The sequence below is a fragment of the Chionomys nivalis genome, chromosome 26 (assembly GCF_950005125.1).
Source record: "Chionomys nivalis chromosome 26, mChiNiv1.1, whole genome shotgun sequence".
In the NCBI taxonomy this organism is placed as follows: Eukaryota; Metazoa; Chordata; class Mammalia; order Rodentia; family Cricetidae; genus Chionomys; species Chionomys nivalis.
Genome location: NC_080111.1, coordinates 17,558,287 through 17,619,234, shown reverse-complemented (window position 1 = coordinate 17,619,234; position 60,948 = coordinate 17,558,287). Strand labels below are relative to the sequence as shown.

At 45.2% G+C, this 60,948-nt stretch overlaps 1 protein-coding gene and 1 pseudogene across 4 annotated transcripts; one reads left to right on the top strand and one right to left on the bottom strand.

Moving 5' to 3' along the window:
• Window positions 1–4,648: 4,648 nt before the first annotated feature.
• Window positions 4,649–5,179, top strand: LOC130866767 (PEST proteolytic signal-containing nuclear protein-like; annotated as a pseudogene).
• A 713-nt stretch (window positions 5,180–5,892) lies between these two features.
• Window positions 5,893–40,786, bottom strand: Slc26a5 (solute carrier family 26 member 5). 4 transcript variants are annotated; one of them, XM_057758533.1, is made up of 18 exons: window positions 40,635–40,786; window positions 39,647–39,786; window positions 32,999–33,109; window positions 31,300–31,466; window positions 29,953–30,117; window positions 27,090–27,242; window positions 24,432–24,514; window positions 18,303–18,450; window positions 16,925–17,038; window positions 15,828–15,905; window positions 15,092–15,187; window positions 14,798–14,904; window positions 11,304–11,373; window positions 10,122–10,214; window positions 9,079–9,186; window positions 7,808–8,008; window positions 7,195–7,249; window positions 5,893–6,086 (listed from the first exon to the last, which is right to left on the bottom strand). In XM_057758533.1, the coding sequence occupies exons 1-18, from the start codon at window positions 40,784–40,786 to the stop codon at window positions 5,893–5,895; spliced, it is 2,235 nt and encodes a 744-aa protein (XP_057614516.1). The 4 variants fall into 4 exon arrangements, with proteins under 4 accessions (XP_057614516.1, XP_057614515.1, XP_057614517.1 ...); XM_057758532.1 differs by having other exon boundaries at window positions 7,808–8,016; window positions 9,081–9,186; XM_057758534.1 differs by lacking the exon at window positions 15,092–15,187.
• Window positions 40,787–60,948: the final 20,162 nt, after the last annotated feature.

The window sequence follows — 60,948 nt, the reverse complement described above, 5'->3', positions numbered from 1 at the left end:
TTTGGTTTCTTCGAGACAGGTTTTCTCTGTGGTTTTGGAGCCTGTCCTGGAACTAGCTCTTGTAGACCAGGCTGCTGGTCTCGAACTCCCAGAGACCCGCCTGCCTCTGCCTCCCGAGTGCTGGGATAAAAGGTGTGCACCACCACCGCCCGGCTTCTCAGTTCTTTTTAAAACAAAGGTATGTTTGAATCCTCAACAGGCCTCTTCAAAGTGATTTTTTGTATAGTACCAGCAAGTCATTTTTAGGTGTGCGGAGGCCAGAAGTCAGCCTCAGCCTCTGGAGTGTTAACAGGACGTCGTTTGCACCAGTGAGGCCAGGGAGTCTTTAAAATGGATTCCGTGGATTAAAATGGATTCTGTGGATCAGATTGGGGTCCTCATGCTTACACAACAAATTCTTTATAGAATGAGCTATTTCCCCAACCCCCAAATCTTACTCCAAAATACTGAAGCAAAAGCACAATAAACAGTATTTTTATTGAAGAGTAATAATATTTACAAATAAGCTGCAAACCAGCAAAGCTGTGTGCGTTTTAAGTCAGAAGAAGTTGAGAACAGAAGCTGTGTCACACTCAAGTTTGAAGCGTATGGAAGTTTTCAAGAAGAAAGCCTCTCAGTCATAAAGTACAGTTGGTGTGCTTTGTTCTCCCTTGATTCTGACTAGAGCAAACCACAGGAAAGATAACTGAGGTTGGTGGTTAGAGATGTGTGTGTCAAGGTGTTCACACCTGATTCAGGCTGAGTCAGTACACAGCCATGGTGCAGTGCTAGTTTGACAGTTTTCCTGGCAGGGTTTGAGGTGCTTCTTATAGTTATATATTTGGAGAATTAGATAATACATTATCATTTCTCAAATTTTTAGCAGCATTCAAAACATTGTCAAGAATCTCAATATACTGAATCCTAGAAAAGTATTCCTGAAACACTAAAAAAGACAGCAGCATTTTGTACTCTTGGAAGCTTACAAGCTCGGGAAGTAGTTTAAGGACTTCAACTACCAGAGACCCTCCCTCTCTGATCCCTGCCACCATCACACAGAAAGCACACCTCTGTCATTCCAGGGAAGATTCTCTGGGTTTGTTGCTGCCCTTCACATACACAAGAGGTCAGACTCATTTCTCAAAGTACTCACTTGGAGGAGAGTGCCTCCTTTCTCTACTCAACAGGTAAGCATACACAATGGGATCACATGGAATATACATTTTACACACTGAAAACTACAAAATGGGCGTCTCCCAGATCTTGAGAGGATCCATACCCAGCAACTCCCATCAACTCTATCTGGTCTGCAACAGATGACATGGGCAGTTGTGATCCCATCCTGAGCTGCTGCAGGCTACTCAGAGTCAGTGTATATGACCGTCTATTGGAGTGTCCCTGGCCCTCATTCCATCCATTCGTGAGTGTACTATACAGGATTTGAGTGCAACAGTTTCTCTGTGACAGACACCCTCCTGAAAACAGCCTTCTGTACTGCCACGAAACAAGGCTGGTTTAAGTCTTAAGTTCTATATTTGTCATTGCCTATAATGCTCATTTATTTTTACAGTTAAAAAATTTTATATGCGTTGGTGTTTTGCCTGCAAGTATGTCTGTGTGAGGATGTCAGGTGTCCTGGAACTGGGGCTGCAGACACCTGGGAGCTGCCATGTGGGTGCTGAGAATTGAACCAGGTTTCCTAGAAGAGCAGCCAATGCTCTTAGCCACTGAACCATTGCTCCAGCGCCAATTTTTACTATTTAGAAAGTTACGTGTGTGTGTGTGTGTGTGTGTGTGTGTGTGTGTGCACATGCGCATGCGTGCCACAACACATGGAGGCCAGAGGACCCCATGGGGGAAGTTGGTCCTTGGGATTGAACTTTGGTTATCAGGTTTGGCTTATACCTTTACCTGCTGAGTCACTGCCAGGTTTATAATGTGGATGATTTGAGTCGGCGGAAAAGCATAGAAAGATACTCAGTACTGGTTACTAAGTTCCACAGAGGACATGCAAGCTGATGCATGGACTTCCTGCAATAGACAGAAGAATTAAGACTAAAAAAGAATAAAGTCAATTTCCGTGTGAAACAATTCTGAGTAAAATACTTAGATGTATTTACATATAGATGGGATGTTAAACATTTCACGTTTTCAGATGCATAATAAACTATTTTCCAACCTTGAGGAAAAGTTCTGTATGTACATGATAGGATTCTTTTAAAAGGTTACAAACGGGGAAACTGGAAGAAAACAGAAGGTGAAATGTAGATAAAATGTTTTTTGAACATTTATCAACCACTAGGACTTCAGCCTGGTGCTAAGGAAATTACAGCTAAGTGTTTGGTAATGTTTAAAGCTTCAGAGTCTACTTAAATAGTCAAAATGTAGGCCCTTTTACAGAGATCCCTACTGTAAGCTTAAGTCCTGTAACTGGGCTCTTTCAGAAGGCAGTCTGGCGGAACGCAGATGGATCTGACCTTGTGTGTGATGTCTACACAGAAGTACCTGGTTGTAAATCTGCCGTGCAGGCCAGGGTAAAGGACTAGAAGGAAGTGGTCTACAGGGAATTGTTAGTGAAGTAACTGAGAAACCGAACCTACTATGTTAATACACTTCTACTCGGGCCTGACCACTTTCTTTCTGGCAGTAGCTTAATGAAAACCAATATAAAGCGACGATAAGAAGGCATGGCAAACAACAAAGTCAAAATGACAAATTCTTAACAGCAACTGTTAGCTGGGTGTGGTGGCCCAGGCGTCTAAATCTAGCACAGTACAAGGTCATCCTCAGCTACACAGGGAGTTCTAGAGATCCATCTAAAAACAACACGCACACACATGTACACAACAAACAAAACCCCAACAACTCTTAAGCAGAAAGAACTTCAGATAGGTTGGCTTGTGCTTTGGTTTACTGAGAATAAAGTGACATCAGAAGAATAAGAAAAGCCAGGTATGACGGCGAATACCCAGAGCCCCAGCGCTCATGGGCCTGGAGGAGGAGGTTAGCTTAAAACCAACCTTGGCTATTCAGTGAGCTTGAGGTTCTAACAACAACCAAGATGGAATCAGCTTAAAAGTCCCCTTAACCTGAGAACATCAACTGTAAATGTGAGAGAAGTTTTGTACCCAGGCTGTCGGATGAATCGTTAACATAACTTCAGGCTCCTGAGGAAGACAGCCAACTGCACCTAGGAGGTTGGCTTTCAAAGACCTTAAAGGTTTTTCAGGCTACATCACTATCAACAACAAAAGCAAAATTCATAGTGCAGCTCTCTGGCCACAGCTGTGACACTTTGAGCATCAAAAAGAATCCGATGTTATGAAGCACATTAAAATTATAAAAATTATCAAGTCTGCTTTGAAGTTGACAATTAAGTGGACATGGAATACTACTCCCTTGCCAGTAAGATCTGTTTAAGGAGGGAAAACCATAATGTCCATAGATCGACCAGCTAATAAGTGCAAGAGAATTGAGTGAGCTAGACAGAGTGGACAAACTTTAGTGAAACCACTCACTTCAGCGAGGACTGTCACCCAGTGTTACAATTTCTGGTTCAGTGTCTAATGAGAAATGACATTTAATGTCAAAGAATTGTCATATGGATAATATACAAAGCAGAAAACCAGTTTAAGGATCAGACTGCCGTTCTGATGGACTTTATCTGCACACTGTAAATGGTGATGGGCTAGACAGACATTCTGGGTTTTCTGAGTGGCACGAATGAAGCATTATTTGATCTAGGGTCTATACTGGCATAAAATCCATAACTCTTATCCATGTGTCTTGACTGATGACTTCCTGGTAGCAGGTCATGTGGGGAATAGCAGAGCAAGCCCAACAGCACTGGGAGAAGCAACTAGACACAGTCACAAAATGGGATTCTTAATGAACTGTCATGTATGTTTTTGCCAAAAGACAAAAAAGAACTATATACATTGAAATAAGATACACAACCAATTAAAATGTAAAGTGGTAGAATTAAAACTGTAGCCGGGCGGTGGTGGCGCACGCCTTTAATCCCAGCACTCGGGAGGCAGAGGCAGGCGGATCTCTGTGAGTTCGAGACCAGCCTGGGTCTACAAGAGCTAGTTCCAGGACAGGCTCCAAAACCACAGAGAAACCCTGTCTCGAAAAACCAAAAAAAAAAAAAAAAAAAAAAAAGAATTAAAACTGTAGATAGACCTACTGCAAATTGGAGGGCAATAGGAAGCCTGAATACTGTGTGAGGAGATGCTCTGGAATAAGACAGTGGAGAATGCCAGCTAAAAGGATGGACCATAAAACACTGTGCAGACGAGCTTATTTTTGCTGGAAAATATATATACACTGGAAAAGATCAGGAGGGATTCTCATTAAATGCCAATAGTGGTGATCTCTGAGCAGGGAGGATATGTTTTGTTTTATTCTCCTTTGTCTATTTCTCAACTTACCCACAATGCACTTAGATCAATTCTGTAATAATAAATCATGTAAAACCAGTACTTCTAGAACATTTTAGGTTTCCTCTTCTCTTAGGAAACTGATTATAGACAGTCTGTTCCCAAACAAGCACAAAACTAAGGAACCACTAACCATCTGGTGATAGCACTTTCTAAGAAATACGTAAAAGTGTTTAAGTGCTCGGCTTACAAAGATAACACTAAGGGAGTAGGCAGGAGTGGGGAAGATGCTGGACAGGAAGGCAGGAGAGAAGCCTGACAAGCCCCAGCGAGCCGGAACCACTAGATGACCTGAAGAGTCAGAAAAACCTTTGAAAAGAGTTTCTTCCAGTAATGGAGGGGAAAGTTCCAGTTTCAGCAGCTCTGAAAAGTGAGAGCTGAAGAAGCTGCTGGTGCAGACCCCCCAACAAAGTCCACAAAGATCTCCAAGTTCGGATTGGCCACAGGTGGTCATCTCCATCCAACTTGGATCAAAGAAGCCTAAGAAAATGGCTCCAAGTCTTGCTCCAAAAGCCCTTTAAGTAGCAGCAGCTTCCAGTGAAGGTGAAGATCGTGAACCAGAAGAAATGCTTCCAGAAGCAGAGATGCAGATGAAGAATACTGGAGGGACCCACCAACATCTGCTGGACCCAACGCCTTTCATAAAGGAAAGTATGGCTTTTCCCATACCCAGAAGCTGTGCGGGGTGGGGGCGGGATATAAAATCTCATCTTCGAACTCTTCATGACCAAGACAAATGTTTTGAGATGGGTGTGTAAAGAACAGTGTGCGCCATTCCTCTCTCTCTCTCTCTCTCTCTCTCTCTCTCTCTCTCTCATTCTTTCTCTCTTTCCCCCCTCTCTTTCTTTCTCTTTCTCTTCCTTCTTTTCCTCCCTCCCTTCCTCCCTTCCCTTATTTCCTACTTTTAGATTGAGTAGTACAAAAATATGAGTTTGAAATTAGAAGTAATTTATATTTTATATACAGATTTTAAGACATTTGCTAATTTTGTCGTTTCACGTGATCTGTAACTTTTCTAAAGGTTAATAGATAATAAATCAAAAGTGAGAATAAAAATAAAAAACAGAACAAGGTTAACACTAAGGTATAATAGAAGTGTCACTGCCGGGCGATGGTGGCGCACGCCTTTAATCCCAGCACTCGGGAGGCAGAGGCAGGCGGATCTCTGTGAGTTCGAGACCAGCCTGGTCTACAGAGCTAGTTCCAGGACAGGCTTCAAAGCCACAGAGAAACCCTGTCTCGAAAAACCAAAAAAAAAATAAATAAATAAAATAAAAAAAAAAATAGAAGTGTCACTGCATAAGTGTAAAAGGCCAGTTAATCTTTGAAACATCCGATTAAAACAACACAAGTATTAGATACATCTTATTCACCCTCCAAACTAAGCCTTAACTACTACAATTTTCTGGGGTGGAGAGGAGAAAGTGTGAAGTCCAGAGTTCAGGAGAGGCGCAAACCCCATGCAGGTCCTTTATGCCTCGGGTGTGGTGGGTGTGGCATTGGGCTCCATGTCGTCCTGAGGAGTGGGAGCTGAGGTTTCTCGCTCAGCCATTGCCTCTCGGACTTGGCTGCCTAAGACTGCGTCATGGATACTGTGGAACAGAAGCTCTTTTAAGGCGGGATTTTCAAAGAACCGGTTGCGAGTGAGGTCATTCACAACTTGTGCTATACAAAGAAAAGAAACATATTTCACATTCCACGGGTTTTTTTTTTTTTTTTTTTTTGTCTTTGGGTTTTTTTGTGGTGTGTGTGTGTGTGTTTGACAGGGCTTCTCTGTAGTTTTGGAACTTGTCCTGGAAGTAGCTCTTGTAGACCAGGCTGGCCTCAAACTCAGAGTTCTCTGCCTCTGCCTCCTGAAGGCTGGTGTTAAAGACCCTTCACACCTGCCCCCATTGGGTTCCTTTTAACACTAAAGATTTTTCTAGACTTTTGTTTATATAGATGATGAGGTAATGGACAAATGACATGTGCCATCTGGGTGTCTACAGGAAGATGCGAATTGGCTGAATTTGTAACTCAAAAGCTGTTGTCTGTTTGCTCTCCATGGGGGCTGCTCCATTTTACACATCACTGCTTCCTCTGTGAGAACCTGTTCTCTGCCAGGCGCCTTTGATATGTGCTGCTGGCCTTCGTGTTCTCACCGACTTCACAGATTAATCATAACGATGATGTCTTTGTGTAGATTTTGTTTTTAAGCACCTTCTCAACAAAGATATAATATAAAACAAAAGCAGCAGAAAAGCTATTCCACTGGATGGAAGTCCTAACCAGCAGAAAGACAGAATCATGACTTGTGTGTAGTAGCTACTAAGACAGGAAACTCCAACCAACTCCTGTCTTCCGGCTCTAGGCCAGAAGGTCATCGCAACACCTGCAGCTAGCTGATTTCAAAACTGGTTTTATGGTGATTTTTCAGAGGAGGGTTTTTTTTTAGTCTGTAGAAAAGTTTAAATTATAGGGAAAAATGACAAGTGTAGTTAATTCTAAAAGCAAAACAAAACAAAAACCAACCAGCCACCCAACCACCAAAAATGAGAATATTAAATTTTTCTCCATCCGGTGGCTGGAGAAATGGCTCAAGAGCCACAGGCACTGCCTTTGCAGAGGACCCAGGTTCAGACCCCAGCATCAGTACAATGGTTCACAACAGTTCATAATTACAGTTCTGATCCCTCCTCTGACCCCTGTGGCCATACATGCAGGCAAAGCACCAATACACATAAAATAAATAAATCTAAAATAAAAAGGCTTTCCCATCCTAAGGTGTACTCACGGCTGCATCCGGCTAAGTACACATAAATACCGACATCTCCGTATTCCTTCACGATCTGTAACGATATCGAAACCAAGTTTAACTTTTCTTGGCCCTGCTTCATGTGCAAGTCATTTTCTACTGATAAGGGTTAAAGATACGAGAGGTTCTCAGGTTCATTTACTCAGGCTTCTTAGCTTCAGCAATTACGCACCTTTAGGCTAATAAGCTAAAGTAATTTTGTACCTATTTGGTTTCCATGCCAACAGCAACTAAGAATATCAAAGCATTATTAAATTTTATTTTGGTGTAATAAAGGTACTATGATAATGGTTTTTAAATAAATATTATGGAGATAGATACTAAGATATGGACAGATAATGGGACATTTAGGATGTAGTGTTGGGAATTCATGAAGGCAGACTGGCCATAAACTGTTAATCGCTGCAGCTGAGTGAGGGCCGTACATGAAGATCATTAGATTATACTCTACATTAAAAAATGTCCATAACTGGAAGTTTCAAAAGCACCCACAAAGTAAGAACTGACAAGGGGCTCTGATCCCTGCCCCTGAGGTGACTGGCGGAAAGCTGGGTGGACAGACACTGGATGATTTGTTCCAGGTGGTACTTACATCGGCCAGAGTTTTCACTCCGACAGAATCGATAAAATTGACTTGTGTAAAGTCAAGGATGACAGTGTGAACGGATTCCCCCTGGGGCATAAATCGCTGCATCTCTTCAGGAAATGTTGTTTTGATGACTATTGGGGGGTATTTTACCGCATCATCCTCTTCTTCCGGCTTCGTGGCATCTTCTCCATCCACTTCTGCATCCTGTGTCAAAATTGAGACCATACATCTTCTCCTTTATGTTTTAAAGTTAACGATTTACTTTATGCATATGAGTGGTATGTCTGCATGTATGTCTGTGCACCATGCGTGTGCAGTACCCACGGGAGCCAGAAGGGGCCATCATACCCCTGGGACTGGAGTTGCAAGCCCTCATGTGGGTGCTGGAGTCGAACCCAGGACCTCTGGAGGAGCAGCTAGTGCTCTTAACTGCTGAGCCACCTCCCTAGTACCACAAGTCATGTATTTTCTAAACAACTCACCTTTTTTTTATAAGAAAGATTTATAATGGAAAATAAACTCATGTGTTCTCAAAACTCAACATGTGAGTTTATTCAGATTTAGTTAAGTTTCCTCAGGCATACATGCTCTCCTTTATTCTAGTCTGTACACACTATTCTATTCTTTTTTTTTTTCATTTATTATGTACACAATATTCTGTGTGTGTGTGTATGCCTGCAGGCCAGAAGAGGGCACCAGACCCCATTACAGATGGCTGTGAGCCACCATGTGGTTGCTGGGAATTGAACTCAGGACCTTTGGAAGAGCAGGCAATGCTCTTAACCGCTGAGCCATATCTCCAGCCCCCATGTACACACTATTCTTCTCAGTCATTGTTCCTACTTTCCTTCCAACTTAGAAAATAGTCCCTATTGACGTCACCCTGACGGACCACATTACCAGAAGTCTAACCACAAAAACTAGTCTTTGGGTTTTGAATCATCAGATGAACAAAGTATAGTGTTAAATTTATTAAGGTACTGTGTTATTTTAACTTTTCAAACAATGCTCTCTTGGCTTATTTCATCAGCATCCTCATAACTGACTGTATCACGTTCTTGTTTATTTTGCTTTTGAGGCAGGATCTCATACATCCCAGGCTGGCCTCTGCCCCCTGATGGGCACCAGCTCACCCAGCCTTGCCACATATTTATATAGAGGAAGCCTAGAGCCTTCCCCGTGTTTGCAACTTCATGCCATGTTTAGATTTTAACATGGCTAAAGGGGGAAGACATGCAGATCAAGAGAAAAAGAGAAATTACAAGACCATTTACCACTTTGACAACGGTCGCATTGGCCACGTTGGCATTCCCAACTTCCTTCGCGTACTTCCTCATGGCCTTTCTTCTCGCTCCCATTATGAGCGCCGGGTTCACGCCAGTCTTTGCAAAGACAAGGTAGGCAGAGTTACACTTCATTAGTCCCAAGAACCCATCCGAATGTCACTAAATCCCTAGTTCTTTCACCCTGGCCAACTGCATGCTGGGCCACATTATCTTCCCAACCTTTCCCTCAGATGCCCTGAACTGAGTGACAGCCCTTACTTATTTTCTTGGTCTGACTCTTTTTTGTTTTGTTTTGTTTTGCTTTTTCGAGACAGGGTTTCTCTGTGGCTTTGGAGCCTGCCCTGGAACTAGCTCTGTAGACCAGGCTGGCCTCGAACTCACAGAGATCCGCCTGCCTCTGCCTCCCGAGTGCTGGGATTAAAGGCGAGCGCCACCATCGCCTGGCTCTTGGCCTGACTCTTTATTCAAGACTAGCAGACTCTAAAGAACTTGAAAAAACAAGTGGTATTTACTAAATGTGGAAGTGTGAGATTCTTGAGCTTGTCCTTGTGGGTAATGAAGGGACCGTAGAGTGAGACTACCTTCCCATTTCTTTAAAGCATAAACGTGACAAAGGGATGAGCTGATGGCAATGTACTTAACCACAGACACTGCATGGTGTACTTAGAACTGTTTAAAATAGCTGGGCGGTGGTCGTGCACGCTTTTAACCCCACGCTTGGAAGGTAGAGACAGGTGGATCTCTGAGTTCAAGACCAGCCCGGTCTACAGAGTGAGTTTCAGGACTGTCAGGACTACACAGAGAAACCCTGTCTTGAAAAACAAAATAACAAAACAAAACAAATAACAAACCCAAAAGGCTTACTATAGTGAATTTTCTGTATATTTCACTCTAGGTCGAGAAGCAATTCTTTACTCTCTTCCAACCCACAACGCCCTCCTCAGAAATGATCAACTTTTAGTTTCTAATTTAAAAATTAAAATTTTATTTTTATTTATCACTCTTAATGAATAATCAAAAAAGCCGCTCACCTTTCTTTTTAGTGCGTTGCTATACAAGTCACTGTTTGCATAGTAAATTGGGGCATTTATTTGGAATATTTTTATTCCGGGAATTTCTTTCACCTGAGAGGTAAAACATTAATGATTTTAACAGCTGGGTACATTTCAGAATCAAGATTGCAGTCAGATCCCTCTTCCAACATGGAGATGAAACAGAAAGAGGGCCCTTGACAACAGAAAGTGTGAAGGGCCGCTTACCGTGTTTAGATAAAATTATGCCACTCCACGAAAACTCTGAAAGGCGACTTACAAAGGAAAGGCTTCGTGTAAGGCTCTGTTGCCCAGGCCTGGCCTCCTCTCCTGGGCTGAGGCAACCCTCCCACCTCTGCCTCACGAGGAGCCGGGACCACAGGACTGACTGCCACGCCTCATTTGAAAGCTTAGAAAACACACATCCTCCTATTTATTTTATGAGTTAATCTTGGCTTTTTTTAAAACTACTAAACACAAGGAAGAGCTGGAAAAATCACTCAAAGGAGGAAAGAAAATGGAGAAGAAAGGCTAGGCTATTGCCAGATGGGGAGTGTAGGCCAACGAGGTGAACACAGATTCACTTGGTTGGATCTGCAATCAACTCAAGCAGAGTGAATTTTTTCTTCAGAAGCCTCATGGAACCCAAAATGCTAGTTAGAGTTTAGTAATTAATAGAGAAATGTCTATTCTGACACCAGGCTCATTTCCCAAAAGCTTACAGTGAATCTCAAGCAGAAAACAAATAAAATAGCTTTCAAAGATTTTATAAAGTCCTTGAGATTCTGCAGATGACAAGAACATCAAAATCAAAGAACGCTGAGGTTCTATCTAACTATTGAAGATGAAGTGGGCAAGGGCCGCCATCCCACCACCTAGGTCTTAGCATCACTAACACTGGCATTTCTCCGTTGGTTTGAACTCATCAAAAAAAAGCCATGTGCACACAAGATATCCTCAACCGTAGGGTTCGTACTCTATAGATCCACTCTTATTAAAAACGAATATCAGGAAGTGGGGTAATTCATACACCTCAGGTATATTAGGTATTAATAGAGTACAAAATGGAGTCCAGACGTCCAGACAGTGAGACAGACGTCTCCCCTTCTATCCTTCCCCATAGGTAGACACACTCCCCGCCACATGTTCACACTCAGGTAAGGTATCAGAGAAAGGTCCTACCTCCTCAAAGGCATCTATGTCAATGTATACATCGGTGTCAGGGAGCTGCCCCAGGACTTTGTAGCTTGGGCTGTAGAGAGAACAAAGGAGCAGTTCAATGGGAAAATGAGGAAAGCGTTGCCCTGACCCCTGGAGTGCTCGGGCATCCTTTCTGTACAGGTCTAGATCCTACTGATCCCAGCAGAGGTCAGCGGATGCCCAGGATGAAGAAGTCTCTTTTCATAAACATCCATCGGTTTTCTTTGCTGATTGTGGAGCCTGCCGCACCTCCTGCAGCATGCATAACTGTATGTTCTAGTTTGATGAAGATGATAAAGTTCCTACGAATCAGCCTCTGAAGCTGGGCAGTGGTGGTGTGCAGCACTTGGGAGGTAGTGGTGCGCGGATCTCTGAGTTGGATGCCAGCCTGGTCTACAGAGTGAATTCCAGGACAGCCAGTGATACACAGAGAAATCATGTCCCCCAAAACAAACAAGAAGAACCAGCCTCTAGATCCATGAAGAACCACATGTGAATTATTGTCTCATCACAGGCTGTGGACTGAGGTTCCCAGTCACACATGTGTGAAATGGGGATGCTAACAGTCCTTGGGTTGTGTGGATGGGAAGACATAAAACATTGATTTTTCACAAAGAGCTAGGCATGTAAGCAGCTATAGTCACTTACTGCCCTCTTACTCATTATCATTGTCCACATCCCTATTCCATGCCTTCACCCTCAGAGGAAGAGCAATGTGTAGAAGGGAAGGATAATGTCTTCTTGACCACAACAGCATGAGAGCCTCGCCTGTCTGGGGGCAGCATAGCAGAACCTCAACAACCATCAACTCAGGGAAGATTATAATTATTTTATCAAGCTTTCCAAAGCTGACGAAAGCATGGACTTTTAGGTGAAAGAAAGACTCCATTGTAGCAATAGCGCCCAAAGTTCATGGGAAAGTTGCTTAGGAATGGTTTGTAGAATGCAGGCTTCTCCTCTGGGCTGTGTACTCGGAGGGAACCCGGGCGTTTGGAAAATGCCTGTGCTGGAGAGCTTTGTGTCAGTTTGATAGTTTTATGTCCTTTCAGAGGCATCTGAGAGGAGGGAACATCGGTTGAGAAAATGCTTCCTTAAAACCAGGCTGTAGTTAAGCCGTTTTCTTAATTGGTGATAGATTGGTGAGGGCCCAGCCAATTCCGGGTGGGGTCATCCCTGGGCTGGTGGTCCTGGGTTCTATAAGAAAGCAGGCCGAGCAAGTTACGGGGACCAGATTGGTAAGGCTCTCCATGGCCTCTGCATCAGCCCCTGACCCCAGGTTCCTGCCCTGTTTGAGTTTCTGTCCTGACTTCCTTCAACAATAGGCTATAATGAAGAAGTAAGTGTAAGACCAGTAAACCCTTCCATCCCAATTTCCTCTTTGTCATGTTATTTCATTACAGCAATAGAAACTGTAACCAAGACAACACCAAAACCGATGTGCTAGCAGCTGCCTCCTGGACGGGTGCCCTAATTCTAGAATAAGAAGCAACTGAGAACAGACAGGTATTCTGAGCGATGGTCTCCCAAATGCCAACCTACAAAATTCCAGGAAAACCAGAAAGGACAGGACATAAAACTCAATTCTAATAATTTTGAGGGAGATGAAGAAGTGTATCATTAAAAAAATAAAACAAAGAAGAACCGTTGATAAGAAATCATGAAACCCAACTCAGTAAAGAAAATGAGTCATTTACTTTCCAGATCCTATCCTGTGGTTTGTCAGAGGATACAGACCTTGTTTGTCCTGGAGCTGAGGGCTGGTCTGGGGCCTTGTTTCTGGAAAGGGCGCACTCTACCCCTGAGCTTCACCCTCAGCCCCCTAGGTATCTTTAAGCACACTACTTATCAGAGCTCAGAGAGAGGGAACTCCTCTATATTCCAGTAAGAGCTTGTATAACAAGGGGGAAACTTCTTTAAGAGAAAATGGACATCAGGGGGCGGGAGAGAGATGGCTCAGTCGTTAAGAGCACTTGCTTCTCCTCTAGAGGCCCCTGGTTCAGCGCCTGTAAGTCAGCTTTCAACTGTCTGCAGTTCCCATTCCAGGGATACAACACCCTTCTTTACTCTCCATAGGCACTGGGTGTGTGACAGTGCACAGATGTACACACAGGCAAAGACACTTGCACACATAAAATACAATTAAAAAGGTGAAAAATGGACAATAGTTTTAAAATGTGTTAATTAAAGTAGTCAACTCCGTTCTCAACTGAGACCGCATGTTCTTTACGGTTTTCTTTTGTCATTTCAATGATGAAAATAGTCTCTTCCTACCTAGACAGCAGGAACATCTGCTGTTCTGCAGGTAAAGGGTTAACATCCCCCAATAATCCCACACAAGGGGCTTTCAAAACTTAAAGGACCATCCTGTGACTTGTAAGTACAGGCAGACTGACCTCTGACCTGTGTGTTACAGGTGGGAAGGGCACTGCCCTAAGCTGAGTGGGTGGTACCACTGTAAGGTGCCTACATCTCTGCCCCCCTTAGTCACATGTGAAGCTCTTGTTTTGAAAGGTTGTTCTATGCCTTCCCCAGTGGACCCAGCTTCTCACCAGGAGGAAGGGATGACAGAGCCCGGAAGCTCAGAGCGGAGGGGCAGCTAGAACCTGTGAGAGCAGGCGCAGAGTTAGCGCCATGGTGTTGAACTGTGATGGACTCAGAAGAGGGCGAGCAAGCAGGCGCCATGTTGGCTAGCGCCATGGTGTTGACGAACCGGATGGACTCAGAAGAGGACAAACAAGCAGGGGCGAGGGTAGGAGTCAAGCTCTCAGAATAAGACCCTTGCTGGGTCTCCTTCAACCGTGGCATAGGAGAGCATCTCACACAACTGTATGGAATTATTTTTATCCCCCTTGCCCCTTCAGGTGGGGGGCTTGAATCCAGGGCCCTGAACACGCCAGGTTTGTGTCTTACCGTGCGTCTCTTCTTCTAGTCACATTTTAACTTCAGCTGTGGTGAAGAACACGGTGGCGGAGAAGTATTTTACGATGTATTATATTTGCTTATTCTGTGGAACACTTGTTTAATGATGTAAAGATGTCTTCCTTTCTTTTATGTTGCATTTGTTTAACTCTGTGAAGCTGTGTTTCTTCACCTGTCTAAAACACCTGATGGTCTAATAAAGAGCTGAATGGCCAAATAGCAAGGCAGGAGAAAGGAAGGCGGGGCTGGCAGGCAGAAAAAATAGCAGGAGAAAAAGAGAGAAAAGATCAAGGAATAAGAAAAGGAGAGGAGGACTTCAGGGGCCAGTCATCCAGCCACACAGGCAGCTAGCCGTGGAGTAAGAAGCATAGACAATACACAGAAATAGAGAAAGTCAAAAGCCAAGAAGAAACTGGCTAGAAAGACGCCAAGCTAAAGCTAGGCATTTATAAGTAGTAATAAGTCTCTGTGTGTATTTATTTGGGGGCTGCATGGAAGGCCCCCAAAGACTGAAAAACAACAGCAGGACACTTGCACCGCGCCAGCCGGGCACTCACCTCTGTGTTCTGTAGATCACAGTCAGCAAAGCAATGATCACAGCCGTAATCAGTCCATAGTCCAACCCCAGGAACAGGGAAGACACAAAGGTGGTAAGCCAGATGGTCTAAAGGAAAGCCGAAAGGCTTCTAGAGAATCACGTTAATAATTCCATAAGAAACACACGCAGGCATGCGGGCGCGCACATGCACGCCTCACCTGAATAACAAATTCAAGGCATTAATGTCATTCTCACGCTTTTATTCATGCTGCTGGTAGCTGCTGACCTCTAACGCACAACCCCCTTTACTTACCAGCTCTATTTTGCTGGTTCTCCAGAAGAAGGGCAGATCTGAGAACTGCATAAACATCCCCTTCAGGTTGACGATCACGATGGCCGAAAGCACAGCCTGCAACACAGCACAGTCGTCCCTGTCTCTCTGGTGGGGACCACAGGGCCTCCGTTGCTGGCTTCTCACTGCCTTCCCTCTGCCCGTTCCGCCCCTTTATCCTGCCTAGCCTTATGGGGCACTTGAGGCACCTTCGAAGCTGTGGGCACCAGGATTTCTAGCGTTTGGTCATTTAAAGTTGGCCCTAGAAAATCAGGTGTGTGCCCTACCAGAAAATCCACACAACAGCTAAGAGGTCCAGGGTAAAACTGGCGACCACAGGAATTATTTTGTCTATACTCTTCTTCCTCATGACTTCATTCTTTTTTCCTGATTTCTTTTAGATGAAATACAATCAGCAAATAAACGAAGTGTTGTAGGTCATCTCAGAATTTTAATGAAAACGTAAGGCCATTGAGGGTCAAAGACAGAAGGTGTCTTGGGGGTCAGCCAGCCCAAATGTTCCTTTACAGGTGAGGAAACTGACCAGGAGGTCAAGGATGTGCAGCTGTCGGTAGGTGAAGGGCAGGGTCCTTGCTATGGCGCCACTACTACCCTGCCGAGGTTACAGTGAATAGAGGAAAAGCCCAATCCCCCAAGACAGCCACAGAACGTGAACAGAACAGCGAGAACTCCCTCCCACCAAGCCCACGCTACACACCTGGGGCAGTGACTCAAAGAGGAATCCAGTGGCTAATATGACCAGAAGAATCATCAACGAGGCCAGACAACCTGCAAGCTGGATGGGAGAAGACACACGGAAGGGGCTTTGAGAGCAGAGTCAAAAGTAGGCACTGGCTGGGCTTATCTTGGCCATTTTCACCATGGGAAAACCAAGAGCATAGCAGCAGTTTAAAGAAGTCTTCCAAAGCATCACATAGACTTACAACATCCCTCGCCCCCTCCTAGACAGTGAGTTCCTCTTACGGTTTTTAAACAGAACTGAATTACGGAAACATCCTGGCCAAATGCTCTTGTCAGAGGTGGAGAATGGCGTTGGGTGTCAGCCTGAGACCAGGAACAGAGTCTAGCATTTGCTGCCCAATATGGCAGCTGCCCACCACACGTCATGAGTTCAGTTTTTGAACATTGAAATGAGAGGTCTTGGGTGTATAGCCACATTTCATGTACTCGAGAGCCACATGTTGCTCCTGGTACAAAGAATAAACATTTCCATCATTGTGTGAATGTCCCGTTGGATGGAGCTAGCATCATGGTCGGACTCAGTATCAGGCTGGTAGAAAAATCTCATGTCTGAACATTTTAGGTTTACTGTAGCAGGTGGAGTGTCGTGTAACTTCCAATTTAATGGGTGAATGTACCTCTTTCCTATAGATTCGAGTGTGTGTGTGTGTGCGTGCATATGTGTGTGCATATGTGTGTGTGCGTGCATGCGCATGTTTCGGTGTGTGCGCGTGTATGTGCATAAGTGTGTGCATATGTGCGTGCGTACGCACGCATGTGCGCGTGTGTTTGTGCATATGCGCATGCGTGTGTGTGCATGTGTGTGTGCGTGTGTGCATGTATGGTTTGCTTCGACCAATCATGCCTTCCTCTGGCTTGTGACACAGCTCACTGGAGCATGGCTCTGCAAGTAGCTTTATTTGGATTCAGAACAGAACCAAGAGACTCAACCGTCTAGACCGTCAGTTCTCGGAGGCCTGTCGTATACGCACCTGCGTCACCGTCTAAACCGCCATGTACGCACCTGCGTCACCGTCTAGACTGCCAGTTCTCGGAGGCCTGTCGTGTACTCACCTGCGTCTTCCCTCCGGTTCCCTCCTGAACAAGGCTTCGCGACAAGGAGCACGAGATTGAAAAGGTCTGGAAGAGCGATCCGATGGAGTTGCAGATTCCCAGGGCGATGAGCTCCTTTTCCGCGTGGAAACAAAGCACAGGCGACGGGTCACTCTCAGGGAGGAGCCCAGAGTGCATTAGACACACCCCGTCAGCAGCACAGGCTGCCCCTTCGCTCCGCAAACGCTGTTTCTTTAGCATGAGTCCAAAATCGGAATTACGGCATATCGAAAAGTGGGAGGAAAACCGGATTTGTATTGTGCTGGAGATAAATGTTGTGATTCCTACCTACTCCCTGTTTCCCAAACCCACTCTCTATACAAACAGGGCTTTAAAAAAAGACTGCAAAAAAGCTGAGAAAATACTTTTCAAAAGAGAAACTTCTGGAGACGCAAGTACTGGCATCTTTTAGATGTGTGGCCTGTTGCTTGTGACGAAACGCATGCTGGTGTCTTCTTTGGACCTGGGAGTCCTGCTCTAAGTGCGACTTTAGAATTTCTAGACTGGTTTTATATCTTGTTCCTTTACACATGTACAGACACAAGGGAGTGGTTCATGCCCTGATAATCCCAGCACTTTGGAGGCTGAGGCAGGGTACCACAAGTGTGAGGCTGGCTAGCTGCAGAGTGAGGCTCTGCCTCTAAAATAATCGGTATGCTATTGTGTAAAGAAAAAGTATCTGCCAGCTGGGCGATGGTGGTGCACGCCTTTAACTCTAGTACTTGCGGGAGAGAGACAGGTGGATCTCTGAGTTCAAGGCCAGCCCTGTCTACATAGTGGGTTCCAGGCAAGCCAGAGACATATAATGAGACTCTGTCTCAGAAACAAAACAAAATAAAATAAAGAGAAGTATTTGTTTGACCTTTCTCAGAAAGGATTCTCATTCTGTGCTAAGATTTGCTATTTTGTAACATATGGAAAGAATCTGCCATAAGATGTGGGGGAAAAATGCAATGAATTAAAGTAGACACTAAAGCAAGATTGCAGGGCGTAGTGTTTGGATTAAACACCCACCAGCAGCTATATCATAAAGAAAGGCAGCAAAAAAACCAGAGCAGGAGGACTGTTGTGAGTTCGAGGCCAGCCTGGGTCACGTAAAGGATTCCAGGTCAATAGCCTGTGTGTGACCTTGTGTGCGGCAGTAGTGGAAGGGAGGAAGAACGGAGGGATGAGGGAGAGAGAGAGGGAGGGAGGGAGGAGCACATTGCAGGGTCAAATAAAAACATGTTTCAAATGTGTCCACCAGAGGAAGGCTTCCCTACTAAACTTGACGCCTCCAGCAGCTCGCGCCCCAGTGAAATTCCCCGTGTGAAACTAACCTTTTTTTTTTTTTTTTTACCTGATTGCCGTCAACCTGGTAGCCGTGTTTATTTGCCAAGGTCTTGGCCATGGAGATGGTCACGGAAAATCCAACAATGGCGATGGCGATCGCATCCACGTACACGAGGTGGAAGAGACTGGTGTCCGGGTTGGCGGGTGGGAGTAGCCTGAAAAGCCAAGGCGACTTTAACTCAAGAGCTGCGACCAGCCAGGCAATGGTGGCGCATGCCTTTAATCCCAGCACTCGGGAGGCAGAGGCAGGCGGATCTCTGTGAGTTCGAGACCAGCCTGGTCTACAGAGCTAGTTCCAGGACAGACTCCAAAACTACAGAGAAACCCTCTCTCGGGGGAAAAAAAAAAAAAAAAAAAAAAGAGCTGTGACCGCTGTGGGTACACACACAGTGTGGGGGTGGGAAGGGGGCGGAATGCGGGGAGCGGCATTATCTCCCAATGCAATGCAAGCAATGTCTCCCAATGCAATGCCCAGTGCTCGGGCACTTGTTGGTTCTTAGTGGCAGCAAGAAGGGCCCTCCTGCTGCCCACGTCCTTTTCTGGTCCATGCTGCGGAGCGACTTTCTGCGGGCTAGGCTTTCGTTGTGGATCAGGTGCTGAGGTATTTGTAGCAGGGTAACCTCATGCCTGATGTCAGGTCTAAGTAAGCCTAGGGTGAAGGCAGGGGCTGTGGAGTATTCAGATGCCACAGACATCCGAGCCAGGCTTCGGGTGGAGAGAGTTTGGGACCAGCGTGGCTTCGGTGGAGAACTGTTGCCCTGGCAACAGACTCACATCTCCCCTCTGCTCTTCCTGTGTCCCTGTCTCTATGGTTGAGTTCTAACCCGGAAGAGACCGTACTCTTAGGTCCTTAGAACTGACATTGAGGAGGAGGAGGAGGGCTTGATAAACCCTATAATTCTAAAGAGAGCTTCCTGGTTGGTTCTGCTGGGAGTTTGAAAGTTCAAAATGTGAATATGAAGACTGAGCCCGTGATGTTTCGGGTGGGAAATTGGTACCTAAAGAGAATTAGTGATTTGTGCTGTACTTGGCCAAGAATCTGGACGCTTGGAGCCATGTCCTGAAAATATGAATGAGGAGGATGAGAAAGGAATTGGCTGGATGATTTGGTGGAGGAAAACTTCAAGGCAGTAAGATAGTTCCGCTGTGGCATGGTTACTACGCTCTGCTTTTAGTCAGGTAGTGAGAATTTAGGTAAGTAAACGAGCAGGCTGCCCAGGAAAGGACGGCGAGCACGTTAGAACTGTTTCAGATAAAGCAGGTTGCTAAAGAGATTCTTACCATTAAAGAGAAGCCAGGGAAGCAGTGGGACAATAGGAAAGACACCTCGAGAGTGTGACCCTCTCCCTGAAGGCCCCACAGTAGAAGAAAGCACATTTATTTGCAACTTCTGTTGCAAAAGAGAGAAATGAAGGGTTGCCCTGGAGAAAAAGGGCAGCCTAGGGAAATGTTCCACCAAGTCCAGACATGCAGGCCTTCACCAGCTACTGCTGCTGTGGGCCATCCAGCCCTGGCTGTGTATGTCCACTGCTGTGGGCCGTCCAACCCTGGCTGTGTATGTCCGCTGTTGTGGGCCGTCCAGCCCTGGCTGTGTATGTCTGCTGCTGTGGGCCGTCCAGCCCTGGCTATGTCCGCTGCTGTGGGCCGTCCAGCCCTGGCTATGTATGTCTGCTGCTGTGGGGCGTCCATCCCTGGCTATGTCCGCTGCTGTGGGGCGTAAATCCCTGGCTATGTCTGCTGCTGTGGGCCATCTAGCCCTGGCTGTTTCTTAAAGCTGGCAGCACAATTTGTTATGTCTATGGTGCTGGTTTTGCAGACACGCAGAATGCAATAGTGACAATCACTGGAGCTTTTACCAAAGTTCTAGAGGAATCCTTGTGTAGGTGTGCGTAGCCAGTGTGTAGCTAGTGTGTAGCCAGGTTGGTTTCCCTGGAGGAGTCCTCGGAGCCAAATGTGCATGAAAAGCTGTGCCATTTGACTTCATAGTGCCCCCCATAGCTCAGGGTTTGAACTACCAGTCCCCAGATCCTGGCACTTTGAAGGTCATGAGCCTTTAGGAGGTAGGCCTGGAGAGAGGATAGGATAGCAGGGGAAGGACCTGGAAGGTCAACCACACCCCTAGTTCTCCACTGTGCTCTGCTTCAGAGCTTGCTGCCCCCTGTGGAATTAACACCTGCACCTGCTGTCAATGCTGTGCTGCCCCTCCCCCACCCTCACCTGCTGTGACCAAGTCTCTCTGAAACTCTGAGCAACACGAACCTGCGGTGCTTTATTTCTTTTTTTGTTTTGTTTTTTCTCGTTAGGTATTTTGGTCATAGCGACCCCAAACAGAAGCTACAATATATTTGATGAACAGAACGTAGAGAAGGTGACCTAGCCTGGGGAAACCCTCTGCTTTCTCCTTGTAAAAAGAGTTGGCTGTTCTGTTGGAGATGCCATGAGGAAAGAAGACACTAGCCAGCCCCCAGCTGTTAGCCCAGGATGACTCTGCCTCACTGTGTAGCCCAGGCTGGCCTCATGCTTGCCTTCCCTTTACCACAGCCTCCCACAAGCTGGGAGTGCAGGTGCATGCGCTGCATCTGAACACCTACTTGGTTTTGAGTAACTTTCTTTCCCTTCCTTCCTTCCTTTCTTCCTTCCTTTCTTCCTTCCTTTCTTCCTTCCTTCCTTCCTTCCTTCCCTTCCCCTTCCCTCCTTCCCTCCTTCCCTCCTTCCCTCCTTCCCTCCTTCCCTCCTTCCCTCCTTCCCTCCTTCCCTCCTTCCCTCCTTCCTTCCTTCCTTCCTTCCTTCCTTCCTTCCTTCCTTCCTTCGGTTTTTTGAGACAGGGTTTCTCTGTGGTTTTGGAGCCTGTCCTGGAACTAGCTCTTGTAGACCAGGCTGGCCTTGAACTCACAGAGATCCACCTGCCTCTGCCTCCCAAGTGCTGGGACTAAAGGCATGAGTCACCACTGCCCGGCTCTTGTGGTCAAGTTTTCCAGGTAGCCAAGCTTCCGGAGGTAAAACCATTGTCTTCCTTTTAAAGTTTAACTCCCTTAGACGAAGGAGGGCAGTGCAACCTGGTGCAGGGTCCCAGGGGGAGGGAAGACATGGAGGAGGAGCCGCGCGGACACCAATGTTAACCTACCAGTGGCTTTTCGTTTCGTTTTGTTTATTTAAAGGAGAAATCTAAATGTTAGACTTTCTCATTTAATTAAATTATCTGTAACTAGTAACCGAGTAGGATTATCTGCCGGATTGAATCAAAGACTAGTGCTTACCGCTGGGCTCACTGTTGGAGAGTCAGGGTGAGGTAATGGAAAAAGAAGACACGGTGTCAGAGGACCAGCTCCGGGGCTGCTCCTCCAGCAGCTCACTTAGGTCTCTGAAATATCACCTTCCCTGGAAGTCTTCCCAACACTCAGCTCGCCCTTCTCTTACCTGGTATCCTTTCTCCTCTGCTCTCTCTACCTCTTTTTGCTGATTGGCTACTTGTGTCCAGCAGGTCACAAAGCTCTCAGAGGGGGCAAGGACATTTTTTTTGTGTGTGCTTGTTTTGTTTGTAACCACCGTCTCCCTGGCCCATGGTAGGCATTCAGTAAACAAGGGCTGAATAAATGAGACTAATTTTTATGAAAAGCAGGGATAACAATATATATTGTCAGTAGGGTTGCTACACGCCTCAACTGGGATGGTGGATATGAAAGTATTTTTACAAATTCTCAGTCTAAATTGAAAACGAAGTTACTGCCTTGTTATGGTTTTGCCCAGAGTCACTATTAAAAAAACATGTTCATGAAACTGATTTTTGGTTTTGATGTTTGCAGTTGGAAATCTTGCCTGAGTACTGGCTCGGAGGAGGGAGGTCTCTGCGTGAGAGCACTCTGTCTCTCTGCCTCTCTGGAGACTCCTGGCTGGGCACAGCCTGATTGGACAGGACAGCTCCCCTCAGTGCCCCATATCTGGGTAGAAGTCTGGCTCTGCTTCTTTAGAAGGTAGAGAGAAAGAGGGAGGGGGAGGGAAAGGGGGAGAGAGAGAGAGAGAGAGAGAGAGAGAGAGAGAGAGAGAGAGAGAGAGGAGCATCAGGGAAATACAAAAAGACAGAGACACAGTTAGAGGTGCCTGGGGAGAGATGGCCAGAGGGGATTGGCCAGGGACAGGAAGAGTTGGGTAGAGCTGGTGGGTTACTCTTTTCTTTCAAATATACATGGAATAATTCATGTTAGAAATGTAGGATTGGTCAAGATAGAGGAAGCAAAGACATAACCAGCATATAAACTAGAACGGGAAAGCCCCCTGGGATGAATCCTGGAACACATAGCTAGCCTGTCCTGGATGCCTGCCGTAGAGGCTCTCACCCCGGCCCTCCCTCGGTTATCTCCTGCGATGTCACAGCCATGGCAGGAACAAGTGTGGGCCACCAGACTCACACAGCAGAGCACAGGGCTTTATGAGGAGACGCCGTCTGCCCAAGGAAACACAACAAAAAGGCTCGGGCTAGAATTCATGACTTTTTGCTTTTTAAAATCCTGTGTCACTCGAGAAGAGATTTTATGAAAAGTTTAAAGAGACGAAAATTCCCACTCCTTAGTGTCAGAAATCAAGAGCTCCTCCAGCCTGCTGCCTGCCTCTCAGCCCTATCTGGAGCCCCTTTTGAAAGGCCCCCTGCCGTCACCGTCTGCACTCCTGTTCCCTTCTCTCTCTCTCTCTCTCTCTCTCTCTCTCTCTCTCTCTCTCTCGTCCCTATGCAGAGACAGTCTTTTGTTCTCCCCCAATAAATCTCTTGCATGAGATCTGCTGTGTGGTGTGGTCTTTATAGCATACCTTGGCCTCGTCTCACCGAGGTACTCCTGTCACATAAATCCTGGTGTTGATGACTGATGCCTACACATTCCCCACTTCAGGGGTCTTAAGTCACACTGGGACCTGCAACAGGCTCCCTTTCTGGCTCACCGATTGCTGGGCACAGCATCCCAAACTGGTAAGTGGTAAGTTTTCTCTTTCAGTTGGTGTAAATGCTTCTCTGAATACTGGCCACTTTCTTAGGATCGTAGCCCAGGGAATGGTGCCACCAACAGTGGGCAGGTCCTTCTATTTCAGTTAATCTAATCAAGACAATCCCCATACCTAAAGGCCCATCGTTTGGATAAATCCCATTCTGTTGGCAACTGAGTTTAACTGCTACATTCATTAATTCCAATAGAACTGAAAGCAGTGTCTAGCCTGATCCGCCTCTCTATACCCACAATAGAGCTAATCACAACAGCTAAATGGTGAACACAAATGGACCTCCATTGATGAAGAAGATTTGCTGTCCTGTGCTCCCACATCAATAAACCTTGAGGACACTGCGTCAAGTGAAATAAACTAATCACAAAAACGCAAATACTGTATGATCCATCGGCAAAAAGGCATTGAGAGCAGTCAAATTTACAGAACAGAAAACCGAATCGCAGTTACCAGGGCCTAAAAGATGGAGAAAGAAGGTGTGGTTGTTCGGTGAGGATTGAACAAGGTGGTTTGCCAGGTGAAAGTGTCCCAGAGACCCATTTACAGTGTGAATATACTCAGCGCGACTGGACTGCGTATTTAAAAGAGGTTAACGGGGCAGAGATGGCTCAGTGGTTGAGAGTGCTCGATGCTCCTGCAGAGGCTAAGAGTCTGGTTTCTAGAACCCATGTCAAGTGGCTTCCAATCTCCTGTAACATCAGCTCCAGGACCTCTTCTTGCCCCCTGAACATGTACACATGCACATACATGTACATAAAGATAAAATCTTTAAAAATGGTTAAAAGTACAATCTTTAAATTTCTTTTTCCTGCTATGCCCCCCCTCTCCACCAGCCAGGGTCGCACTATATAGTTCTGGCTTCCTGGAACCTGTTATGTAGACCAGGAAGGCCTTGAACTCACAGAGATCTGCCTCCTAAATTCTGGGATTAAAGGTGTGTGCCATCATATTCGGCTGCTACGTGTACACACACACACACAAACACACAAACACACACGCACACACACACGCACGCGCACGCACATACACCTTCTAGCCTTTAAGACATCCAGCTAGTTGATATGCAGAAAATATGAATTTTTTCATGCTGAGTTAGAGACAGTAGATCCCTTGAATATTTAATATCACTCTTCTTCAATTATTTTCTTACCCTAGAGGAAGTGTCCCAACGACATCCACACTGTAGGACTCTTGCAAGTTAAACCCCGCAGAAATGCCAGTTCCCATCACCACCTACAATAGACACAAAGCCAGGCACACCTCAGGGTCAAGTACTGACACACCACAAAATCAAGGCTCAAATTATCTGCTGATCAGGGAATCTTCTCACTTCTCAGGGTTAGGAGGGGGCTCTTCAGCTGCCAGCTACCTCCTCTCAGTGGCTTCACCTCACAAAGAACCCTACGGCCCTTGAGGCCTGAATCAGTTTCTTTTCTTTGCTCTGCTCCCAGCTGAAGGTGTCTGGTTAGCTGCAGCAGGAGGAGGCCATCACTGGGGTTGGCTTTGAGTTTGGGGCAGGTAGAAGGAGCATAGCCTACACACCATGTGTGTGGTGAGGCTGGTAATATCAGCCTGTCACCATGGAACCCACATTTGGCTTTAGAATCCAGCTCCTGCTGCTGTTCCTGTCTCTAGGACAGCAGCATCAACATAGCCAGAAGCTTCCCATCGTGGCACACAGTTTTCTCCGGGTCCAGAGTACCCAGTCTGTCACCCAGAGCAGAGCTCCCAGCCCTAGATTTATGTGAAGTAGAAAGCACAACGCTCTGAGCAGAAGACTATGACAGAAGAGGTAATAGCTGCTTGCTTCATTCCCAGGAACTGCTGCTTCCAGAACTTCTGGAATGGGCTGTCCAGGAGAGAAGAAAGACCAGCTCTAGGGACAGGCAGTTCCCACAGCAGCAGCCTCTGCATAACGGCTAGTAACGTCAGCTTGCTATGCCTCTCACACTGGAGGAATGCCTAGACTGCGCCAGCTCACAAAACAAAGATGGCTTAAGTAACTGAAGGCTCAATTTTATGTGACCATAACCAATTACTAAACCATTGGTTTCCTGTTAACGCGCGAAGAGGTGTATCACAGAATGCAAAACTCAAAATAAATTTATAATACAAGATAAAGGTCACGCTTAAAAGCAATTGTGAAGACCCTGTCCTCAAACTTTTCAGAAGAATGCTTTTTTCCCCCTCTTTTTTTCTCTGTGGAGTGCATAGGTAAGAAGTTTATTTGCTCCAGGTTTCTTGGGGGGTGGGGGAGGTTACATTTTATGGGTTGATGTGTGTGTCTGCGTGCAAGTGCGTGCCACACTGTACGTGTAGAAGTCAGAGGACTTTTGGGAGTCAGTTTTCTCCTTCCACTACGTGGGTCCTGGGAATGGAACTCACTGTTAGGCTTGTCAGCAAGTATCCTCATCCACTGAGACATCTCACTGCCCTGGCGAGAGGTCTAAAAAGCACACGGGAGGTATTATTTCAGTGATAGTTGTAGGAAACCACTCCCCCAGGAAACGTGATGGAATTTTTGAAGGGAATCTGGGCTGTGGGCAGAACTGGTACCCAAGGCAGGAAAGGCCACAGGCATCAACTGATTCCTCAGCAGCCTTTGCTGCCCTGCACCTCTCGCTGTTCCAAGAAGAAACCGGGACTCTGCACCCAATCCTAGCTGGAGAAGAGGTTCTGAAAATGCTGGAGATGCCCTCTTCTGCCTTTTCTAGTTGGATGTAGCTCATAGTTTGAACATCAATTCAGACCATGTCCTCTGACAGTGTCTCATCATCACAAAAACTGGGTGCTCTGTGGGTGCTCTCAGCTGGTAGTGTTCACTCTGACTCCAAGACTGAGGGTTATACAATGTCCACTTCATGTCCACATCCATGAATAAATAATTGTGGTCACTTAAGAACATAGTATTGTTTACCTCAATATATGTCCATGTTTTGACAAAACACTACTAACTTTTCGGTTATGAATATGTTGTGAGATATTTGGACTTGACTTACGTGAGACTGTGACATATTTATCTCAGCTTAGAAGTACCAGTAACAAAGAAAGCTTGGGAAATTTTATCTTTTCAAAGTGGAAGATGGAAGCCACTTTATTAAAGTAAGTAAAGCTATTGAAGTTATTATGGGTTATTAAGTAATATATGATTATTATTTTTATTTTTGTTTGTCTAGATAAGGATTCTCTGTGTAGCCATGGCTGTCCTGGAACTCCCTCTGAAGACCAGGCTGGCCTCGATCTCATAGAGATCTACCTGTCTCTACCTCTTGAGTGCTGGCATTAAAGGTGTGTGCCACCACCACTCAGCATAATGTGTGCTCTTTAAAAAGTAAACAGATAATGGAAAAAACTTAAGCAAAGCAAATCTCTCCAAATCTCATCTCTCAGAGATAACCAATATTAAAACTCATATTATGTCTTCACTTAGGTTTTAAAAGTCACCTGTGTGTATGTTTTAGTGCATTCTTATTTTTACTATTTCGTTAGTTGTTCTGCAGAATTGGGGGAGGACCCTCCAGCTTCCTGTCCCTCTATCACCTGCACTTCAGAATCCCTTGTAGGAATAGAAGCATGCAATTACAGGGGCTGAACAGGCCGCCGCCTTGTAGGAACAGAAGCATGCGATTGCAGGGGCTGAACAGGCCGCCGCCTTGTAGGAACAGAAGCATGTGATTACAGGGGCTGAACAGGCCGCCGCCTTAGAACAGACGCATGCGATTGCAGGGCCTGAAGAGCCGGTCACCTTGTGGGAACAGAAGCATGCGATTGCAGGGGCTGAACAGGCCGCCGCCTTGCATGTACTTACAGCAAAAAACTCTAGCGGAATGGGTGCTGGCAATTTCTCTTTAAATCTCTCATTAAACTCCTTGCCACCCAACAGCAAACCAAAAACCATCAGGCCGACGCCTAGGGAACACACGTTGAGGTTTTTAACGTTCTGCAACACAGCAACGGTACTCTGTAACACAGTGAACGTCGAAGGTTTACATCATGCAGCAGCTCCGGTCCTGGGTGACTGAACACACGTGAGGCACCAGACAGGCAGTTCACAGAGACAAGAGTGACAGCGGTTAGCAGAGCTGAATGGAGACGCTGGGCCCAGACCGCTTCATGAGAGGGAAGCTTCCTTCCATCTGGGCTGCTGGAGAGGTTCTAGAAATGGAGGCAACCCCAGTTATGTGGCAAAATGAATGCACTTAACTGCACTGCACTGAAGAGTTAGGAAGAGTGTGGACCGTGAGATACGTGCTGCTACGTATTTTAAAAACGCCTGTCTATTTTTGGCAAGTCTGCACGTGGGCCTGAGTGTATGTGTTTGACATCATGCATATAGGAGCCCATGAAGGTCAGGAGATGGTGTCAGATGCTCTGGAACTGGAGTCCCAGGTGACTGCGGCCACCACAGGTGTCTTCTGTAAGGGCAGCAAGTACTTTCACTGCTGAGCCTCCTCTTTAGCCAGGCCTCCTTTCTAGTGTATTTTACCACGGTAAAAAAAGTCTGCCAAAAATTCGTCTTAGGCTAAACTTCAGACAGAGGTGGGTGGGGACAGCTAGTGTAGAGTTCAGTGGTGGAGAGTGTAATTGATACGCTCCCGGCCCTGGATCCAACTCTTCGTATCTTCTACAGATTAGGAGATTTTTTTTTCTTTAACCTAACCATACAACTTTATATTCATAATTCTTATCCAACAATATTATGGGGTTTGTTGTTGTTTTGTTTTGCTTGAGACAGGATCTCACTGTGGAGTCCAGTCTGATCTTGAACTCACGTTCCTCTGGAGTGTTAGGACAGGCACTACACACAAGGCTTATGGTGCTTTTGATGTTCTGATATCGGAAGATAGCTCATAGAAAATTCAGAGAAATCCCCCTGGGGCTGAGTTGTGAATGTTACAGAAGAATCAGGGCCAACCCCACCGAATACTGCCAAGGTCAACACACAGCTAAGTTTTTAGAAATCTTTAGCAATTGTCATGAGAAGACGACAGAGAAGTCAGGCAAGATTTGGGACCAGGACAATGATGCTTAGAAAAGAAGCCCAGTAGAGAAGAAAGCCAATCAATCATCTTACGGCTATGCTCTGGATACCCAAATATAACCATTTCATCTGAAACCCAAGAAAGCAGAGAGCCCGCCACAGTCTAGGACTCACGCAGGTGCAGACTGCATTTTCTCTGTGACAAGTCATTCTGAGAAGTCTAGGAGTAGGAGGTCTATTTCCAGCTATCACAGAAATTAATAATTTGTGGGATCGCCTTACAGTCTGAGTCCAGTATTATCAATTGAGGATTCAAATTTAAATGCCACCTCTTCAAAATGGCCTTCCCAGAACCCTAAAGGCATCTGTACTCAGCTTCAGAGACCCTGTTACCCTTCTTAGGGTGCTTAATGTATTTTGTAAGGCACGTTTGCCCAGTTGCGGTTCACCTGGTTCACCACTATCGTCTTCCCACGGGAGTGTCAGCCCCAAGGTCACGCTGTACCTGGCCAGCTTGTCACTCATTTCAGCCTAGTAAAAGATTTTCATATAAATACCTGCAAAGGCTGCAGCCAAGGAGCCGAAAATGTTCTTTGTGGTATTTCATTGTTAATTGGCTATAATTACTTTGTTTCGATTTTGATTTTGTTGATGGATTCTAAACATGTAAGTTTTGTAGTAGTTATTTTGTTTTGAAATATTTTACGCGTGTGTGTGCCCAGTGAAGCCAGAAGGGGGTGCTGGATCTCCTGCAGCTGGAGACACGGGCTAGTGGAAAGCTGCCTGATCTATGTTCTAGGAGTTAACTCTGGCAACCCCGCAGCAGTAGCCAGTGCTCTTAACAGCTGAGACATCTCTCCAGAGCCCATTCAGGATTCGGGAAGCTATACTGTTAATGGTTTCTAGCTATATTATACGGTGTGAAAAGATGCTGAATCTTTAGGATTTGTTATCAACTTCATATAATCAGCTTTGATCTGTGATCAATTATTTTTACTATGCACTTGCAATCAATTTTTACTTTATTGTGCATAGCGTATACATGTTTTATTATATTAAACTGATTACTTATGTTAGTTAAGCCATTTATAGCTCTTATTTTATTTTTTTGCCAGCTTGAATAAGCAGCCTTTATGAGAGATGTTTTCCTATTATATCTTTTCTTTGTTTTTTGAGATAGGGTCTCACTATGTAGCCTTGGATGACCTAAAACTCACTACGTATCCCAGGCTGATCTTTATTTTTTTATTTTTTTTTTTATTTTTTTGGTTTTTTTGAGACAGGGTTTCTCTGTAGCTTTGGAGCCTGTCCTGAAACTCCCTTTGTAGACCAGGCTGGCCTCGATCTTGAACTCAGTCTGTAGACCAGGCTGGCCTCAAAGTCACAGAGATCTTCCTGTTTCTGCCTCGGAAGAACTAGGATTAAAGGCGTGCGCCACCGCACCCAGCTTCCTATTCTGGATTTAAAACTACCCTCATGTGGTCTCACGGGCTGACTGCTCAGCTAATGAGAGTGATGGGTGCAGCGCACTAACAAACTCCTGAGGCGGGAAGAACAATGTATCCCTAACGTGGGTTTCAGAGTTTAAGCAGCTACCGCGTCCTTCCCCCAGAGCATTGAAGGTTGAAAGATAGACGGAGGCAGACAGGGGTGGAGAGCCAGCAGCGGGAGTCGGGAGTCGCCTACTTACATACACCACCGAGAAGATCCCGCTGTACCGCTTCGTTTTCACCCCGAACAGGTATTTCAGCATGGAGGTGAACACGTGCACCGCGGCCGCGGTGGTGAACCCCCGCACCAGAGGCTCCGTGAGGTAAATGGCCACAAACCCAAACCTGCAGACACCTAGGCAAAACTACGGTTTTTAAAATGACAAAGAAACAAACGGCAAAAATGGGTTAGGAAAAGACAACCAAAGGACAACGTGTGAGCCTCTCTTGTGAGGACCTGACTTTGCTAACTCCATTTTAAAGAAGGGGCTTTTGCCATCTGATGAGCTGGGGGCGGGGGCGGATTTAAGCTTCGGAAATGTGCAGCGATAGCAGGAACTTAAAAGGACACCCTGAAAATAGCCAATTAAGGAGCTAGGGAGCAGGGCCATAAAATTTAACGAGGTCCAGACTTTCCCGGGAGGCATCCTGTCCTTGAAGATACTTTGTCAGTGATTTATTTATGACCCTGTTAGGTTTTCACACTCAAAAACAGACCAATGGTTTTAGAAACTACCCAATCCCGAGACGATAGGACATGAAGTCCCCTGATTACTGCATTTCCCTTTTAAAAGCTCTACCTTCCAGGGCTCCCTGCCATACTTTCTGCACCCACCATGCTGTGGTGCTGGAAAGATGCTGCTCCAAACTTGAGTTTGAATATTAAAAAAATTTTCATGTAATTTGCATCGGAAATCCAACTCCTTGAATTTATTTTGGGACCAGAAATTTGGGCATAACGCTTTCTTTTTTTTCATTTTTTTTTTAAAGATTTATTTATTTAGTTTACAGTGTTCTGTCTGCATGTCTGCCTGCAGGCCAGAAGAGAGCACCAGATTTCTTTACAGATGGTTGTGAACCACCATGTGGTTTCTGGGAATTGAACTCAGGACCTCTGGAAGAATAATCAGTGTTCTTACCCTCTGAGCCATCTCTTCAGCCCAGGTATAACACTTTCTAGGCCACTCGTACTTGTGGTAGCTAACGGAACACTGGTTATAAAGAAAATAACATTAACCTGAGATAGCTTGAGTCCTTTGGCGGTGCTTACACGCTGCTTATGAGGGGCTCATGCAGGTCACATACCTGCCAGCCCCTCCAAGTTCACAAAGGGGGGCTCTTCCCTGACCACCACCCACTTCATCAAACTTGTTTTGCTTTTGGGATATCTGAAATACTCAAGGTAAACTCGTTAGTCATTCTCAGTGGGCAGCTGTTGCATCTTGAGCCCTCAGCTCTGGAGTTTTGCTGTCTGCCTCTGCCCCCACAGTGAGACCAGCTCCACAGATGAACCAACCCAAGTTCATCTCCCCAAGCTGGAGTCTCACCTGAATGATTCCTGAAAGTAAGGTCACGGACATGGCGACTTTCACTCTTAACGCATCTCTGGCTTCCGTACCATTGGTGGCATTTACTCCTCCCGGGATGACTATATCATCTGGTACTAACCGAACGGCCACACCGCCAATCATCAGACTAATAACAGCAAAGGGGCCTGAAACAGGAGCATGAATGAGCTGTTCAGAAGCTCAGGAAGCTAATCCAGTAGCCCTGATGTCAAGATCAGGAATGACCCCGCCTTGCTCAGGGGCTTACAACATAATTTTAGCCAAAAGAACAACCTGGATCATTTTAGCAGAAAGCAGGGATCCTGAGTGACTTCTGAGGTCCTCGTGCTCACAGAGAAGCACCAGGGAAAGCAGGGTTGTGACACACACACAGACTTGCCTCTTCAACAGAAGAGCTGTGCACCTGAGTTCATGTGAAGCAATCACAGGACAACTTATGGGAGTCAATTCCTTCCTTCTAGAGGGCCACAGGGATTGAACTCGGGTCACCAGTCTTGGAGACAGGCTCCTTTACCAGCTGAGCCATCTTACCAGCTTACGAGCCTCAAAATTTCTGCTGGAAGCCTAGGTCACTGTGTATGAGAAAGCTCCAGAAAGGCCATATGGGCAATTCCTGGGACCACATGAACAAGAGACGAAGGGGAGAGGAGGGGGAAGAAAGGGAGGGAGTAGGAAGAGCGGTGGTTGCCTAGGTGAGTCCTTCTGAGATGCTGACCTCTCGGAACATGGAGAAATAGTGAAATTATTGTTTTCATAAATCCTATTTACTTTTTTAAATTTAAATTTATTTTTAAAAGTGATATACAATATAAGCTTCTAAGTTGGATGGCATTTGTTACCAAGCAATAGATACCAGGAACACACAGCCTTACAAAGCTCTGGCATTATAATTAAATTCACAGGTATCTTATCCTAAACGCACAAAGAGAGAACATGTATAACTCAGAGCTTAAAGTGTGATGAAGTTCCATATGCACGCAAGGTGATTAGGAGCCCTGAGTATCACTATTAAAATAAATAGGAAGGAAAACCAGACACATGCAAAGTGTACTGGAAAATAAAGCATTGGTCTCATCTTACAATCTTTTATGCAAAACATTTCCCATTTAATCAACCCAAGATTGTAAGAAAGCTATTAATTTTAGAAATCTTGGAGAATTAGAAGGAGGAATAAGAAGAGGAAAAAGAAGGAGGAGGAAGGGGAGGAGGAGGAAGAAGGAGGAGGAGGAGAATAAAAATAAGAAGGAGGAGGAGGAGAAGGAGGAGGAGGAGGAGGAAAAGAAGAAGAAGAAGAAGAAGAAGAAGAAGAAGAAGAAGAAGAAGAAGAAGAAGAAGAAGAAGAAGAGGAGAAGAAGAAGAAAAGAAGAAGAAGAAGAAAAGAAGAAGAAAAGAAGAAGAAGAAGAGGAGGAGGAGGAGGAGGAGGAGGAGGAGGAGGAGGAGGAGGAGGAGGAGGAGGAGGAGAAGGAACACACACACTTTTCCATTGCTGGGGAACGAGTCCAGGGCTGCACACGGGCTAGGCGAGGGCTCAACCTGCTGGCATACTTCCTCAGAAAAGTGTAGTTGCACTTTTAAAGCAATTAATGGGTACACAGTCACAAAAGTTTAATTGAGCAATAATAACAAGAATATCGCAAAGCTTGGCAAAAAGCTTTAGGTTACTAAGTATGTCTTTACCTATAGATATGTGTCTGGAGGTCCCGAAGAAACAGTACATGATAACAGGATAAAATGAAGAGTACAGGCCAAACACCGGAGGTACCGCTGCCAGCATTGCAAAGGCTAAGCCTGCAGGAACAGAAGGCACAGACGGAGTCGTGGTTAGCCAATAGCAAGGGGTATTCCTTTTAACCTCTTGGTCTCTGATGAACACGTGATACCTGTCTTAATTGAAGCAGATGCCTTTTCTTCTGCCCTAACACCATGAACACAGTCCAGGCTGCAGTATGTTGGCTCATCCTGACTAAACTTGACAGGGTCTAGAGTCGCTGCAGGGAAACCTCCTGACTGGTCTGGGAGGGATTGTATGGACGAGGTTAACTGAGGTAGGAAACCATTCTAAATGTGGCTTGCCCCACACCCTGGGTTTAAGTCCTGGACTGATTTAGAAGGAGCAAGCAAACTGAGCATCCTCCTCCACGGTGCCATTTCCTGGCCTCTCCATGCCCCCCCCCCCCCACCCGACCCCTATGCACCATTACTTGTCCCTCATCAGAAGCTAAGCTCTCCTGGGCTCCTCTGTTGCCAAATGCTCACTCTGCAGTCTTCCTGGACAGGTATCTTCCAAGTGAGCCAAGCCTGGTTCACTTCCAGGTTTGCAGTTTTCCAACCAGAACACTTGGGATTTTATTCTGAGAGTCCTTAACAGTGCAGGGTGTGCTGCCAAAATTCCTTCCCTTGTGGGAAGACATGAATAATATCTACTTCCTCCTAAGGTCCCAGCAGCAAAGACAGGTACGATTCTACCAAAGCCACTCAGAGAAAGCAATAAGCTCACAGAGGAATGAGTGACAGGCTCCCGGCTGGAGCATGGGTGACCTTAAGGCAGCCACACTGGACATTCTGCTCCCAGCAGGGATGACTTCAGGCTTCCCCAGGGCTCTGTAGATGGAATCCTTCCCCCTCATCCTTTCCCATCTCATCTAGCCCAGTGGTTCTCAACCGTGACCCTTTAATACAGTTCTTCATGTTGTAGTGACCCCAAGCCATAGGATTATTTCATTGCTACTTCGTAAGGGTAGTTTTGTTACTGTTATGAACTGTAATGAAAATATCTGATGTGCAGGATTTCTGGTACACAACCCCTGAAGGGGTCACCATCCACAGATTAAGAACGGCTTCTCTAGCCTCTTTCAGGGACTCTGGAGTCAAGCGCAGTTAGGGCATAACTGCACACAGCTGGGTGGGGATGAGCAGCCTGATACACAGGTGAGGGGCTTATGGCCCTGCCTGCCCCTCCTTCCGAGAGGAACATTCACAGCGAGCAAGCACAGCTGTGACGGTCCTTGGCGTGTGGGACTAGCTGACTCCTGAAGGTGGCTGCAGTTGGGCCAGAGGAGCCGCACAACAGGGTCGTTCTTTTTTTTGTTTTTTTTTGTTTTGTTTTGTTTTTTGAGACAGGGTTTCTCTGTGGCTTTGGAGCCTGTCCTGGAACTAGCTCTTGTAGACCAGGCTGGTCTCGAACTAGGCTGGTCTCGAACTCACAGAGATTCACCTGCCTCTGTCTCCCAAGTGCTGGGATTAAAGGCGTGCGCCACCACCGCCCGGCAACAGGGTCCTTCTTTTCATTCCACCCCAGACAGCTTACGTCAGTCTCAGAGAGTTTATGTCACCCTCGTTTTTAAAAACAGACATTTTTCAGAGCAGTTTAAGGCTCCCAGTAGACTGACTAAATGGTACAGAGAGGTCGCACATTCTATCTGTTCCCCCACATGCTTTCTCCACTATCAGGGCTCCCCACCTCACAGCGGAACGTTTCTGTGAAGGATGAGCCTGCACTGAGACATCATTATCCCCCCAGAGTTTATGCATGGCCTCACTCTGATGTTGTGTGTCCTCTGCAAATGTGTGTGATGTCACCCCACCCACCATTATAGATACTGAATAGTTCTCCATGGTTCCCAATCCTCTCTACTTTCTCGTCCCTCACTCCTCAGAAATCTTCAGTCACACAGATTTTTCTTCTGTCTCCCAAGATTGCCTTTTTCAGAATGTCACGTGATTGGCAATCACAGCCTTTTCAGATTCACATCTGTTACTTGCAAATATGTATTCGTTCGTGTTCTTCCTAGGTCTTAGCATGGGTTGGAGAGGTCATTTATTCTTTCTTCTCTTCTCTTCTCTTCTCTTCTCTTCTCTTCTCTTCTCTTCTCTTCTCTTCTCTTCTCTTCTCTCCTCTCCTCTCCTCTCCTCTCCTCTCCTCCTCCTCCCCTCCTCCTCCTCCTCCCCTCCTTCTCCCCTCCTCCTCCTCCTCCTTCTTCTCTTCTCTCCTCTCTGTCTCTGTCTGTCTCTGTCTCTGTCTCTGTCTCTGTCTCTGTCTCTCTCTCTCTCTCTCTCTCTCTCTCTCTCTCTCTCAGAGCAGAGGACCAAAGCCATGGCTTTGCATTTGCTAGGCAAAAGTTCTACAGCTGAGTTCAATTCCCAACCCAGAGCTCATTTCTTTTTAATAGTGAGCAGCGGTCCATCTTCTGGATGTACCATAGCTCTTTTGTTTTTGTTTTTTAACATATTACCTACACAAAAACCTCTTGCTCCCAAAGTCTGGCCACTATGGATAAGGCTGCTAGATGCACCCCTTGGGGATTTACTTGAGGCCTCTTTCTTTCTCTTTTTTAAGAGTCTGTTAGGCTATTTTTCACTAAAGAATTAGGTGGTAGTCTCTACAAACTTCAGGGAACATGATTTATTCTCCGAATTGTTCTTTAGAACCCTGCCACTTGTTTTAAGTGGAAAGGAAATGCATAAAGGTGTCACTTCTTTCTAGAAAATTCTTATTCCAAATTGTGTCTCAGTCTCTGCTGCCCTTGCATTCTGTTGGAGTGGGGCATGGAAGAGAGAGTTTTGGGGAGGGGGGTGTCATTCACGCTCTGCGTTGATTTTGGCATCCCTGCAATGTATAGCTGATAAGCCCTGTATCCTCAGCTTTTAGATCTCAGCGAAATTTCCAGGACACCTGGAAAATGTATCTACTGCATTTTAAGGCTCCAAAGTAAGACAGCAAATGAGTTGGAAGGCATGCCTGCTTCATATGCAATGGTGAAGTCACTCCGATATCACCCTTAAAGAAGTGATTCTAGGCAAGAAAAGCACATGCACCCTTCAGAGATCCACGTGGCATTCCAAGGCTCTGCTGGGGAACGGCAGCCCTCTGCCCCCAAACTCCTAAACCAGGGCTTCCAACAGACAATTTTGTCCCCCCCACAGATGGCATCTGGCACACTCTAGAGACATTTTTATCATGTTGGCAGTGCTGTTGGCAGCTGGGATCAGAGGTCAGGAAACTGCTGGTACCCTACAACACACGGCAGTCCCTACAACAAATGTTAGAAATGCCATGGGGTGAGAGACTTAGGAGATAGTGTGCCAGTGTCCAGGGTCCTGCAGGGTGGGTGAGTCAATTCCAGTTGTCTGCTGTGGTATTCAATTCCTCATTTAACTATTTGGAATAGAAATCGCCTACTTTCGAGTATTTCAGCTTCTTGTGATACAATGGCGTGCCTTTTTCATTGCCACTAAGTTTTGTTCCCCTGATGTTCACATGGTTTTGCACGTGTGTCTTGTCTAATTGCTTTCCATTTAGTCTGATTCCTTACAGAATTTCTCCTGGACAGCTCTTAGTCATTCGTGCTCTTCCTCCTGGAAGCCTGACCAGATGAACAACAGCGCACGGAGACAGATCATTGCTGCTGTTTTCTTTTTATCATCACCTGTTTATTTGTTTCCCGAAGACTTCCTCTGCTTTAGTTTCTAACCCTTCCCTGAATGTTACTCTGGGAACCAGTTCGGGTTTGGTTTCGGTGAGCTCTGTCTGATTCTTTGCTGCTTATCAATAACAGCAACCCATGAGTATTCCATAGGTGCAGTGTAATTCTTTTCTGTTTCCTTAAAGAGTTACCCTGCCTGTTGTTCCTGCTTCTGGTGAGTTGCCTCTTTGTTTTCATAAGATATTTTATTAAATAAGTGCACATGTGTTTGTGGCATGTGTGTGTATGTGTGTGTGTGTATGTGTGTATGTGTATGTGTGTGTATATGTATGTACGTGTGTGTATGTGTGTATGTGTGTGTGGGTGTGTGTGGGTGTATGTGTGTGGGTGTGTGTGTATGTGTATGTATGTGTGCGTATGTGTGTTTGGGGTGTATGTGTGTATGTGGTGTGTGTATGTATGTGTGTATGTGGTGTGTGTATGTATGTATGTGTATGTGGTGTGTGTATGTGTGTGTGGGTGTGTGTGGGTGTATGTGTGTGTGTGTATGTATGTGTATGTGTGTGTATGTATATGTACGTGTGTGTATGTGGGGGGTGTATGTGTGTGTGGTGTGTGTATGTATGTGTGTATGTGTATGTGTGTGTATGATGACTTGTGCCGTGCTGTACACATGCAGTCCAGAAAACAATTGTCTCACATCAGGTCTCCCTTCGTCCTTATGTGTGTTCTGGGGATGAATTTGGTCACCAAGCTACTGTACTTAGTGTCTTTCTCCACCAACCATCTCGCCAGCTCTGCTTCCTTCTGAGCTGCTCTTTCTTTCTGCCCTTTCTCCTCTCTCTACTGGGACTGAACCTAGGACCTTGCTGGGCTCCATCTACCCAAGCTCATTTTTACTTTTTATTTTGAGACTGGATTGTGCCCCATTTCTTAGGCTGAGTTGAGACTTCTCTGTAGCCTAGGGAGGTTATGAACATGTAATCCTCTGACCCTAGCCTCTAAACAGCAAGGATTATAGGCCTACGACAACAGGCCAGGCTAACATGTCTTTCTTGAGTATCATGAGAATTGTCACTTTGTTTGATAGGTTTTATTCTAGGGCAACTTGAATAACTTGGGGAGAGGCTCTTCATTAGGAGATTTCCAGTTATCACTACCTACCGTCTACACCCCTGGTGCACTGTCTTCCTACCGTCTACACCCCTGGTGCACTGTCTTCCTACCGTCTACACCCCTGGTGCACTGTCTTCCTACCGTCTACACCCCTGGTGCACTGTCTTCCTACCGTCTACACCCCTGGTGCACTGTCTTCCTGTCTACACCCCTGGGACACTGTCTTTCTCTTTGCACCTTTACTTTGCCCATCTCTTTTCCTGAGCACACCTCAGTCACGCTGCCCCTCCTGTTGGAAATGCCTTTCCTCTTGCTTTCACCTGCCAGAGGTCTCAGCTCACGTGGACTTTAAATTTTTTTTGATTTTTATTACAATTTTATAACATATCTATACTAAATTTCGATCATTTTTGCCCTTCTTACCTTCTCAGCTCTTCCCTCTTTTTTAGCCCTTCTTTACAACAACCCCTCCCACATTGATGTCTTCCTTTACTTTGTGTGAGCCACTAAGTTTAATTACAGTTTCTTGCACCAATGCATACTGAATCCACTTTTCCAAAGAACTTTTCATTATTTCTTTTCCTAAACTAACTTCCCAATAATGTCTTAGGATCCTCTGTTTTCCTTTATGATGTTTATAATTTAATCATGTGTATATACCTTTATTTGTTTTTTGTCTTGGTCCTAGTTTGGAGAGTTAGTTAGCGCTCTAGGAGTACAGGAATCAGATTATTTAGGGTATATATATATATATATATATATATATATATATATATAGACAGCGTTTTGCTGTGTAGCCCTGGCTGTCTCAGAACTTGCTATTTGGATCAACTTGACCTTAAAATGACAATATTCCATATGAGTTAGAATTAAGGGCATGTTCCACCATACCTGGCTCACAGATTGATATTTTCTAATGTTCTTTTAATAACACAAAATTGTCAAGAAAATCCAGTTTATCACAATCCCTTTTAGTTATGTCATGGGCCTAGAAACAAGAAATTTATCACAACTGCAGCAAATTGTTGCCTGAGCAACTGACTGATCCTCAGATCGGGAACACCCCTTTCCACTGTGAATGATCCCAGAGCTTCTTAAGTTTCTGAAAAGATTGCTTAGAAAGGTAAAAGTTACTGGAGCACTATGATAAAAATCCATGAACCTGCAATTGTGATGAGCACAGGTTAAACAATTATATGAGGGGAATGAAAGCAAGGAAAACAAACAATGGAAGACACGCAACACACCAGAGAGAGAGAGACAGACAGACAGACAGAGACAGCGACACAGAGAGAGACAGACAGACAGTCAGACAGACAGACAGAGACAGAGAGACAGCGACACAGAGAGAAAGAGCAGAGAGAGACAGCAGCACACACACATACACACACACACAGACAGACAGTCAGACAGACAGAGAGACAGCGACACAGAGAGAAAGAGCAGAAAGAGACAGCAGCACACACACATACACAGAGAGAGAGAGAGACAGACAGTCAGACAGAAAGACAGAAAGACAGAGACAGAGAGACAGCGACACAGAGAGAAAGAGCAGAGAGAGACAGCAGCACACACACACATACACACACAGAGACAGACAGACAGAAAGACAGAGACAGAGAGACAGTGACACAGAGAAAGAGCAGAGAGAGACAGCACACACACACAGACAGTCAGACAGAAAGACAGAAACAGAGAGACAGCGACACAGAGAGAGCAGAGAGAGACAGCACACACACACACACACACACACACACACACACACAGAGCACTGCATTGTACTAACCTTGGGGAAGCTGAAGCACTCCTGTGCTTATGCCTGAGACCAAGTCCCCCAACACATACTCCTTGAATTTATACGCTGGCAACCACTTAGTGATGGGCAAAAACATGTAAATGATGTTTCTTATTTTCTTAGGAGTGCATCTAAGGAGACAAAGACACAGACAAAGTTGTAAGCGAGGGACATCCCTCTAGAACCCACACTGGGGTGTTCTCTCTTCTTCAGCTTATGAGTGATAAGGAGCAAACCACAGTCAGTGATTAAGATGCTACTGAACAGGGTGGGGACCCACACGGGAACCAAGACAGAGAGGCCGAACCAGCCCTGGGAACAACGGGGGAGGCAGATGGTTTAGAGCTTTGTGGAGAATTTGAGAACAGGTATGTAAACTTTTACGTGGATGTAAGGAAGAGTAGAAAACCATTAAACACGGTGTGTCGGTTAGTTAATTATACCAGCGTAACTTAGAACCATTGGGAAGAGAGTTGTAATGAGGAATTGTCTAGATCAAATTGGTCTAGACAATATGGGTTGTCTGTGGGAAATTGTCTTGGTTGTTAATTGTGGTATGACCTCGTCTACTGTGGCATTTACCAAGGAGAGGGGCCCTGAATAGTATAAGGGAGCACAGAGCTATCAAGTGTCCACCTGTATACTTTCCCCCTGCTCTGCTCTTGACTGTGGCTTTAGGTTCCTATCCTGCCTGCCTGCAATGATAGAGCCGAGAGATAAAGAAATCCTCCCTCCCTATGTTGCTTTTCATCAGACTGTTTTATCATAGCAACAGAAATGAAACCAAGTCTCGCGGTACCAGGCACGGTGTTCACGGGACCAAGCCAAAGGCTGACACCAGCTGAATCACCAGGCGTGGCTCGTTAGACTTCAAGTGTTCCCCGCTCATTTTCCCTCCAACTCGTCAAAAGATCTTTACACACAGGACCTTGAATTCTCAGAGCCGAAGGCTACGGAAGAGGAAACGGGTTAGACGTACGTGAAGGCCTGTTTCAGCTTGTCCCCGATGGAATCGGAGACCTTGTCCTTCACATGCAGCCTCTCCTGGAGGACGGGGTGACTAAAGATCGGCCTCTCCACGCAGTACCTCTGAGCTGCCACGGGGATTTCATTTTCCTCAGCATGATCCATGGTCTGCGGTTCTTCACCGGCAGCGGGAGACAAGCATTTCTGGAGGGTCAGTCACTAAGGGAGAAAACAAAACCCATCTCTTCCTTAGGGTGGTCTAGGTCCTGAGGACTCCTCAGAACCCCCAGCATTCTTCCCATGAGGTTGTGTAGAGTAGGCATTCACAGATATCATGAACAAAAACAAATTTAAAAACCCTGTTTGTGTATTCCCCTCAGAACAATAAATAGGGAGTGTGTAGAAGTTCAACAAGCACTCGTGTTAAACTTAGTGTCCGTCCTGCAGCCGCTGCCTCGAGCTCTGTGTTAGCAGAAGTGCAAGCCAGATGAACTCTGACCAACGGCAGGTCAAACCAACAGTAAAGATGGTAAGATTAGCTCCTACTCTGACCATACGCCTTGGGAAAGTATTATACTGTCTTTCTCTTTCTTTCTTTCTTTCTTTCTTTCTTTCTTTCTTTCTTTCTTTCTTTCTTTCCTCCCTCCCTCCCTCCCTCCCTCCCTCCCTCCCTCCCTCCCTCCCTCCCTCCCTCCTTCCTTCCTAAAGATTTATTTATGTATTTTATATGTGAGTGCTCTGTCTTCATGCACACCAGAAGAGGGCATGAGATCATATTGCAGATGGTTGTGAGCCACCGTGTAGTTGCCGAGAATTGAGCTCAGGACGCCTGGAAAAGTAGCTAGTTCTATAAACCACTGAGCCATCTCCCCAGCCCTATCCTGTCTTTCTTAAGTCTGTGTTTCACTAATGCTTGCTGTTCAGGACTGAGGCTTGTACCCCCACGGAGGAAGTCCTTGGTGACGCTCACAATAGTCCCTAGTTAGAAGCATGAGTGCCCTATGGTGGTATTGTTTTAAAGTTGGCTATATTGGGAATGGTGTAGTGGCTTGATTCCTTTTCCCTTGAAACATACTGAAAAAAAAATAAGTAAAATAAATATATCCAGAATGAAAACCCAACATGGTTGTACATATGGTGGTATATACAAAAATGCTCATAGGAGAACTATAATAGTAATTGGAGAAATGCAAATACATGCTTGCATGCAATAAAAATACACATACGCATAAATGGAACAAGATGTAATAGCTAAAAGAAATGAAGTAACTGTAGACACATCATTATCGATAAATCTCTTGGACTTAATTTTTAAGAAGAAATGAGACACAAACGGGCATGTATACATAATAAAAGAGAAAAGACTGCGGTACCTGAGCAGCTGTGGTAGGAAAATTGAAAATTCAAGTCTCACCTGAGCTGCGATGAACAATATCACCTTTTAAAAAGCATAAAACCATTTATAACAATGACAAAACAGTAACCACAAAGACCAGGGTGGAGAAAAGGAGACTAAAACTGGAAAAGGCTAGCCCAAGTTTTTAAAACTGGAAAAGGCTAGCCCACATTTTTAAAACTAGAAAAGGCTAGCCCAAGTTTTTAAACAAACGACATCTGCAGTGTTTTAGGCTCCGAGAAAGAGTGACTTGGTAGTAAGGCTGTGTCAGCCAGACTTCAAACAGCTTAAGGAGGAATTGTTTATAAAGTTTATGGTTTCAGCCCATTTTAGCAGAAGAGTGTGGGAAAACAGAGCTGTTCACTTTACAGTAGCCAGGAAGAAAAGAAAGAGTGGTGTGGTGTGGGGAGAGAGAATCTGAGCCCTTTAAATCTTCAAAGGCATGCCCCATGGACCTACTTCTTCCAGCCAGGTCCCATTTCCTAGTTTCCAGTGGGGATCACGGATTCCACAGACGAGCCTGTGGGAGATTTCCCTACTCAGACTCTCTCCCTGGTGCGTGTTACCTGAGTTTGAGGACTTGTTTTTACTCTTAGATCATACACACTGTTACGGAAAGTTAGGTATACAACAACCAAACCCCGTGTTCCCCAGGTAAGTTAAGTTGGGGTTAAATAAGTACATGGTCATCTGTGGACAGCCTTGGGATTGTGGCTTGCTAATTTTGGTCAACATAGCTCTGTCATGGTGAGAACTCAGGCTGTAGGTTTTATGAAACAGCAATCCCATCCAGTGAGGGGGTGTGTTTAAAACATCAAACAAAGACAAACACATTCGAGGAGATGGAAATTCCAACAGCCTAGAATAAGATGGAAGGTTGATATGTGATTTCGGCAAGAGAGACAGGAAAATGCTGCAGTTTGAACGTTTCTGTTGCTTTCAAGGCACGTTTCTGTTGCTTTCAAGGCTCGTGTTGAAATGCAATTGCCCACTCAAGAGCACAAGGATGTGTGCCTGTTATAGGTGGTGAGTTACAGGACTCTGGGGACTCTGCCCTCTTAGATGGGATCCCATGTCCTTTGATGGGAGGAATTTGCCTCGTCTCATGCCACTCGCCAACCAGGGAGATGGTTTGTGGTGTTTTGTTATAGCAGCACAAAGGAGCCAACACAGGAATGGGAACTCCAGCAAAGGAAGATTTTTTTTCTACAGAATCTGTAATGATCACTGTTCAATGGGAGCTTTTGGCTCATCCTGCATGGTCCAGAAAGCGCCCCCCCCCCTCCAAACCCCTCCTGCTCAAAGAGTCTCCAAACAAAGGAGAGGTGTCCAGAAGCCCAGTTCTGCATTCTTGGCAGCTTTTGCAGCTTCTACTCCTGAAGTTGCCAGATGCCCAAATCCCCACTTAACTGCCCAGCTTTTGACCTGGGCACAAACCCAGACTGTGGCAAACACATCATGGCGCCTCTCCTGCAACCTATAAAACTTCCCTGACTTAGCCTGGATGTACAAGTTCTCTGGCCTTGATCTCTGAGATCAGTGAACCAGCCCAGGAGTTGCATTGCTCATTTTTTTTTTGTTGTTTTGTTTTTTTTGTTATTCGAGACAGGGTTTCTCTGTGGCTTTGGAGCCTGTCCTGGAACTAGCTCTGTAGACCAGGCTGGTCTTGAACTCACAGAGATCCGCCTGCCTCTGCCTCCCGAGTGCTGGGATTAAAGGCGTGCGCCACCATCGCCTGGCCCTTTTTTTTGTTTTTGTTTTTGTTATACTTTTTCAGTTTGATTTGATCTAGCTTACTGCATAAGCAGAGAAACTTCTTATGGTGTGTGTGTGTGGGAGAAAATCTATTAAGAACAATTTTAGATTTTTATATAATAATGCAACTTAAATACACATGAGATTATTTTTAAATGGAAGTCTTATAGTTTATCATACAATATAATCAATATAATATTGTATAAAATAATATGATGGCTAAAACTAATGGAAATCAGTGTTGGGGAATTTCAAATACAGTAAGGAGACGTGTTAGTAGTGAACACGCTTCTAAACCTGCCATTTCCATATTGGGTCCTGGGGCTTGGCCCTGGCTGTGTGTTGGAGTCATTTGGACAGTTTTATCTACACTTGATACCTGACTCCATTGCCACTGAACCTGATTTAATTGTTCTAGGACTCAGCCAGTGATCGAGAGTAGACAGGTGTTCTACTGTGCAGTCAGGCAAAATAGAAAACCACTGACTCAGACCGAGTCTTGTCTCTAATGAACTGTCCACCTTGGACTCTTACTGGGTTCTGGACCTCAGTTAGGCTAGTCTGGGCGGCCACTGAGCCCTGGGCATCCGCTTGTCACTGGCCTCCAGGCACTGGGATTACAGGAGCAATGCCTAGCTTTTTATGTGGGTGCTGAGGGTTGAATTCATTGCCTTAGGACCCAGGTTGTCCGGTGCCTGCTGTAATCTGCTCCCTTTGAGCACTTCTTCCAGGTAGGTCAGCTCATGGAGAGTGATGGAGAACACAGGAAAGACAGGAAGGTTTGGGGATGGAACCAGGAGACTGTTGGTGAGGAAATGAGGAAATGCTAAGGTTCAGGAAGGGAAACTGAGGTTTTGATATATAAAATGCGTTTCCTTTGTTATTATGCCCACTGTAAAAAGTTCAAAACTTACGTTTCATCCATAAATTACACATATTAGGTGTATATTATAAATGTACATACATGCACAATATACCTACATGTGGTATATATACATGACTGAGAGGTCATTCAACAGTTTTGATTTTAATTTTTAACACTGTACTAAACCCATTTTGCTACATCAGTCAACAGTTTAGTAAGTATAGATTTTAATGGATATTTGATATCTTTTTGTAAATTTACAATAATTTTAGTAAATTTACAATAATTAATCACTCCCTTACCAATATTTGTTTAGGCTTCTTTCGCTATTTTGCTATTACAAATGGGGATATATATTTAAGCAGTATTGATACTAATTATAAGTCATATTTTATGAGCACATTAAACAGATGGATTTAAAGCAATACGGACAGTCTGTGTTCACTTACGAATCACAATAGTAAAAACCAGTCAGTCTGTGGTGGTTTGAACAGGTATGGCCTCCATAAACTCATGTGTTTGAATGCTTGGCCTATTGGGCATGGCACTATTAAGAGGTGTGGCCTTTTCAGAGGAAGCGTGTCACTATGGAGGCCGGCTTTGAGATTTTGTAAGCTCGAGTCTGGCCAGTGTGACACAGTCTCCTGCTGCTGCCTGTGGACCAAGATGTAGAACTCTCTGCCCCTTCTCCAGCACCCTGTCTGTCTGCATGCCCCCTGCCATGACGATAATGGATTGAACTGTAAGCCTCAATTAAATCTTTTCCCTTGTAACAGTTGCCTTGATGGTGGTGTGTCTTCACAGCAATCGAAGCTCTAACTAGGACACAGTTACTCGCTGGGATGAGACTTCAGGCGAAGAATAACAGCATCCGTGCAGGTAAGAATTGTCCACACAATCAGACGAAGGGCTGGAGGCGCTGGCAGAATCATGACAGCTGGGATTGAATTAGCTTTGTCTCGCTTCAGAGACCATGTTCTTACCCTGGCTGCCTCATTGAGTCTGTATTAGATTGATTATGACAATGCTTGGTTTACGTTATATTAATTATGGGCATGTATTCCCACTTGTCATGATTTATTGTTTATTAAAGAAAAGCCGTTTAAGCCAAATTAGAAGCCAGGCTCAAGAAAAACCTCCGAAAAGATTGGACTCGAAGGGATTCTTTATTAGCATAAAATGCAGAGGAGTAAGTGTGGTCACCATCCAAGGCGGTGAAGGTGAGCATTGAGAGGGGCTGTCTATGGAAGACGCTGGCAGAAACCGTGCTTGAGAGGTTACAGAAAAGAGGACAAGTGAGAAGGACCAGATCTTAGAGGGCGTAGGAGGCAGAATGCAGGTTCCAGTCTGAAACTACAGACTCTTGCCTTTTACCTGCACTGCAGCCTTCTTTGTCCTCTTCCATCACAGTGGCGACTCCTGGTCAGAATCATTCTGCTACGGAGAAGTGTGGGAGCCCACATGTGACTCAGTTTCCATCTGGAGTCAACTCTGACTTAAAAGTCCTTCACCTGCTCTGCCTGCATCCTTGAGGACTGTGAGAAAGTTCTGGTTAAGTCCGTGGGAAAGAGCATTTTGCCCACGAGAACGAACACATTATCTACTAAGACGCGGGCTGGCCAGACGAGGGCACCTCCAGATAGGAGAAGAACCTGCTTGCTCCAGGACAGGAACAGTGTTGTGGTTAGATACTGACTGACTGTCTGGACTGTGCTTTGTTCTGCTTTTGTATATAATCAGGCTCCGAAATAAACTCAGGGCTGTGTAGAGTAAGCTGGAATTCCCCCAAATCTATCCTGTGCTTTCTGTCTCAATTTCTCTCAGTCTAACATTGCTTTAGCCTCAGTACCCCTTCCAGGTACCACCAGCTGACTCAGCTTTGCTGAAGAAGTTGAATCTCTCCATCACAGATTAGCTATGAGCACATAAGTTGATAGATTGCAATATTTATTTTCCAACCAAGAACACTTGAAATACTGCTAATCTTAATGACACGGCTTCCAGAATCTTATAGGAAGGGCCCAGTGATTCAAACTAGGGCTGAAATTTGAATGTCAGACACTTTAATAAGAAAAAAATTCCCCATGTGAAAGCAGAAGGAGAATCTACTGGCTAACCCCAATCATTTCCCCCACTAAAATAATAATATTTAGCCAAAATAAGATAACTTGATATAGTCAAAAGCCTAGTGGAAGAATTGAGAAGGAAAGCAGCAAATTTTCCCACTTCCCCACAGCTGTTATTCCGGTCCCTAAAGTCGTCATTTTCCTTACTGTTTTCTGACCCATTGATTTTTATTCTTATTTATGGTATTGGGGATTGAACCTTGGGCTTTGTGCATGCTTCCAATCTTGCCTTTGTTGTTGTTGTTGTTTTCCAGACAGGGTTTCTCTGTATGACTCTGGCTGTCCTAGAACTCACACTGTAGACCAGGCTGGCCTCAAACTCAGAGATCCGCCTGCCTCTGCCTCCAGAGTGCTGTGATTAAAGGCGTGCGCCACCACTGTCTGACTTTGCCTTTTATTTTGCGGCCAGATCTGGCTATATTACCCAGGCTGGTCTTGAATTTGTGATCTCCCTACCTCATCACTGGCCCTCATTCCCAAATTAAGTGGCTATATTTTTTTTATTATTATATTTTTAAAAATGGGTTTATTTTATTTTCATAATATACGACTTTCTTACTTGCTATTTTATTTGAATTATATTGATTAATTAATTAACTAATTAATTTTTAGATTTTAGAGGCAGGGTTTCTCTGTAGCTTTGGAGCCTGTCCTGGAACTTATTCTGTAGACCAGGCTGGCCTCGAACTCATAGAGATCTGCCTGCCTCTGCCTCCTGAGTACTGGGATTAAAGGCTTGCACCACCACCGCCTGGCTGGCTATTTTGTTTTTTAAGACAAGGTCTCTCTATGTAGCTCTGGTTATTCTAGAACCCATTATATAGATTAGGCTGGCCTTGAACTTACAAAGATCTTCTTGCCTCTGCCTCCTAGAATTGGGCTTAAAGGCACCTCCACCATGCCTGGTCCTCTCTTGATTTTTTATTCATTCAATATTTTGTTCTTGTATTTCCCTTTTTTTCTTCTTCTTGAGACAAGGTAGCCTAGGCAGGCCTTGAACTCACTGAGGAGGACCTGGAAGTAATGATCTACCTGCCAAATGCTGGCAATACAGCTGTGTGCTGTTATACCGGTTTTGTCCTGCTGGGTGTTAAACCCAGGGCTGCACACGTCTTAGGTAAGCGCTGTACCAAAAGAGCTACATCCCAGCCCTTTGGATCTCATGCTGGCCTTGAATTCTTAATCCCCCTCCCTAGTCTCCTGAGGGATGGGAATTAAAGCCATTTACTACCAAGCCCAATTTTTCCAGTGCTGTATTTTCTTTTCTGCTGGCGGCCAGGTCAGAAGAGCAACAGGTGACAACTGATTCGGGATATTGGCCCTCCAGAATGCAAGGCACTGATGGGTGAATCTTGGACAGGCAAGGCGAGGACTTGGGCTTCAGAATACTTCTTGTGCAACTGTGTTTTTATACACTTGCTGTGGTCATTTTTCTCTGGTGTCTGGCATGGTGGCAATGGGTGTGGGGGGATCCTCACTGCTTTCAATGTGGTGTGATTATTTCATGGAAATATCCCATTCTACTGGCATAGATTTCTATGTATGAAATCATGTTCCCCAACAAAACTGAAAGATTTATTCACACAGTATCTTCTCCATTCCCGAGAAGCTTTCCGCCTGTCTTCCGTGGATACGTTGGCCTTTCCTTTCAGGAGGTTCCTAAGGTCTGTGCCCTTGACTTTGGAACTTTAATCTCTGGATGTTTGTTCATTTGATAGAACCCTGTTTGCATTAAAATATTATTACGTCGCTTCCCCTTTCATTTCCTCCCTCCATCCCCTCTATCTCCAGGCCCTCTGAAATTGATGGTCTCCTCTCTCTCTCTCTCTCTATATATATATATATATATATATATATATATATATATATATATACCCACACACATATATATGTATACACATATATATGTATTTATATGTGTGTGTGGTGTGTATCCCTGTCTGTCTGTCTATCTATATCTACATACAATCTGCTGAGTCCATTTTACTATAGGATTTTTTTTTTGCTATAATTTCTTAGTCAACTTCTCTTTTATTTATTTTCTCCTTCTGTAGTTCTAGCAGTTTGACTGAATTGTTCTCATTTAGCCCCATTCTTGGCACACTCCCCATCTCTTTGTTAGGCAACTTGGAGATTTAGGTGTTTGCATTTGGCTGAAGAGATGATGCAGATGGGAAAGTCACTGGCTGAGAAGTCCAAGGACCAGGGTTTGATTCCTTGAACCCATGTGGTACGAAGAGGGACTCAACCCCTGCAGATTGATTCCGTCCTCCGCAGGGGTCAAGGCACACACATATACATACAAAATTAATAACAATGAATAATTTTTTAAAAAACTTTACTTTTTAAGCCTAAGAAGTATTTATTATTACTACTATGAGATGGGGTCTTACTATGTTGAGTAAGTACAATAAAATGCTATTTTTACTAACATGTATACATGTCTTGTAATACTTTTAGTTTAATTTTTTCTTAATAGTATTTTGTTTTGTTGTTGTAAGTAATGTTTTAAATTATTCTAATAGTACACAGATTCTCTTTTTAAAAAAATGACTTTCTTTCTCTTGAGTTTTCTCTTCTCTGGCAACAGCATTATTTGTTTTGATGAGTCTTTTTATGCTTCGTTGTTCACCAGGCAGCAGGCTTTTCTTGGCTCTATATTTTCTTTCCAAGTTCAGGACATCATAAACTTTTTTTTTGCCTAATTTGTGCTTCCTTTCTCCACAGTCTTGTCTAGACATATTCCAGAACTAGGTTTTCTACTCCCCCAAAAACGGAGAGGTCTTACTGCACAGAGTGGACCTCGTGGGTAGACAGCTTCAAGGGTAAGGGGCAAGAACCAGCACGAAGGCTCACCCTCTTCTTAAATGTCAGAAAGAGAAACATCAATTGACTCGACTCTTTGTATCTGGGGGTTCTAAGCTCGACAGATTCAACCAGCCACAGAAAGAACATATGTGAATGACAGCTGTCTCTGTCCTGAATAGGCCTTTTTGTTACCATTCTCCTTAAACAACTCTCTAGATAACATCAACATTATATTGTTATGCTATAAATAATTTATAGAAGAATACTTAAGGTCCATCGGAGGATCGTGTAGATTATATACAAATTCTATACCATCTTACCTAGTAATGGGCGTCTGTGGATTGTGGTAAGGAGGGCACCGGATATCATCTCCACGAACACTGAGGGCTGACTGTACCCTGTAGTGTCCACACCCACACGGCAACTGCTGTCTCTACAACTAATCCACAAAGACTTTGATACATCTCTTTGCTTTCACACACCCCACTCGTGCCTATTTTCCATCTCTGATGGGTCCATGCTTACATCATTTTCTTTGCGCGCGTGTGTGTGTTTCCATGAGAATCACTGGCTTCTTTGTGGTTGTCTTTACATCAGTTCTTCTTACACATATCCTTAGCTGGGGCTGGAGGCTATGGCTAAGCAGTTAAGAGCACTGACTGTTCTTGCAGAGGACCTGGGTTCGATTCCCAGCACCCACATGGTGGCTCACAAACACTTGTAACTCCACTTTCAGGAGATCTAAGACACCCCCACCCTCAGTTACTGCATACACACATGGTGCATAGACATACATGCAGACACAACACCCACACACATAAGATATTAGATCTTTAAAAATCTTTAGTCTTTGGGATTTTCATACATGCATACTATATATTTTGATCATACTCATCCTCTATTCTTACCCCTTACTCCTCTTGGATCTGCCCCTATACCCAACCCCAACCCTCCTCATATGTTGTTAACCTGTGTGCTCTGTCTGCCTGTCTGTCTGTCCATCTATCATCTGCCTATCTATCTATCTATCTATCTATCTATCTATCTATCTATCTATCTATCTATCATCTGTCTATCATCTATCTATCTATCTATCATCTGTCTATCTATCTATATATCTATCTATCTATGTATCTATCATCGATCTATCATCTATCTATCTATCTATCTATCTATCCATCTATCATCTGTCTATCTATCTATCTATCTATCTATCTATCTTCATCATCATCATCATCTATCTCTCTACCTTATAATTCACTGTGTTCAGTTTATGCTGATTGCACACGTTATGTGTGAAATCACTCACTGGAGCATGCTTGACCCTCCAGAGGCTCTGTGCTCCTCAGCACCTTCCAAAACTTTCTCACTATGAGGCCTTTATTTCTGACCGCCTTATGTTAGCAACTGTCCAACTCTCCTACTGCTTTCTGTCCATCTCTTTCCTCTCTGTAGCACTTATTGCTGTCTCTCTTACATTAGCCTTTTTTTCTTTACTCTTTTATTTTTTCCTTCATGAAAATATAACTACATGAAGATGAGTGTGTAGCAGGCATTAATTAGATTTCTGTTGAACAACTAAGTGAATTAAGGAGGAAAATAAGAACCACTGTCACTTTTGGACATGTGCTATGAAAAGACAAGGAAGGAGTTGCAGGGAGGGTCTGGAGGAGGAAAGGGAAGGGGGCTAGTGATGGAATCATATTTTAATTCAATATGGTTTAATTTAATTCAACTAAATAGGGACTAGTTGGGAAATTTTATCATTTTTAATTGTTTCACAGCATTTCATTATTTTGAATCAAAAACCGAAAAATAAAGATAATCCTAAGGACACCCGAATTGTTTCCACAATCTTAAACACACTGGCTGTACGGCAGGACAAAGGCTTGTCAGTAGCCCTATGAATATGCTTTTGAGTTTAGCAATCATAAGGTTTGCACCAAAGTCGCAGTGACAAATCCATCTTCTCCTAGTTCCTTAAATCTTTACTTGGTAAAGAACCAATTATGAAATAGTGAAACAGCCTGTCCCCAATAATACGACATCTTACGGTGAGCAACAAGCTTATCAGATGAATCCAATTCTGAGCTTGTCTTTATGGGGGCTGAAGGGGTTGGGGAGAGCAGGTCCTGCAGGCTTTAGGTTTCTGGTATGGATAAGGAACTTGGTGCAAGTAAATCCCCACTCCAGAAAAAAAGAAATCCTCAAACCCCAGACATTCTCAAGAGCTAAATAAGACCCTGGGGTTGGCCAACTGAATCAGATCAACCGTGCCTGGGATGCCAGTTTACCCATGTACGGAAGCCCACAGGGAACACATGAGAATCACGAGTCTTTTGAGTTCACCTGTCCTGACACAGGTGGGGTAGGAAGCTGTAGAACACACAGGAGGAGGTGGGGTTGGGGGAGAGAAATTAAATGTAGTTCCTCGCCATTGCCTGACCCTTACCTGGGTTCTCTTTCCTCCTTGATAACCTGACAGTCGTATATATGTGTTTCCCCTGTATTCAATGTAGCTTAGGATATAAAGAAAGGAGTAAAGGAGAACAAAGGGTAAGATTAATAATAGCGGAACATAGAGTTCAATAAGTCATCTCTAAATCAAAGAATAGCTTTTCAACTGTGAAAACTGCAGGATTACAGGGCAGGGGCAGGAAGATCAGGTCCCAGTAAGTGAGGTGAGGTAAGCACTGTGCTCTTGTTTCCTCTCCTGGTCTGGAAATTCAATAGTCTCTGGCTACTCGAGAAAGGCGTGAGGATCGCTTTTTATCTCCGCTTGGCCCTAGAAACTCACATTTCAGCGACAATCAAGGTGATTACCTTTATTCCTCGCTGACGCCTTCCTTCCCCACCCCACAATCGCGGATCACTTCTACCAGTTTCAAGGGGCTCTTAAACACTGGCATGGATACCCAGAGAGATGCTATCATTCCTGGGGGCCCTTCAAAACAGCTGATCAACACAGATAGGCAGAGTTTCACCCATGCAAAGAGACGGGGAGCTGAGGACTCAGCAAAACATTGTGGGGGTAGAGAGGAGAGAAGGCGCAGCCCTGTGCCTCCAGACACTGAACCCTGGCTTGGACAACAGCTGTGAAGTGCCTGTGTATGCATGGTGAGCCTTTGGTGTGTGTGGTGCTGGCACAGGCTGTGTGTGGTGGGGATTTCGAAGGCTTGCTTCTGTGCACAAGGGCAGGGTCTCAGGTCAGCTTTCGGTGATCTTCTGTCTTAACTGGACGTTAGTATTTCTTCAAGGAACTTTAAAACTAGAGATGCTTGGACTACCAGGCCAATGAAATCAGAATACTTGCTTCAAAAATAATATTTCAGATGGGCGGTGGTGGCGCATGTCTTTAATCCTAGCACTTGGGAGGCAAAGACAGGCGGGTCTCTGTGAGTCTGAGGCCAGCCTGGTCTACTGAGCTAGTTCCAGGAACAGATAGGGCTACACAGAGAAACCTTGTTTCAAAAAAGCAAAGCAAAACAAAACAAAACAAAACATAAAAAATTAAAGTAAATTCCTAGGCAATCCAAGCACAACAGAATTCCATGTAAGTGTTTGAGAACCGATGGTCACTGGTCTCCTATGGTACCCTATTGTTCCATACAGCACTGTGACTCACCCAAATGCATATCCCTAGGTAGTAGACTAAAGCCATGACCTTCATGGATTTACTCATCCGGTGACTTCTCTCCATGATATGCTAGACTTGACCATTAGTCTGTTACCTGCCATTAAGGACAGGGTTAAGTCAAACCTGATGGATCTATAAAAATAGTTAGCCTGATCCTGATCAAAGTTAAAAAGAGAGAGTAAGCTCTGGCGTGTTCTCACACTTTCCTTCCAAACAGTGGTGCGTGATCTTGGCCTACAGAAAACACACGATTCCTTTGGTTCAAGCACAATCTGCTGTTACCTGTGACCTGCATGTAGGTGTTTCTGGGAGCCTTTTACTCGCCCAGATCCAATGTATAGCAAGGGATGACAGTAAACCGCGGTCCCGGCTGAGGGCAGGAAAGGGGACACTACACTGTCCCCTACACCAAGAAGAAAGGAAAATTAGTCCGGGATTCTCCCGTTTGTTCTATGAAAGGAACTATGTCCAGAATATTTTGTACTCCTTTTATCCAAGCTCGTCCTTAAAACTTTTATTTCTTTTTAAATGTATTTATTTTGTGTGTGGCGGGGGTGTTCATGCCACAGTATACACCTGGAAGTCAGAGGGCAACCCGAGGGAGCTGGTTCTCTCTTTCTACCATATGAGTTCCAGGGATCAAATTTGGTAGCAGGCCTGGTGGCAAGTATCTTTACTCTCTGAACCATTTCTTCGGCCCTATCCCTTTACCATCCCCTTCCGAGACATAGTTACTCCTGTCACAATGGTTTATATTATACGCCACAATATGGCATATAATGCTTAATAAACCAAAATGAATATTTGTCTTAAACTGTGAGGGTGTTTGAGAGACAAAGCTCAGGGTGTGTGTTGTTGTGTATCTGTTGTGTATACTGTCTAAAGAAGTACTCTACCACACACTTACATCCCTAGTCCCCTTTCTTTGGAGGGGTCTCCTCCATTGTTCAGGCTAGCTTCAAACTTGTGATACTTTTTGTCCCAGCTTCAAGAGTATCTGGGCTTATGGGTTTGAGCCCCGACAGTATTGGGAGCAAACCTTTTGGGAAGCAGTTTTTTCTCTTGAGAGCAAGAAAAACAGAAGGATGGGAGAGTTTTGGGTGTGGCGGTGCACGCTTGTGATACCAGCAGTTGGGAACTGTGGGGGAGGGGAGTAATAATTCCAAGGACTGCCTCAGTTACAGAGTAAATTCAAGGCTAGCTTAGGATACATGAGATTGGTGGCGCCAGGATATTTTTTTAACATAAAAAGTGATCTTGCTCAATTACAAAATTAGTCAGCCTTTCTAGTCTCCCAAATGATGCAATTGGTACACCTCATTACCAGAAGATGACTCCAAGGGTCAGATTGTTCTATTCGACAGTAATTAACTTGTATCCATTCAGTTGTGGGATTGTATCTACATCCTGGCTTCAAGTCTGTTTCCCCCACCTATCTGTCCCGGTAGGTGCTCCACAACTTGGGATTTTCTGGGAAGTCTGCAATACTTAGAGTGCATGCAGCTTCCTAGAGATGAAATTCTGAGCATCACCAGACTATGGGTTTGTAGCCACTGGTTTTCAAGGGTTACTCTGGTGGTCATTAGTGTCTATAATGAACGATTTTATGTTCAAAGGTCTTAACTCAGGAGGGGCTAAGGTCACAACTCAATAGAGTGCTTGCCTTGCATACAGGAAGCTCTGGGTTCAATCCCCAAAGCTGCATGAGCTAGGCATGGTGGTGTACCCCTGTAACCCCAGCATTTGGAAGGCATAATGGCCGACTCTTGGCTATGTAGTTGGACATCAGTCTGGGCTACATGAGACTGAGTTTAAATAAAATAAAAATAAAACATTTCATGAAATTGGGACTTAGAGAAAAACACAGTGTGGAGACCCTGGAAGACTAACTGTTCCCATTTTGATTTTGTTTGAAGAGTTCGCTCGTTGGAAAGCAAAGCGAAGGAAAAGCATAGTTTCTCACTTTTCCCATCGATTGTAACTGTGTTAATGACAATGCAAACATCAGGGTGTAACCTAGAAAACCATTCTCTTTGGAAACACTGACATGTGCAAGGGCAAAAAGAAAATATTACAAGACACATTAGACTATCCAAGAGGCTTTGCAAATGAGCTGGAAACTGGACTGTCAATCCAACAGACTGGGCAACCTACATCTACACCTTCTTACTCAGCGAAGAAGGGAGTTCCCCAAGTTCATCCTTTAGCTCTTAGAAAAGCACCCCCACACAGAAGACACTGAAATCCTTGGATTGAGTCAATTCTTTGGTATCACTCATACATTAATGAGGACCGTGTAACTCTGTCCAGTTTCACAGTAGTTAAGGAGAGAATGGGGCAGTGCTGCGGACGCCGCAGAGGGGCTCCTGGTGTTACTTAACAACCCTGAAAACTGTCCAGCAGGGCACTTATGCTATCAGTCGGCAACCTTACCCAGGAATCCTTCACCACAATTCATTTTCTCCCCTCGCTAAGGTCTTCTGAAACAAAGCAATTCTCTGTGCTTATAATTAGAAGGATGGGTTGACAGAAGTGTATTTTAGCCAGGGCTGCAGCTCAGTGTAGGGACTGGCTTGTGCCAGGGTCCAAGCTTGGTCCCCAGCCCTCTCTCTTACCCACAAATTCAAAGTTTTTTTTTTTAATGTATAGACTTTCTATGGCATATTTCAGGGTTTCCTAATTTCCATGTCCCGTTAGTACCTAAGTCCAGCTTCAATTAACCACAGGTCTTGTGCATCCCAGAATAGCAATGAAGGAGGCTCAAGCCATTTGTAGATGTCAATGTCCTATCATAGTAACAACGTTTTTGGACACTCCTGGTATACATTGATAGCCAATGCACACCATCCCCAGTTTTCCAATAAGAAACAGCTGAATCTTCCCCCAAATCATTATTATTATGGTTTAATTCTAGTTCCAGTGGTACCACAAGACCCCACTTTTTGACTGACCAGGGCCGGCAGATCCTGGCAGTTTTTCTGTCTTACATGCTAAGTTCACCAAGAACGTCCACTTTGTGTGCTGGGCAGAGATGGACCAGTTAAAGGAGGCAGTTAGAACAAGTAAAGTTTGTTTTACACTAGGGGTCCCTATCAGCTACCAAGCCACCACGGTAGGCAACCTGCATCTAAGTGATTTGGTGAGCATAGGATGCTTGGGCAGGAGACCAACCAACACCACATTTCAGGGCAAGACAGCTCATAGAAGCTCACTTCACTAACCGAGAAGTGTAGGACAGAGGTTCATGCTTCATTTAGAGGGCCTCCTTTTGGAACCCAGGGACCCAAAATAGGCACACGCCGACTAAACGGGAGGTAGCTGGTCTCCAGAGAAGACACAGGCTTTGCTTTGTTAAGTTTTACGTGGCTACAAACAGGCTAAAGATGGTCGCTGGATGCTGGCCACAGCGAGGCAAGCAAAGACGAGGCCAGCTCAGGGTGTACTGGAAACCATGAATGAGGAATACAAGGTGAGCATCAAAGAGCCTCAAGAGGTCCCTCCCGACATAGCATCCCGAAGCAGCTGAGAGGCAAACGGGGCTCTCGGGGAACTTTGCAGATGAAAGCGCTTCTTGATAATCTTACCCTGCAGGAGTTGGGAACATTTGAGGCACACCGGCAAGTCAGATGTGCTGGCCGTTAGTGGGAAAAGAGAACAAGAGTCAGGCAGAGGGACAGACCTGTAGAAGTGGCGGTGACAGGCAGAGCCCCGGGTCCAGAGAGCCCGGGACCCCGGCCACCCGCGTACTCACCGGCGCTGCCCGGGGCTGCGCTGGGCGGAGCCGCCACCGCGGTGTGCACCGCTCTGTGCCTTGCTGCGAGCTCTCTCGGAGGAGGCGCGGGTGGCACGGCCAGGAGTGCAGCAGTAACTCGAGCCCGCCCCGCCTCGGAGCCCGAAATCCGGGCATCCCTGCTCCCCACGGGTCCCCTCGCAAACACCTAGAACTTTCTAAGACGCGCAAGGAAACTTAGACCTGGGTAAAATTACCCGCAAGCCCCCGGTTACAAGGCCGGCGCTCGCTTTCCTGCTCACAGGGCGTGTTTGTAAGCGAAGGTTTTGAGTAGATTTGAGGAGGCTGCTGTGGCGATCGACCCAAAGTGTGGCTTGGTGTTATGTGAGTGAAAAATAGTACAAACATTTGCAGACTCGGCCATCGGACCACTTTAAATTTTAGGGAACACTGAATGACAGTTGAAGGTATTTTTCTTTAAGCTTTGACGAGCTGCCTTGGTGAATATTTGACTTGCAAATAGCGACTCCGCCAGCAGGTGGTTCTTTTGCAGGTCTTGGAGTTTGAATTTACAAACCAGCCGTCGGGTTTGAAGAAGATTACATGTTATTTGGCATGAAGAAAGAGGTTGAAGAGAAAGGAGGAGAAGTAAATGGTCTGTTTAACTTCAACAACTAGGTTTCGCGAGTCCGGGCGAATGCCAGTATCCAACACGGTGAGGGGAGGACATGATTGTTGTATACAGCGCACTCTGCTTCTTTTTTGATTTGTGCATTTCTGCGGTCGCACGCTGTAGCGCCATTGTCCACTGTCTGGCAGCCCTTTTTAAGCTGTAAAGAGCGCTCAGAGAGACCAATTGATGCTCACAAGGAAACCAGCAGGCCCTGCCGAGGTGGCGGAAGGTCGGGGTCCTGGATGAGAAAGCTAGGGCTGCGAAGCCCTGGTTCACAGGAGGGCGCTGCATTCCGACTCACTAGGGGCGACTGCCTCCAGCTAGCGGGAGCTCCTGGAATCTGGGAATGTTGTAAAACGGGCTTTTCCCTTAGGCTTTTAGCCACCTCGGAACAAGTCCTTGTGGAGAACTTTTCCAAGGAGACACTGGCTTTTGGAACATCCATTCTTGCTGTCAATTTTGTGGAATTTAAGCCCTGTAACCTAACGCTTCTGAAGCTGTAAGAGCGTATGCAGCACCTATGGACCTAGCTGAGTTGGGTTCAGTAGGTTTGGAGTTGAGCCTGAGGCAGCATGTCTACACTCCACCCCACCCCAATACGTCTAGGCTGTTAGCCAAATTTGTGTAGCGCTGTTGCAGATGGATGGGCTAAAAACTACTTCTGGGACAGCACCCAGGAACCTGAAATAATCATGAATAGCGACGCCATTCACCATAATGTGGGTGTTTATTTGGTTCAGAGATGTTTGGAGTCAGTTTTAGGCACTGCTCCCTCCCATCTTTGAGGGATTTATTTTTTATGTTTATTTAAAGGTATGTACGTGTGTCTGTGTCTGGGTGCCAGGTGTACATGTGCTTCTGAGGGCCAGAAGAGGGCATTGGTCCCCTGGAGCTGGAATTACAGGCAGCTGGGAACCTCCTGACTTGGGTCGTGGGAACTGAACCCAGGACCTTCCCTGAGCCTTCTTGCCAGGCCCTTATTTTTATTCTTTGAATTTTTAGAACGTTAATAGGATTCAAACAGTGAAAATGGTACGCAGATTTAGGTGTCTCCCCCACTCCCGCCCCCCCCCCCCCCCCCCCGCGCCACCTGATTTACCTGTGCTCTGAGTGAACGGCCTCAGGACTTTCTGATTTATTCTCTGTCTCTTTCTGCAAAGTTAAAAGGCATGGAAATGAGATGCACTCTAAGCTGTTACTGAGTAACATCTTCCACACGCCTGTGTCTTAGGGAAGTCACTCCTAGCGCCTCGCAGAGATCTTCCTCTCTTGCAGCCCCACGACTCATTCCATAGTGTTCAGATGCTTACCTGTGTTTACACATTCAGGTATGTTGCTAGCATTTTGCAGTGGCAAATGATGCTGCGACCAGTCATCTGTGCATGTAGAATAATGTCACCTGTGTGAAAGCGTTTCTTTTTATGGAGTGACCAGATCAAATCCACATGCAGTTTTTAAAACCACTACCGCACTCCTCTCCTTGTAGGTGTGTCCGCTGTGGCCTGGCCTGTGGGTGGCGTGCGGCTACAGGTGGCTGAGGAAGGACAGCTATGAATTTGTCTCAACACGCTTAGCGCGCGCGTGTGTTTCTCTGTGTATGTGTGTCTTCCACCCACCCCCGCCGTGGTGTGTGTGTGTGTGTGTGTGTGTGTGATTACTTTTGTCCCTTGGTTGATCAGTTCTGGAGACCAGTTACTCTATATATTGTTATACCCAAATCCACAAAGTCCCCCCAAAAGCCAACAATGAGACCGAGTCCCGTATGTAAAGCAAAGAGCCTTTATTTTATGCAACTTTGCAAACTCGGTCTCTCCGCATGCCCAACGTATTGGAATAAATGGAGAGCCCCAAGCTCAGTTAGAGTTGGGTTTTTATAATAGTAAAGGTAGGGGTGAGGGGTTCAGGACCCCTGATTGGCTGACATTTGTCTAGGGTGTCCTGGTGAGTGTGTGCTGGCAGGTGATCCTACCTACAATGGTTGGAACGTTAGGCATTTCCTTTGGATGGTCTGTTCTTGGGTGGTGCTCATGTAATCTCAGTTTGTGGTCCTTCCTGCAACCAGGCATTGCTTCAGGGTAAACTACTGAGACTCAGGCCTCCATTAAACTCATTGATGACTGAGTCCTACTCTGGCAGGCGAGAATGGTTGGAAGTAAAGAACTTTCTTTAGGTAGTCTGTTCATATTTAGCTTTTCATGGCTGGCTCCTACAGATACCCCGTGCCAATGTCAAAGGTTGGACATGGCTGCAACTTCAATCATTTTGCCTTTTCGCCAGCCGTGAATGAAGGGGTCTGTTATAACAGCCCCGCCAAGTTTGTATTGTTCTGTGTAGCACGGACAATAAAAATCCAGAGACTAATATTGGGGTTCAACCCGAAAACCAGAAAAGCAAAGCAGCCAAGCCATTAAAGAAGTCTTACCTCTACCAAGCCTGGGCGACTAAGCAGACTAAGCCCCTCTCTCCTCTCATTTTTTATTCCCTCTAGTGCTGGGATATTAAAAGTGTTTGACTCCCTAGTACTGGGATTACAGGCGTGAGTCATCACCACCTGGATTTGTTTCTACCTTGGTCTTGCATAGCCCAGGGTGGCCTTGAACACATAGAGATTCATCTACCTGTCTCCAAAATCCTGGGATTAAAGTGTCTGTGCCACCACTGCCCGACCTCTAGTGGCTTAGCTTTGCCCTTCTGATACTCAGGCAAGCTTTATTTATTAAAACATAAATATCACTATAGTTCTGCTTTTGAATTTTGCACCTGATGGGTATGATTAGCTCTCAGTGAGGTTTAATTTGCATATTCAGAGTGAGGTGGAATATATTTTCGTATGTCTAAACATTTCAAATGTTTCTGTTAATTATCCATTCATGTCTTTTGCTTATTCCTCAATTTTTTTTATCATTTTTGCTTTAATTTGTTGTTTTTATTTATTTTTGAACAATTTTTTTTTTATTATTGAAAAAAAAAAAAATTTCCGCTGCCTCCCCGCCTCCCATTTCCTTCCCAATCCTCCCGCCCCTCTCCCCCTCTCCCCTCTCCTCTTCTCCTCCCTCTCCAGTCCCAGGAGCAGTCAGAGTTCCCTGCCCTGTGGAAAGTCCAAGGTCCTTCCCCCCTCCATCCAGGTCTAGGAAGGTGAACATCCAAACTGGCTAGGCTCCCACAAAGCCAGAACCTGAAGTAGGATCAAAACCCCGTGCCATTGTCCTTGGCCTCTCGTCAACTCTCACTGTCCGCCATGTTCAGAGAGTCCGGTTTTATCCCATGCTTTTTCAGTCACAGTCCAACTGGCCTTGGTGAGCTCCCAATAGATGGGCCCAACATGAACAATTCTTAA

What these genes read in the sequence shown, in the direction of transcription:
- Slc26a5 (XM_057758532.1), bottom strand. Translation starts at nt 40,786, where the DNA reads ATGGATCATGCTGAGGAAAATGAAATCCCCGTGGCAGCTCAGAGGTAC. An exon ending in TACTTTCAGGAATCATTCAG is followed by an intron (nt 30,118 to 31,299) that starts GTGAGACTCCAG and finishes TAAAAACCGTAG; the next exon opens with TTTTGCCTAGGTGTCTGCAG. An exon ending in GAGTGAAAACTCTGGCCGAT is followed by an intron (nt 7,250 to 7,807) that starts GTAAGTACCACC and finishes ATATCGTTACAG; the next exon opens with ATCGTGAAGGAATACGGAGA.